Raw genomic sequence first — 71,493 nt, 5'->3', positions numbered from 1 at the left:
GGCGGAAGGATTGCTTGAGGTCATATGTTTGAGACTAGCCTGGGCAACACAGGGAGACCTCGTCTCTACAAAATTAAAAAAAAAGAAAAATTAGCCTGGAGTGATGGCACTTCTGTAGTCCCAGCTACTTGGGAGGCTGAGGTAGGAGGATCACTTGAACTCAGGAGTTTGAGATTACAGTGAGATATGATTATATCACTGCACTCCAGTTTGAGCAAGAGAGTGAGACACTATCTCCTAAAAAAAATAAAAATAAAAAGTGCTGGATTCCATATCCAAGCCGACAGCCAACTGCGACATGCGGATCTTTTATTTTTATAATCCGCCTCTCTTGTCTAAGTGCCAAATGGAACTCACATCGTGTGTAACTACTTCCACCTTTGTCCGGCTTCTCTTTCCTTACGTATTAAGAATCAGGTTGCATAGAGTTCTGAAAAAATAAAATAATAAATCAGCTGTGTGCCGTGGTTCAGGTCTATAATCTCAGTGCTTTAGAAGGCTGACACAAGGATTGCTTGAGACCAGGAGTTCGAGACCGGCTTTGGACACATAACGAGATCCTGTCTCTACAAAAAATAAAAAAATAATAATACAACATTAACAGGACATGGTGGCACACCTGTAGTCCCAGCTATTCGGGTGGTGGAGGCCTGAGGATTGGCTTGAGTCTGGGAGGTTGAGACTACAGTGAGCCGTGATCATACGACTACACTTTGGCCTGGGTGACACAGTGAGACTCTATTTCTAAATAAATAAATAAATAAATAAATAATAAACAAAATAAAACCAGGTAGAAGCTTCCCAACACTTTGATGCAGAAACAGGTTGCCCTGAACCAATTAAAATTAATACCTGAAAACTAGAAATGAAAGAAAGAAGTTGCATTATTTCTGTAAAGTATGAGGCCATTACAAGTTTTACTTTCTCTAGGACATTTTCTCAGTGTTGTTAACGGAAGTCCACTTCACAGAATGACTTCATCTCCTGAGCACCTTGGAGAACGATGATTAAAGAGACTTCCTGGCACTCCCGATACTTTTAGTGTCACATGGAAACAGCAAGAGCCGTATGTGTGAAAAGGATGGTATAAAAGCGGAAGACACTGGTTTGTTCTTTCACGAACATCATCAGAACATTTCCCTAATGACTAGCATTACATCAGAAAATGGGGGGAGAGAGGGATGGTTCTTTATTGGCAAATAAGTTACATGAATTTCCCAGTTAGAAAAACAATCATGATTTAAGCCATGTCAGATGAGGTCAGATATGTCCTATGCTTCAGTTATGCAATGCTACCTCTGAATATTGATTGACAGGTATCTTCCAGAGACCTGTGACCTGTCACTGTGTACAAGCTTGAATTCATAACTACCAGTCCTTGAAGCTCCCTTGCTGCCCGAGCTGAACTGAAGTGGCGCCCGACTGAGGCATTCAAGGGAAAATTCACTGAAATATTTGAAACCACCGCCATGAACAAGAATGCTCTTCCTGTGTGCCAGGATGTACACCCACAGTGTTATCTTGTTAGTTGTATATGCCAGCATCCTGCAGGAGCTTTTATGTTTTTTGGGTGTCAACATTGAGATTCTAATGTAAGCTGCAGACCTCTTCCTCTGCCTGCAAGCACGCCCACCCACAACCACGTGTTGCCTGGTTTAGAGAACTCCTGAGCCTGAGGCTGCGGCCCCCTGCAGGAGGAGGAGTGAAGCCCAGACCAGGGACAGGGTCAGAGCTGCGGTCACTCATCCAGGGGTGGACAGCTTTGCATTCTTGGGTGAAGGGGTGGCCTGCCCCTCCACACCTGTGGGTGTTTCTCATTAGGTGGAACGAGAGACTTGAGAAAAGAAATAAGACACAGAGACAAAGTATAGAGAAAGAAAAGCGGGGGCCCAGGGGACGGGCGCTCAGCTTACAGAGGACCCACGCTGGCACCGGTCTCTGAGTTCCCTTAGTATTTATTGATAATTATCTTTACCATCTTAAAGATAAGGGAGTGGCAGGACAATAGGATCATTGTAGGGAGGAAATCGGCAGTAAGACATACGAACAAAAATCTCTGTGACATGAATAAGTCTAAAGGAAAATGCTGTGCCTTGAGATGCATATGCAAACATCTCCATAAACCTTTTAGCATTATTGTTTCAGTCTATCACATGGAGAGAAACCTTGGACAATACCTAGCTTTCCTAGGCAGAGGTCCCTGCGACCTTTGGCCATGTACGTGTCCCTGGGTAGTTGAAATTAAGAGAATGGTGATGACTTTTAACCAGCAAGCTGCCTTCAGGCACTTCTTTAACAAAGACACATCCTGCACAGCCCAAAATCCATTAAACCTTGAGTCACCGCAGCACATGTCTCTTGCAAGGACAAGGTTGGGGGTAGGGTCACAGATTAACAGTGTCTCAAATACAGAACAAAATGAAGTCTCTTATGTCTACTTCTTTCTATATAGACACAGTAACAGGCTGATCTCTCTTTCTTTTCCCCACACTTGGGAGGGCCCAGATACCTTCTTCTCTTGGAAGACCAAGCCCAGAGCCTTGGTGGTGTTTGAACCCAAATAGACTTTGTGGTCTAGGGAATGAGAGCCCCACTCACCAGGGAAGAAATTGGGGATCTTGGTCCTGAGTTTGTGGGGCAGACTTTTGCCATTTTCCTCCCCCTTTCCCTGCCATGCCCTATTTGAAAAGAAGTCACTTCCATTTCAGTAAGCCAAGATTGCGCCACTGCACTCCAACCTGGGCAACAGAGTGAGACTCTGTCTCAAGAAAAAAAAAAAAATCAAACAACAACAACAACAAAAAAAACCAAAAAAACAGATCACTTCAAAGCCTCCCTGTTCAAACAGTTGATACTTCAACAACAGCATTTAAACCGTGTGGGTCACTTACTTACACATGGATTTTCTTTCACTTCTGTCACCCCTTAGACAGCAAGACCAACCCCTCCTCCTCTCCTCCCACCTCCTCCTCCTCAGCCTACTCAATGCAAGAATGAGGAGAAGAACCTCTATGATGAGGCACTTTATGAATAGTAAACACATTTTCCTTATGATGGCTTTATTTCCTCTAGCTTACTTTATTGTAAGAATACACTATACAATACATATAACACACAAAATGTGCGCTAACCGACTCTCTACGTGATCACTGAGGCTTCCACACAAGAATAGGCTATTAGTAAATTCCTTTTGGCGTAGTCAAAAGCTATTTTCCGAATTTCAACTGTATGGTGGGTTGGTACCCCTAAGCTCTGTATTGTTCACGGGTCAATTGTATTGCTTAAGAGGTGGTCATTGGAACACTCCTTAGGGGCTATTATTATTTTTTTTTTTGAGACGGCGTCTCGCTCTGTCGCCCAGGCTGGACTACAGTGGCCGGATCTCAGCTCACTGCAAGCTCCGCCTCCCGGGTTTACGCCAATCTCCTGCCTCAGCCTCCTGAGAAACTGGGACTACAGGTGCTCGGTACCTTGCCCGGCTAGTTTTTTGCATTTTTTTTAGTAGAGACGGGGTTTTACCGTGTTAGCCAGGATGGTCTCGATCTGCTGACCTCGTGATCCGCCCTTCTAGGCCTCCCAAAGTGCTGGGATTACAGACTTGAGCCACCGCGCACGGCCCAAGGGGCTATTTTTTTGTTTAAAAAAGTTTTTGCCACAATGGGCCACTCATTTAAGGCCCTAGGATTCCTCACTTCTGAGCTCCTGCTGCCATAGACCAAGTGCTGGTCATTTCTGTTGCTCAACATACTTGTCACTTCCATCCATCACAGGACCCACTCTGACCTTCCAGGAGCTGCTCCTTCCACTGCCTGTGATCCTGAGGGTCAGCACGTCCAGTCAGGCCAAGTAGCAAGATCAGTCCTCTCCTCTGCCCCAGTTCATGGATGGGCACAGGGTGCGGGTGGTGGGGGTAGTCCACACAGTTCCTGCTAATACCACTGGATCATCAGGTGGGGAGAGTCAGCTTGCATAGTGAAACCAAAGAGAGCTGCGAGATGGAGAGTGAGAGTGAGAAACCAAGAGAATGAGACACACACACATGCAGAGAGAGAGAGAGAGAGACAGAAAGAAAAAAAAAAGAAAGAAAGAAAGGAAGGAAGGAAGGAAGGCAGGAAGGAAGGTAGGAAGGCAGGCAGGAAGGAAGGAAGGAAGGAAGGAAGAAAGAAAGAAAGAAAGAAAGAAAGAAAGAAAGAAAGAAAGAAAGAAAGAAAGAAAGAAAGAGAAAGAAAGAAAGGAAAAATAAAGAAAGAGAGTGAGAGAGACAGAGAGAGAGACAGAAAAAGTCAGAGAAGCAGGGACACAGAGAGACATAGAAAGATGGAGAAAGAGATGAGGGGATGAGAGAGACAGAGACACACACAGGGTCTTAAAAAGAGACAGAGAGAGACAGAGCAACCAGGAGAGAGGCACAGAGAGGGAGAAACAGAGACAGACAAAGTGAGAGGCATAGAGAGATGGAAAGAGAGATGGGGAGAGAGATGGAAAGAGAAATGGGGAGAGGGACAGAAAGAGGGAAGCAAAAGCACAACATTCCTTGAATTCCTTCTCCCTGAAGTCACCATTCTATTTCTGTACTTCCAGTTGCCACCAAGAATCTGTCTAAGTCACCTGTCCTCCTTCCTTCCCCATCTTCCTCACGCACTCTTACTAAAGCCTCCTGAAATCTGCCTTCCCAATGACAACTCCTTGAAATGTCACCACTGACTTCCAAACAACCAGCAAATAAAAAAGGTTTTTTAAAGCAATTACTTCCACCAGTTTCTCAGTTTAACTAATGTTATGGTGCTGTTTCTGAATACCTCTCTCAAAAATCTTTCTCTTTGTTTTTTATTTCTTTGCATGAATTCACATGAAAATAGAGCACAACATATTATAGTGAATATAGACTACAAATGATGTTTTGTGCATGCCTTATTATTAGTGATAAACACTGTATAAATAATTTATGTTTGCCATTTCTTTCTTACTATGGTTTGAAAGTGTCCCCCAAATTTCAAGTGTTGGAAACTGAATCCCCCATGCAGTAGTGCTGAGGGGAGGGATCTTTAAGGGGTGATCAGGTCATGAGGGTTTCGCCCTCATGTGTGGACTAATGTTGTTATTGGGGGAGTGGGTTCCTTATCACAAGAGTTGGTCTGTTACAAAAATGAGTTTGACCCCTCTTACTCCTTCATGTTCTCTTGTCCTTCCACCTTCCTGTGGGATGACACAGCACAAAGGTCCTTGCCAGATGCCCACCACCCCTTCACCTTGTACTTCCCACTTCCAGGACTGTGAGAAGTGAATCTCTGTTTTTGTAAATTACCCAGTCTCAGGCACTCTGCTAAGAGAAGCAGAAAACAGGCTAAGACAAAATGTTTTAGGATTCTCTTCCCTCACAGTTACAGTGAGAAGTTTATAGCTTTGTTTTGCTTTGTGGAAGATAAAATGCTAAATAATAGGCATCATTTTGAAGGTTTCTCCTTGCATCCAAATATTTGATTCATTTTAAAATTTCTATGACACTGAGTTGTTGACCCTTGCTTCTGATGCCTCAGAGATGTCTGGAAGAAAACCACGGAGGAAACCTTGAGTGCCATGTAATCCGTCTTATCTAAGTGCCCTCTGGACTTCGAGAAGGCTCTTTCTGTGAAGCAGAGAGCTAACAATGTAGCCCAGCTCAAGACACTTTCCTGGAAAAGTTTTCAGAACACAGCCATTCCTGGGGAGCATCACAGCTTTTAGACTTCACAACAGGCACCAGAGAACAGTCAGAAGACCATCGAATATTTTGCCTGAATTCCTTCCAGCATTTTGTTCCAGGAACCTTGAAACTCCCTCCCCCTGCACTTGGGTCTTAGGTTTCTCTTTCCCAACCCAAACAGACTAGTGTTTAAACAATCCCCAAGACGATGATGTCTCAGCGTTACACATAATTGAATTGTAAATCTTCTCAATTCACAAAGAAAAAGTATGGAAATCATTCAGAAGCCCTTGAGTTTTTAGCAAGAAGAATCTACAGTGAGGGAGAGACTCTTTTTATCCTGCGAATTTCCGACGTGCTTCTTCCACACACGATCCTTGCTTGTGTCTCTCTCCAAGCCTGTCTGTGAATAACCCACTCATCCTTCCAAGTTCAACTAAAACGCCATGTGACAGAAACAGTTGGTTCAACATCCATTTCTTCCTCCTCTTCTGCCCAAAGCTCTGCACTAAATGCTTCAATTCCCAGCTGTCTTTGTACACCCATGTGGCCATGTTGGTGCATTCTGGCCCATGTGATATAAGTAGAATTGTTGAGCAGGACATCCAAAAGGACTTAAAAGAAGCCAAACTACTGAGTACGACGTTGTTTTATTTTTTCTTTTTCCTGCTGCTTTGAATGCAGCTGTGATTGCAGGAACAAAGCTGATCTCTTGGGCCATGAGGTGACCTAGAAGATACAACCACCTTCAGTCAAAGTGCCTGAAGGAATGATAGGAGAAACTGGGCTCTCTGATAAGATCACAGATCCAGTGCACAGGGGAGGACTGCCTGCCTTCAGATTCCTTTCATGTGAAAAGACAGACCTTTCTATGTGTGAGCCTCTGTTAGCTTGAATCTTCTGTTTTATGCAGCCAAACTTAAGCCTAACTGCCACATACTGTCTACTTCTATTTTAGGATGCTCTCTCTAATCTCTTAGGTAATTGTGTCCCCCTAGAAACCTATGGAGAGCTGAAGGGGTTTTAGGATCATGGAATTCACCCTCCTCCTTTGGTAAAAGAGGACAAAGGCCAGAGAGCCGTGCGATGGCTGAGGCATGCGATTGTAAACCAAAAGGTACCTGAGACCGATCTCAATCCATTTAAAAGTTAATTCTGTCAAGGTTAAGGACATGCTTGGAAGAAAAAAACACGGAATCACAGAAACAGTCTGTGGTCTGTGCCTTCCTCCCAAGATGATTTTGAGGGCTTCAGTAGTTAAAGGGGAAGGGTGGGCTGGAGGAAAAGGGTGGGCTGGAGGAAAAGGGTGGGCTGGAGGGAAGGGTGGGCTGGATGAAAAGGGTGGGCTAGGCCGGGCGCGGTGGCTCAAGCCTGTAATCCCAGCACTTTGGGAGGCCGAGACGGGCGGATCACGAGGTCAGGAGATCGAGACCATCCTGGCTAACACAGTGAAACCCCGTCTCTACTAAAAAAAAATACAATAAACTAGCCAGGCGAGGTGGCGGGCGCCTGTAGTCCCAGCTACTCGGGAGGCTGAGGCAGGAGAATGGCGTAAACCCGGGAGGCGGAGCTTGCAGTGAGCCGAGATCCGGCCACTGCGCTCCAGCCTGGGCGACAGAGCAAGACTCTGTCTCAAAAAAAAAAAAAAAAAGAAAAAAAAAGAAAAGGGTGGGCTAGAGGGAAGGGTGGGCTAGAGGGAAGGGTGGGCTGGAGGGGAAGGGTGGGCTGGAGGAAAAGGGTGGGCTGGAGGGGAAAGAGGGAGCCTGTGGTCGTCCTCAGGTTGCAAGAGAAAGAGAGCAGGTGGGGAATGGTCAGTTATGTCTTCATCTCACAGGCGGTAAATCAGTCCTTTACATAAGATAAGGTGAACATAGACCAGCTTCCTGTGGAGATGCGTAACCCTTTATCTATAGCTATCCGCTTAGGAACAAAAGGAAAGGCAGTTTCTTGCATGATTCAGCTTCCAGCTTAATGCTTTTTTCTTTTTGGCTGTGAATTGGGGTCCTGAGGCTTCATTTTTCCCTGCACACTATATTGTATGTGAAAATTCTTGTCCAGGACCTAAAGTTGTTTACTTACTCTAGCTACATCCCTTAGCTCAATTTCCATTTGGAGTGGCTTCTGGAAGGCTGGAATTGAAATCCACCAGTGCCCATTTCAAGGTGTTCCCAACATCGCCTGGAAAAAAGGAGCCCAGATACGCTTCCCTGTGGATGCAGGTCAGTCATCATAATGCACAGAAAGAGCATTGACCTCAGCCTGGAGCCATTGTCCTGAAAGGGGATTCTTCCCAGCTCAGGCCTGAGACTGATCCCTGAGAAGCGGCCGCTCCATCCCTGAACCCTTCCTGCTTGTGTCTCCTCACTTCCTAGTGATCACGGCATTCAGGTTCAGAATGCCACAAGCCCATCCCACCGGAAGCTGCCGAGGTGCCTCCTACCACACAGGACACCCGGCACGGCAGCAGCATCAAGGGACGAGCAGGGAAGAGGCTGCAGTGATTTTGGGGAACAGCCTGAAAATCACCAGGAGCCTTGTGGCAGGTGGTCCCACCTCCTCCCCAATATTGGTTCCCAGAGAAAAGGGCAATATGAGCAGCTCATGTCATCATTATTAGCAGAGTCTTTTTATTCTTTTCTTAAATTTTGCCATTAAATTGAGCTCTATAATCGGCCCATTTTCTTTTCTTTTCTTTTCTTTTCTTTTTCTTTTTTTTTTTTTAAGACAGAGTCTTGTTCTGTTGCCCAGGCTGGAGTGCAATGAGACAATCTCAGCTCATGGCAAGCTCTGACTCCTGGGTTCACGCCATTATCCTGCCTCAGCCTCCTGAGTAGCTGGAACTACAGGCGTCCACCACCATGCCTGGCTAATTTTTTGTATTTTTAGTAGAGACGGGGTTTCACCGTGTTAGCCAGGATGGTCTCGATCTCCTGACCCCGTGATCCTCCCCCCTCGGCCTCCCAAAGTGCTGGGATTACAGGCGTGAGCCACTCCACCACGCCTATAGGCCCATTTTCTGCTTTTAATGCCACCAATACATGAAATTCCAGAGCTGCTTCTGTAAAAAAAGTTTCATTTTCATTATTTTATTATTCATTACATTAATTCTATTCTTTTATTCTCTTTGTTTTTTTTAGAAGAACTTCAGCGAGAGAGGGGCTATCCCTGCTGCCTTGTGGCTGCAGAAGGAGAGAGAAGGAGCCTCTCCAAAAAAGGGTTTCATGAAAGCCCTGAGGCGAGATACTCACTTCAGAGGGTTCAGGACAAGGACACTCACTTTGTTCTGTGCGGTGTGGAGACACGGGTGAGCGTTCCTCAGTGGCACCAACTGGTTCCCTCTCGTCCTCAGCTGCCAGTGCCCTGGGGCATGTCATTTGGACAGAACACTTTTCCATGTCCTGCCATCCATTCCACGGAGGCCGGAGAAAAGGGTCTGGAGGCAGGAACATAAGGCTGATTCACCCTGACTTCGGAGAACCAAATCAAATGGAAACTCTTGAGCTATGACAGGAAATATCCTCTCCATTTACACAGGACATACACCGAGTACATGTCATTGTAATTGTACTTCCTCCTCTTCATTTACATAGGGTGCACACCAAGTAACCAATGGAAACCTCTAGAGGGGATTCCAACCCCACAGACTTCAGTAACGGGCTCCCTGTGCTCAGGCGCTCCCACCCTGTGGAGTGTGCTTTCCTTTTCCGTCAATCTCTGCTTTGCTGCTTCATTCTTTCCTTGCTCCATTTTTGCGTTGTGTCCAAGTCTTTGTTCAAGGCAGCAAGAACCTGGACACCTTCAACCAGTAACATTATCTTAATATCTTGTTTGAAAACTGAATTCTGTTTTTCATCTGTTCACCTAGTTTTCAGAAAATGACAGTGAAATACAACTTGGAACTTACCACAGCTTAATACGAGGGTCATTATGAGCTATACAACAGGTTTGATGTTTAAAAGTTTGCAACATTTTTGTTGCTCTTTCATTTACAAACTACAGTAAATATTTTATTTTTTATGTTTAATTATGAAATATATGACACGTAAGAGTCTATAAAATTTGGGTGGGCACGGTGGCTCATGCCTGTAAGGCAGCACTTTCGGAGGCTGAGGCAGGTGGATCATTTGAGGTCAAGTGTTCAAGACCAGCCTGGCCAACACGGTGAAACCCGTCTCTACTAAAAAAATACAAAAAGTTGGCTGAGCATCATGGCAGGCACCTGTGATCTCAGCTACTCGGGAGGCTGAGGTGGGAGAGTTGTTTGAACCCAGGAGAGAGGAGTTGCAGTGAGCTGAGATCATGCCATTACACTCTAGCCTGGGCTACATGAGCAAAACTCTGCCTCAAAAACCAACCAACAAACAAAACTGAATGCATAATACCAAAGATTAATAATTGCACTGATGTCATCATCCATTAGTATCAACTGTCTTGAAAGGCTACAATATGCCCTTCCTTGATCACCTGGGTCTCCCTTCTTCACCCAGACATAGGACTAATGTGTTAATGTTTGTCTTGCTTTTCATAAGGTTTATCATTTCTGTGTATATATATATATATATATTTTTTTTTTTTTTTTGAGACGGAGTCTCGCTCTGTCACCCAGGCTGGAGTGCAGTGGCCGGATCTCAGCTCACTGCAAGCTCCGCCTCCCGGGTTTACGCCATTCTCCTGCCTCAGCCTCCCGAGTAGCTGGGACTACAGGCGCCTGCCACCTCACCCGGCTAAGTTTTTGTATTTTTAGTAGAGACGGGGTTTCACTGTGTTAGCCAGGATGGTCTCGATCTCCTGACCTCGTGATCCGCCCGTCTCGGCCTCCCAAAGTGCTGGGATTACAGGCTTGAGCCACCGCGCCCGGCCCATTTCTGTGTATATTATTAAGCAATGTCATATGTTATGGTTTGTGAACTGTATATGGAATAGCAGTGTATTTTTCAGTAATTTCCTTTGTTTACTCTAATTTTTCATTGTTGATGCTTCTAACTGCAGTTCATTCTCATAGCTGTATCATATTCCACAATATGACTATGCCAGCTTTTTTCCTTGATAGAGGTGTGTTTGGATGGCTTTCAGGTGTTTTCTATTTCTACAATCACTGCCTTAATATTCTTGCCCCCTACGTGTCTCTTGGAGAAGACAGTGCAAGGGCATTTCTGGGGCAGACATACTTGAGAAGGCAAGTGTGAGGCCACAGAGGGGCGTGTTTACTTTTTTATGAAATACAGTCTCTTAACAGGAGCAACAGCAGTGGATCCTTTGCCAGCAGTTGATCTTTTCCACCTTTTGGATTTTTGCGGCTCTGCTGAATTTGTTTCTTGAATTATTGGATGTATCCACAGTACTTTGTTGACTTATATTTTGTAACTTTTTGCACACGGACTTATCTTCCTTGGAATTTTATGTGGGGAGATGTTTTGAGGACAAGGTTGGATTGTTTCAGCAAAGATGTTCACTCACATGGGGTAGAGGTGAAGTGAGCAGCCGCCTGGTGCCACGTCGATTTCACCCATGCTCTCCGGGTCTTCCAGCATGAACTCCTGGAGGACTGTTTCTCGTCGGTTCTCAGGGTCAGGGTTTTCCCTCCACCCAGCAGCAATGCAGGGACAGCTGCTCTCCTCGCTGCTCCTGCTCTGAGGTGGGCTTTTATTTGAAGTCTAAGATGTCAGATTTCTGACCTCATTTTGGAGAGACATACAGTTTTGTTTCTGATGCCCCATCCTCTGTGCAACTGTCTAAACAGAAAAAAAAATGCCACTTTGGTTTCTGCCAGTTCTTTATTGACTGCTGTGGATTCCATCCTTCAATGCCAGCTCAGTAATGCACTTACAAAGATTCATTTTGGTAGGTTTTACCCAACATCTCAGTTGTTTTCGTTGGGAAAGCTATTTAGTGTCCCTTATGTTGAAAATTGGAAGCACCTGGCAACACCATAGGTGAGAGAACTGCTCTTACCCCTTTTCATCATCTTCGTGCTGGGTCCGGGCCTTCTTTTCCTCTGTGATTACGCTGCCACAATGGGTCGGGTACTGTGGCTCATGCCTGTAATCTTAGCACTTTAGGAGGGCAAGGTGGGTGAATCACCCGAGGCCAGGGGTTCAAGACCAACCTTGCCCACGTGGTGACAGTCCGTCTCTACTAAAAGTACACAAAATTAGCCCGGCATGGGGGTGCATGTCTGTAATCTCAGCTATTCGGGAGGCTGAGGAAGGACAATTGCTTGAACCAGGACCCGGCCGGTGGAGGTTGTAGTGAGCCGAGATCATGCCACTGCCCTCCAACGTGAGATACAGAGTGAGACTCTGCCTAAAATATATATATATATGTATATGTATATGTATATTTATGTATACATATATATTTGAAGTATTATCCAATGAGAGCAAGTGTTCTGTAAGACCTCATCTAAATACAGAATCTGAATGGGGGCCCATGTCACACATGCCAATTTTTTATCTTTGCAGCTGGGCTCTTCTCCTCTTCTCTGCTGGACTCTGCTGTTTCTCACAAGGTGTTCAGAGAGTCTGCCCTGAATCCTACAACCAGGAGATGAGAAGCACAGAGTGACACCAGCAGGAGAACATCAAGATGTGGTGACAGTTGTCCTCCTCCTGCAGAGTCCAGAGCAGTGCACTCCTACTGCTGGTGACCTAGCTAAGCCTGGGGGCCAACATGCCCGATGATAGTCTGAGAGTGCTGCAGTCAGGGTCCACAAAATGGGCACCCAGCCTGTGCCCTTGCACTCTGCATGAGCGTGACCATTGTCACCTCAGAGCCCCAGTGTACAGATCAATGCATCCTACCAGAGCTGCATGTGAGGAAGGACCACGTGAGTCCTGGGAGAGAGCTGAGGCCCTGCAGGGGGAGGTGGCCAGGAACGAGACCTGATGCCTGTCTGCAGAATCGTCTGTGGATGTGAGTGGTACTGTGGGGTCAGTGCCCGGGTTCTGCTGCTCCCCCTCCTCAAAGATCAGGACCCAAGCAGGGGCTGGCGTGTGTGTGGCACCTGGAACTGCAGGCCACCACCCATGTATGAAGCCGTCACGGGGACCTGAACACGGTGTCGTGTGCAGACCCCACCCATCCACTGGCCCCAATTCCTGGCCAGCTTCTGCCAAGGTGAGAGGGTGGAATTTGGAAGGTGGGTGCAAGCTGAAGCCTGTCCCCCGGTGGCTGATGTACAGTGGTGACACTCTCTGTGTGGGGGAAAGAAAGAGAGATCAGACTGTTATTGTGTCTATAGAGAAAGACAAAGACATAAGAAAGTCCATTTTGATCTGTACTGAGAAAAATTCTTCTGCCTTGAGATGCTGTTAATCTGTAACCCTAGCCCCAACCCTGTGCTCACAGAAGCATGTGCTGTATTGACTCAAGGTTGAATGGATTTAGGGCTGTGCAGGACGTGCCTTAGTGAAAATGTGTTTGCACCTCCTGGGCTCCAGGCTGCCAGCTGTCTGCCCAGGGTCTGAATGTCCTACTGTGACCTGTTTCCTCACCTGGCCCAAAGGACAGATAGGGAAGGCTTGTTTTGAGGATTAGGCAGGGTAATCCCAGTCAGTCCTCATTAGCTTGCCTATCCTCCAGGTCTTTTTGATTTCTTTTTTCTCTTCTTTGTTAGGAAACTCTGGAGAACTGTCCGGCAGCCTGTCTTCAGCTGGGGAGGTGGAAAGACTGGACCATGCCCTTGACTTCAGGGCCCCTTCTAGGTGCCCCCTCCTCCTAGGGCTTTTAAAAACATATACTTAGCAACATACGCTATACCTGAGAGAGTTACAGAGAACCTCCTGCGTGTCCAAACCAGAACACTTTGTTCCCTGACCCCAGGCCCTCATCACACCCCAAAGCCCAAATACTTTCAGGTGGCCAACTTCAGACAAGAGTCTGAATTCAATGCTTGTTTTCTGGGGTCTACACAGGCCTGTATGATGGGGCTACCTCCATTCTACCCCTGTGCTTCCCCCAATCCATTAGGGACCTCAACTCCAGTGATCCCTAACTGGGAGCAAGGTTCCCTAGGCAACGAATGCAGCCCTCCCCAGGATGCTGGCCTGGCCATGTCCCAATGGACATCAGTCCTTGAGCAAGAGGTCCAAGACAGGGAGTTTCACCGCCCATTTCACCAGGTGTGGTGACCTTTCTGGGTTCTTAGTCTTCAAGATGGGATTTTTACATTGTGCCACAGTGGGGGAAACCGAGACACAGGGCCGGTGAGCGATAAAGAAAGAAAACCTCTGTGACTAGGAAATGTGTCCCTTGCCCAGCACAGCCACTCCAGGATAGCACCCTTTGGGATGTACCGCTGAGCTGTTCCTGGCACGTGGCATGGCACTGTGGTGGAGGTCAGCAGCTTGTGGAGTTGGGGGTGGGGGTGCTGGCAGGAACAGGTAATTTTGGACCCACCATGGGAAGGAAGGGGACATTGCCCCTTTCCCCACACCTTGCACACAGCAGCAATTTTCTTCTCTGATGTGTGTGGGCACCAATGCCTATGTGGGTGTGGGTGCGTCCTCTCCTTTTATTGATGAAGAACCTTCCTGCAGCCATTGGGGTGGGTATGGGCACCACACATGCCTGGCAGCAGGGTGGTGCCTGTGGAGGCTTGGCTACTCTGTCTCACTGCCACCTCCCCAGGGGAAGCAGACCCTGTGCCCTAGTGCCCCTCATACCCAGTCCCTCACAGTCTTCACTTGGCATCTCCCTGCCTGATTCTCCCAACTCAGCCCCTGCCAGGTTTCTCCAGGCCCTGTGGGCCCTGGGATGGGATCAAAGGAGGCAGCAACTGTGCTGTCTGCCTTTGCCTGAAGTCAGGGATCCCTGGCCGCTACTGACATCTGGTGGGCAGGGTAGGTGGGGAGGTCAGGGGTCAGCTTTTCCACTCCCCAGCCTGCACTGGCTAAGTCACCAGGTGTAACTGGTCTGGAGGCTGATCTGTGTCCTCCACAGTCCCTTGATGCATTATATGGAAGCCAATCCTTGTGTGAATGACTTTCCCTGTTGTTACCGCCCAGATCAAACCAGAACCGGAAGACTGTTGCACTTGGGCCCGGAGTCTGGGACAGAGACTGCCATGACCGCTCTGTTCTCTTCCTTCTGTTGCGCTTGGGCGCAGAGCCTGGGGCTGAGGCTGCCATGGCCACCCTGTTGTCTTCATTTTGGGGTCCCCAGGAGGCTCCCAGGACTGAATGATTCCCATAAAACACAGTGGCCAGGATGGGAGGGCTAGAGGTCAACACCCCCCCACCCCTGCCACCACAACCAAGAAAACCCCATGGAGGTTGGCCCCGAGATGTGGGTCCCTGTGGGATGCAGGCTCCCACAGATACTTCAGGGGATGAGCACGGGTCCTCCTGGCTGACAGGAGCCTGGTGGGCACTGGGTGTGTGGGACCTGTTTAGGTGGGTTGGACAGCACTGGGTCTAACCAGGGAGCCAGGGACTGGTGTGGCCAAAGAGGGCAGCAATATGTTGCCAGAACCAAAACTACAGTGCCGCCAGCCCAGCTGGTAGGGAGAAGGAGGCCTGGCTAGCAGGACCACCCACCCCTATCCTGGCCCCAAGCCCAGACTGCCTGCCTGTACTGGACATTGCCTGGTCCAGGAGGCCTGGGCATAAGGGTCAGGTGGTGTGTCCCTGGGTTCCAGGCCTTGGTGGTCCCTTGGGAGCTGAGCATCCTCTGGGCAGGAGGAGGGCCCGAGGTCCACTGTTTGCATCGGCCCCTGGGGGTGTGCCCCCACCCCAGCTTCTCAGCGCACATGGGGACGTAGCCAGGGCTCCTCACCTGCTCTGTGGCTCCAGCTCTGAGCAGCTCACTGGGTGACTCTGACAGCTTCCTCCCCAAAGCTTGGGTCCTCCTCTGTGGGAATGGGGTGTCCCAGGCCCCCTGCAGGCAGGAACCCACCCCCAGCGCCTCTGGTGAGCCCTCCTGGGCTTTCTTACCTACTGGCTTGTGAGACCCGGTTGACCAAACTTGGTGTCCTATTTTTATTTTGGCCTTTTTCTTAGTGTGTGTTTTCTGGAACTACTGCTGTGTAGATCTTCTATTTGACTTTTAGGTAGAGAATCTTGCCCACCCAGAGGTCCCCCACCAGAGAGCCTCCACTTCGGTCCCCCGGGCTGGTCCTGCCTGTGCTCCGCTTGGTGTGAATGTTGAGTGTGATGGATCCATACGGCTGCTTGACCCTGCATCTCCTTCCTTCTTGTTGCTGAGGCCGGTTCTGTTCTCTTTCTCCACCTGAACTGCACTTGAAGCCAAGACGAAGGATGAGAAGTGGTTGCTACGAAGGACCCTCCTGCAGCGAATCCCCTGTGAGTAGGCTGCGCTGGCCCAGCCTGTCCATTCCTTCTCTAAGCTCATTCCAGAGGTCGGCAAGGGGCAGCCTGTCCCTGCCTGTTCTTGTGGCCCATGAATCAAGAACAGATTTTCCATTTCCAAATGGTTGAACAAATAAAAAACTAACACTTCATGACACTGAGAAATTTCCATGTCCGTAAGTAAAGTTTGATGGGGGTGCAGTCATGCCCATCTCTTCACAGGCCACCTGCAGAAGGCAGCTGTCGTGCAGCCATGGCAGAGTTGCATCCTGGAGGCAAAGATCAGTTGGCAAAGCTGAAAATACTGACTCCTGGCTCTTTAGGGAAACAGTTTCCAGTCCCTGGTTTAAGGGCTGTGTGGCAGGACCCCAGGATCTTGGTCAGATTGTTCCTCTCTCAGGGCCTGCTGTGGCCTTTGCTAGTATGTCTGCAAAGTCTGCGTGCTATGGTGCCTCTCATGGGGCGTTGAGCTCTGTCGTGCTAGATTTCAGGGTGTCTGCCTCATGGTCATCTGTCTCACCAACAGAGACCCTGTATCCAGATTCGAACTAGCAGGAGCAGTTGGTCTTTGGCAGCAAGGATACCTTTGAGCTGAGCTGCCACCCACCCTGAGGTGGTCCCATGACACCCACTGTCTGGGTCAAGTTTGGGGCAGGGCTGGTGTCCTGAATTGCCCTGCGATGTGGATCGTAAGAGCCAGTGGGGAGAGGGGGTTGATATTACTCCCCATATAGTGAGGAGTTCCTCACCCCTTGCGATGTGGATCGTAATAGCCAATTACTCCCCCCTGCAATGTGTGTCCATTACGAGCAGTTTCTTTTGTTCAGGATATTAGGAAGAATTTCACAGGTTGTGTGTACACAGCCTGCGACAGGAGAACGAATACCATCCTCTACACCTCCGGATATTAGCAACCATATCACACAATGGGTGTACGCTATTTGGGAGATTTGGGGTAATGTCCTCCTGTGTTTCCCTGAATATTCGGAGACATATCAGAGGGCGGCTGTACACCCACTACTCTCTTGGCAGGAACATTGTACTTTACCTACTGGAAATTAGGAGCAATATCACAGACTGGGTGTCAAGCCACTGTCATACTGGAAGTAATATCATGCTCTCCCCCAAAGGTTATGAGGAACAATATTACAGGGGGGTATGTACCTCCTCCGGTAGTGGGAGTAGTATCATCATCTCTTCCTTTAGATAACAGGAACAATATCACAAGGTGGGTGTACACCCCGTGAGTTTTTGGAAGCAATGTCATTCTCTCTTCTTCTAGGTTTTACGATTCACATCACAGGCGGGGTGTACACCCCTTGTTACATTGGATGGAATCTCATCCTCCTTCAACCTGTATCTTTAGAACAATATCCCATGGGGGCTGTCCATCCCTTCAATATTGGTAGTAATACCATCTTCTCCTCTCCTGGATATAAAAAACAATATCACAGGAGGGGTGTACACCCCTTGCAATGTTGGTAGTAATATCACCTCTCCCCTGTGCTTATTAAGGACAAAATCCCAGGGTGGCTGTACGGTTCCTACTTTTTTGGGAGTAATATCCATTCACTCCCTGGATATCAGGAACCATATCACGGAAGAAGTGTCCACCCCCTTCGATATTGTCAGCCATGTCATCTTCTTCCCGCTTGGATATTAGGAACGATACCCCGGGGTTGGGGGCGGTGTACACCCACTGCGATATCGAAAGTAAAATCAGCCTCTTTCCCGCTGGATATTAGGAACTCTATCACAGGTGTGTGTGCACCTTCTGGGATATTGGGAGTACTATCAGCCTCTACCCCGCTGCATATGAGGAACAACATACAGGGGGCAGGGTGGTTACACCCCCTGCGATATTGAGAGCAATATTCTTCTCTTTCCCCTGTACATTAGGAAGTACATCACAGGGGTCTGTACACCTTCAGTGATATTGGGATTCAGGTTATCCTCTCCCCAACTGAATGTCAAAAACGATATCACAGAAGGGTGTTCACCCCCTGCAATACGGCCAGTAACATCATCGTCTCTACCTTTGGATACTAGGAACAACATCACAGAGGGTGTGACACTGCCCCGCGGTATTGGGCATAATGTTATCCTCTCTTCCTCTGGATATTAGGAACGATATACCTGGTGGTGGGAGGTGGAGTACATTAAGAACAATATCAGGCCGGGCGCGGTGGCTCAAGCCTGTAATCCCAGCACTTTGGGAGGCCGAGACGGGCAGATCACGAGGTCAGGAGATCGAGACCATCCTGGCTAACATGGTGAAACCCCGTCTCTACTAAGAAATACAAAAAACTAGCCGGGCGAGGTGGCAGGCGCCTGTAGTCCGAGCTACTCGGGAGGCTGAGGCCGGAGAATGGCGTGAACCTGGGAGGCGGAGCTTGCAGTGAGCTGAGATCCGGCCACTGCACTCCAGCCTGGGCTACAGAGCTAGACGCCGTCTCAAAAAAAAAAAAAAAAAAAGAACAATATCACTGGGTGGGTGTACTCCCCCTGCAATATTGGGTGTAGTATCATCCTCTCGTCCCTAGCATATTAAGAACAGTATCACAGGAGGGGTGTACAGCCACAGTCTCTGCGCTATTGCGAGCAATAGCATCTTCTCCCCCTCTCTATATAAGGGACAATATCCCAGTGTGGGTGTACATCCCCTGAGATATTGGGCATAGTGCCATCGTCTCCCAAAGTGGATATTAGGCATAGTGTTCTGGGGGGTGTATGCCTTCTTCGATATTAGGAGCAATATCATCCCCTCCCCTCAAGATTACAGGCAAAATATCAAAGGGGTTTTACAACTCGAGCGGTATGGGCAGTAATATCATCCTCTCCCCACCCAGATGTTAGGAACTATATCACAGGTGGCTGTACACTTCTTGCGATATTGGGAGTCATATCATCCTCTCCCATCGTGGAAATTAAGAAAAATATTACAAAGTAGGTGTACACCCCCTACGATGTTGAGAGAAATATTATGCTCTCCCCTTCGGGATATTAGGAACAATATCGCAGGAGGTGTGTGCAACCGCTGCCATATTGGCAGTCATATCATCCTCTCCCCCTGAATATAAGAAACAATATCACAGGAAGATGTACACCCCCTGTGATATTGGGAGTCATATCATTTTCTTTCCCTCTGGATATTCGGAACAATATCACAGTGGGTGTGTACACCCCCTGCCATATTGCCACTGGCATCATCGTCTCCCTCCCAGGATATAGGAAACAATATCACAAGGTGGTGTACACCCCCTACAATATTGGGAGTAATGTCTTCCTCTCCCCTGCTGGCTATCAGGAACAATGTCACAGAAGGAGTGAACACCCCCTGCTCTATAGGGGGTGATATCCTCTCCATCCCTGAATATTACGAAAAATATCACCCGGCAGTGTACACCTCCTGCAATATTGAGACAATTTCTCTCGCTGGATGTTAGGAATCATATCACAGGGGTGGTGTACAGCCACTGCGAAATGGGAAGAAATATCATCCTCTCCACCTTTGGATGTTAGGGAGAATATCACGGGGGAGGTCTACACCCACTGCGATATTGGGAGTCATATCATCCTCTCCCACCCAGAATATAAGAAACAAGACCACTGAGGGGGTAGACACCCACTGTGATAGTTTCAAAAATGTTATCCTATACCTCCTGGCTATTGGGAATAACATCATAGAGGGGTGTACACTTTCTTCGATGTTGGGAGTAATATCATCTTCTTCCCGCCGGATATCAGGAACAAGTCTATTAATTATTGATATTAATAAATATAAAAATTAATAATAATTATGGATATTAATAATCATAATAAAGATATTAAAAATTAATACTCGCTACAAACTTTAATTATTAATATTAATAATTAATACTAATATCATTATTAATAAAATAATGATATCAGCAATTAATGTCGATGAAATAATTACTAAGAGATGTTGGTAATAAAATAATGATTCTTATTAAGAATTAATAATATCGTTAAATGACATTAATATTAATAATTAATTTTAAGCATGCATAATCATATATATAAAATAGTTATCCAAAATTAATAATGGTATCTTATTAATTAATAGTGTCATTGATAATTATTAAAATCGATCATTGAAGTTTAATAATTAACCATATTATTACTGCTAATACCGCAAGGGGTATACACCTACCTGTGATGTCGTTCCTAATATCAAGGGACGGAGATTATGATATTAGTTTTAATATCGCAGTAGGTGTACACTAACGCTGTGATAATAATCCAAATACCTATGGGGAAAGAGTATGACATGACACCCAACATGACAACGAACGGACAGGCACCTGGTGATATTCATCCTAATATTCACGGAAGAAGCATATGATATTACTCGCAATAGCCCAAGGAGGGTACAACTCTTCTGTGATATGGTTCCTAGTATCCGGAGGGGGAGAGGATGATAATAATTCCAGTATCACAGGCTGTGATCACCCAAACTTTGATATTGTTATTAATACCCTGGAAGGGAGAGGATGATATGACTCCCGATAGAGCAGGAGGCGTACACCCAGCCTGGGATAGTGTACCTAATATTCATGGAGAGAAGAGGCTGACATTACTCCGAGTATGGCAGGGGGGTGAGCCACCCCCCGCGAGGTGGGGACCAATAGCCAACCCCTCTCCCCCCCTTGGCTATTGGGAGCCACCTCGCAGGGGGGTGAGCCACCCCCCGCGAGGTGGGGACCAATAGCCACCCCCTCTCCCCGCCTTGGCTATTGGGAGCCACCTCGCAGGGGGGTGAGCCACCCCCCGCGAGGTGGGGACCAATAGCCACCCCCTCTCCCCGCCTTGGCTATTGGGAGCCACCTCGCAGGGGGGTGAGCCACCCCCCGCGAGGTGGGGACCAATAGCCACCCCCTCTCCCCGCCTTGGCTATTGGGAGCCACCTCGCAGGGGGGTGAGCCACCCCCCGCGAGGTGGGGACCAATAGCCACCCCCTCTCCCCGCCTTGGCTATTGGGAGCCACCTCGCAGGGGGGTGAGCCACCCCCCGCGAGGTGGGGACCAATAGCCACCCCCTCTCCCCGCCTTGGCTATTGGGAGCCACCTCGCAGGGGGGTGAGCCACCCCCCGCGAGGTGGGGACCAATAGCCACCCCCTCTCCCCGCCTTGGCTATTGGGAGCCACCTCGCAGGGGGGTGAGCCACCCCCCGCGAGGTGGGGACCAATAGCCACCCCCTCTCCCCGCCTTGGCTATTGGGAGCCACCTCGCAGGGGGGTGAGCCACCCCCCGCGAGGTGGGGACCAATAGCCACCCCCTCTCCCCGCCTTGGCTATTGGGAGCCACCTCGCAGGGGGGTGAGCCACCCCCCGCGAGGTGGGGACCAATAGCCACCCCCTCTCCCCGCCTTGGCTATTGGGAGCCACCTCGCAGGGGGGTGAGCCACCCCCCGCGAGGTGGGGACCAATAGCCACCCCCTCTCCCCGCCTTGGCTATTGGGAGCCACCTCGCAGGGGGGTGAGCCACCCCCCGCGAGGTGGGGACCAATAGCCACCCCCTCTCCCCGCCTTGGCTATTGGGAGCCACCTCGCAGGGGGGTGAGCCACCCCCCGCGAGGTGGGGACCAATAGCCACCCCCTCTCCCCGCCTTGGCTATTGGGAGCCACCTCGCAGGGGGGTGAGCCACCCCCCGCGAGGTGGGGACCAATAGCCACCCCCTCTCCCCGCCTTGGCTATTGGGAGCCACCTCGCAGGGGGGTGAGCCACCCCCCGCGAGGTGGGGACCAATAGCCACCCCCTCTCCCCGCCTTGGCTATTGGGAGCCACCTCGCAGGGGGGTGAGCCACCCCCCGCGAGGTGGGGACCAATAGCCACCCCCTCTCCCCGCCTTGGCTATTGGGAGCCACCTCGCAGGGGGGTGAGCCACCCCCCGCGAGGTGGGGACCAATAGCCACCCCCTCTCCCCGCCTTGGCTATTGGGAGCCACCTCGCAGGGGGGTGAGCCACCCCCCGCGAGGTGGGGACCAATAGCCACCCCCTCTCCCCGCCTTGGCTATTGGGAGCCACCTCGCAGGGGGGTGAGCCACCCCCCGCGAGGTGGGGACCAATAGCCACCCCCTCTCCCCGCCTTGGCTATTGGGAGCCACCTCGCAGGGGGGTGAGCCACCCCCCGCGAGGTGGGGACCAATAGCCACCCCCTCTCCCCGCCTTGGCTATTGGGAGCCACCTCGCAGGGGGGTGAGCCACCCCCCGCGAGGTGGGGACCAATAGCCACCCCCTCTCCCCCCCTTGGCTATTGGGAGTCATTGTGGTCTCAGAGCCTGTTTTGCATAATGTGAGTAGTATCGTCTCCTCCTGTGGAAATAGTAAACTCTTTCACAGATGGGTTTGCACCTTCATTGTATTGCTCAGGTAACAATGATATAATTAATTATTAAACATCAAGAGTCGATTGTAATAATTATCAATAATACTGTCAATTAATATTTTCTCATAATATTGATAATTAGTTTAAGTAGATTATGATGTGTGGCAAAAATTAATTTTTAATAATTATGTCATTTATTAATATTAATTTTTAATATTAATGATTGCTTTTCTGCCAGCATCAGTTGGTATTGTTTTAAGTAACATTAATTGTTGATAGCATTATTTTATTATTAATAGTGTTATTATTATTTATACTAATCATTAACTTTTTAAAGCAGTGTTTATGTTTAGTATCTTTATTGTCATTGTTAATGTCTATTATTAATATTAATTATTATTATATATATTAATATTAATAATTAATAGACTCATTCCTGATATCCCGTGTGGAGAAAATGATATTCCTCCCAATATAGCAGAAAGTATACGTTCCTCTGTGATGTTGTTCCTAATAACCAGGCGGTAGAGGACGACATAATGGAAACTACCGCAGTGTGTGTACATCCTTTCGATCATCTTGTTCCTTCCATCCAAAGTGCGAGAGGATGATATTACTCCCAATATCGCAAGGGGCGTCGACCTCCACTGTGATATTTTCCCTCACATCCAGCCGGGAAGAGGAAGATATTATCCCCAAGATCACAGGGTTGTACATCCCCTTGTGATACTGTTCCTTATATCCTGGGATGGGGAAGATAATACTAGTGGCCACATCGCTGGGGTTTTACACACCCACTGTGCTATTGTTCCAAATAACACGATATGACGCCCAGTGTCACAGGGGTGGTACATCCTCCTGTGATATTGTTTCTTATATTCAAGGAGAGAGAATGCTATTACTCCCATTATTTCAGGGGTTGTACACACGTCCTGTGATATTGTTCCTAATATCCCGAAGAGGAGAGCATATTACTCTCAATATCTCAGCGGGTGTACACCTCGTTTCTAATATTTTTCATAATATCCAAGATGGGAGAGGATGATAAGACTCCCAATATGCCAAGATGTGTACAGCCGCCTGTGATATAGTTCCTAACATCCAGGTGGGGATAGGATGATATTACTGCCCATATCGATATTTAGCCTACGATCCTGAGGGGAGTGAATGATATTACTCCCAATATCGAAGAAGGTGTACACCCCCCTGGGACACTACACCCAATATCCACGTTAGTACTCCCAATATCCCAGAAGGTGCACACACACCTGTGATAGAGTTCCTAATATCCAGCGGGAAAGAGGCTGATTTTACTTTCGATATCGCAGTGGGTGTACACCGCCCCCAACCCTGGGGTATCGTTCCTAATATCCAGGCGGGAAGAAGATGACATGGATGACAATATCGAAGGGGGTGGACAACTCTTCTGTGATATGGTTCCTGATATCCAGGGGGTGAATGGATGTTATTACTCCCAATAACGTAGGAACCGTACAGCCACCCTGGGATTTTGTCCTTAATAACCACAGGGGAGAGGTGAGATTACTACCAACATTGCAAGGGGTGTACACCCTCCTGTGATATTGTTTCTTATATCCAGGAAAGGAGAAGATGGTATTCCTACCAATATTGAAGAGATATACAACCCCCATGGGATATTGTTCTAAAGATACAGGTTGAAAGAGGATGAGACTCCATCCAATATAACAAGGGGTGTACATCCCACCTGTGATGTGAATCGTAAAACCTAGAAGAAGAGAGAATGACATCGCTTCCAAAAACTCACGGGGTGTACACCCACCCTGTGACATCGTTTCTGTCATCTAAAGGTAGAGATGGTGATACTACTCCCACCACCAGAGAAGGTACACACCCCCCTGTGATATTGTTTCTCATAACTTGGGGGAGAGCATGATATTACTTCCAGTATGACAGTGGCTTGACACCCAGTCTGTGATATTGGTTCTGCACATCAAGTCTGTGCCCCTTGTTTCCCATGCGTTCTCCCCACACTTTCGGAACCTCGGGGAAGGCTTTGTCTTTGGGTACAGATGAAGAGACGAAGGGTCTGAGAGGTGAAGCAAGTTTTTTACTGGAAAGTGGTTCCGATCCAGACCCCAAGAGAGGTTTCTTGGATCTCACAGAAGAAAGAATTCGGGGCGAGTCCATAAAGTGAAAGCAAGTTTATTAGGAAAGAAAAGGAATAAAAGCATGGCTACTCTGGCCGGGCGCAGCGGCTCACTCCTGCAATCCTATAACTTTGGGATGCCGAGGCAGGTGGATCACCTGACGTGGTAAGTTCGAGACCAGCCTGGTCCAACATGGCAAAACCGTGTCGCCACTAAAATACAAAAGATTAACTGGGCGTGGTGGCAGGTGTCTGTAATCCCAACTACTAGGAAGGCTGAGGCAGGAGAATCGCTTGAACCCAGGAGGTGGAGGTTGTAGTGAGCCAAGATCACACCACTGCATTCCATTTCGGCCAACAGAGCGAGACTCCATCTCAAAAAAAAAAAAAAAAAGAAAAAGAAAATAAAGAATGGCTGCTCCATAGGCAGAAAGGCACCAAAGGTCGCTGGTTGCCCATTTTCATGGTTATTTCTTGATCATACGCTAAACAAGTGTTGGACTATTCATGAGTGTTCTAGGAAAGGGATGGGCAATTCCCAGAAATGAGAGTTTCTGCCCTCCCTTCTTCTGAGACCATGTAGGGAAACCTCCAGATGTTGCCATGGCATCTGTAAACTGTCGCGGTACTGGTGGGAGTGTCTTGTAGTAGCTAATTCGTTATAATTAGCACATAATGAGCCGTGAGGACAATCAGAGGTCACTCTCGTGGCCATCTTGGGTTTGGTAGGCTTTGGCTGACTTTACTGCAACCCGCTTTATCAGTAAGGTCTTTAGGACCTGTATCTTGTACCGACCTCCTATCTCATCCTGTGACTAAGAATGCCCAGCCTCCTGGGAATGCGGCCCAGCAGGTCTCAGCCTCCCTTTACCCAGCCCCCATTCAAGATGGAGTCGCTCTGGTTCTCGTGCCTCTGACAAGTTGGCCTGGGTTGAGTGTTCCCTAGTGTGTGGTGGTTGGAGCTCTTCCTAGGAGTAAGAGGTATTGTCAGTAGGAAACAGGCCTCTGTTAGCCCGGGGGCTGGCACTCTGCCCCATTATATCGGCCTCATTTTAGTGGTGACAAAACTGGGGCTCAGAGATATCAACTCCCTCATCCCGAACCCCCAGACTGTCAGTGGTGGGCTGGGGTTTGAATGTGGGGCTTGAAGACCCATCATCTCCTCTGGTCCCCCAGACTCTGCTGCCCAAGAGGAACAGGATCCCAGGATCCAGGCCCCTCATGGCACCAGCCAGGGTGGGCGTAGATGGGGAGGCAGAGGTCCAAAGCCCCCCGGACTCTGAAGCAGGTCAGGGACCAAGAGCAACCCGGACCTACGGGCCCCACCCCGAGAAGAATGGCTGCAAGCCCGGCCCAGCGGACAGGAGGTCTGTGTCCTCAGTCAACGTGACGGCGCTTCCGGCTGCTCCAGCCAGGCCATGCTGTCTTCACGTTTCCAATCATGCGGCCTCCTCTCCAATTCCCAAGCCCAACCCACAGAGACAGCGATCTGGGGTCCACGTGAGGTTTGTCAGCAGCTCTGACCCGCTGCTTCCCGCCAGCCCCGCGGCCAGTTCTGGAAAGCTCTCTGCTGCCCCCTGGTGGGGAGGCTTAGGGTAGGGCTCTGGCTGCAAGCATGGGGTCCCAGAACCTCCTGGCTCTGTCACTTCTGCTGGGTGGAAAACCAACCCAGGGCTGAACCAGTGACACCTGTGGCGCTCCCAGAACCTCCTGGCTCTGTCACCTCTGCTGGGTGGAAAACCAACCCAGGGCTGAAGCAGCAGATGGGTGCCTGATTCCTTATTATCAGAGCTCCGTCCACTGGCAAGTCTCTCTCCGGGCCTCAGCTTCCCCTTCCATTAAACGAGGGGCTTGGGGGATACCAAGGAGGGGTAACTGCTTAGTGAGGATGGGAGGTTTCTTCTGGGGAGATGAATACATTTTGAAACTAGATGGCGGGGGTGGTTGCACAGGACTGTGAATGTACAAATGCCATCACATTATTTGCGTTGAAATAGTTAATTGCATGCGATGTGAAAATCACCTCATTTAAAGTGTTTAAAAGAGGGGTCTGGGAGAGTGCAGTGTATGTGAGAATCACGTGGGACACCCACAGTCTCTGAACGTCAGTTTCCTTGCGTAAACTGGCAAAGAGACTGTGTGAACTGTATTCCCTGGGGCCAAGAGATTCCAAGAAGGAAAACCTGGGATTCCTGGGACTGGAATGACGGCCGGAGGCCGGAAGGGGAGGGGGTTGGTGGGGACAGCTGGGGGGCAGCCCAGATAAGGCTTTCAATACTGGGTAGCAGCGTCTACACAGGCGGAGATCCCTGCATATCCCTTCCCACAGGGCTGACCAGTGGCCAGAGGTGGGACTGGCCAGGCTCGGCCCAACCAAGTCTGGGAGCAAAGGACACTGAGTGAGGGATCCCCGGGGCCACCCTCACTGGCCTTCGGCTCTCCTGACACCACGAGAGAGCTCCAGGAGCTGACCTTGGGTCCTAATGGGGGACACCTTCCTGGCTGCAGGCTGGCAGGGTGGTGTGGTGGTCAGTGTACTGGGCTCTGCGTGTCCGCCTCTACCTGCTGTGTGACGGTGGGCCAGACTCCTAACCTCTCTGTGCCTCTATTTCTTCAATGGCGAACAGGGACACTAGCAGCCCCCACATCCGGGCACAGTGGCCTGAAGGTTAAAGGCAAGGGCGGCACGAGATCTACAGCAAGAACTCTGAGCAGGGAGAGCAGGGAGCTGCCCAGAGTTCAATCACCATCTCCCCTCTGGCCGCCAAGAAAACCGAGGCTCATGGTGACCTGGCCCAGGTCTGTTGGACTCACGGTCCTTCTCATCCCCAAGATCAGAGGGCTGCCACCAGGGAAGGAGCTGTCCCCTAGACACAGCCCAGGAAGCACACAAGGAAGGATGCCATGGGGACTTCGGTATGTTTTTGCAAAAAAAAAAAAAAAAACTTTTATTGCTATTTGAACCCTGCTGTTATGCTTCCATTACCCAGAAAATGAGCTACGGGAGACACCAGGAGAGGCAGGAGATCATCCTCCTTGCACAAAACCCACTCCCTCGGATACTGTCCTCAGCGAGGGTGGCTGGAGGCCAACCAGGGGGCCCACCCGCAGAGTGGCAGAGGAGGTAGGTTGACCCTGTGGACGCTGAGCTCTGTGGCGAAGGTCCTGGCCTTCTGGTAGAAGAAGAGCCACTTCTCGCAGTCCAGGAGGAAGTTGTGGGAGATGGTGGCTGGCCGCGTGTAGATCTTCAGCTGTGCCTTCTTGTTGCCCAGGTCCACGGCGGCTGCCAGTGCCAGCTGGTAGTACCCGGCTGCATCAAACGGGTCCTGAAGGGGACAGGTCATGGTCAGCAAAAGGGGGACTCGGAGCCCGTCTACCCAGAGACCTTTCCTGTCTCCAGGTCATTCCACATGTCCATCCGATGCTGGCTCACCCCATGAGCCCCGAAGCCTGTGACACTGCTGTGGTCTCAGCTGCAGGAGGTGGGGACGACCCTGACACCCCTGGAAGCCTTCCTGACTGTCCCTACGCCCCACTCACCCCAAGCCTCCTGCCCCAGTGCCACCCTCTCTGCAGGCAGTGGCTGCTTTCCCCATGGGCTGAGGTCAGGGCAGATCCTGCCTGCTCTGAGAGTTCCATGCAGGACCCGTGGCTCCAAGTCACAGCAGGGGCACTGCGTTGAGTGACCCAGGCTCCCCTCTGGCCCCTGTCCATGCTGACCATTTCCAGGCCCTCCACGGGCCGGGCCAGGCCAGGTACAAAACCATGTCACAGGTGTCCTCTCTGGCAATGTTCCCTGAAATATTGACGGAGTGTGACTCCCCAGACATCCACTCCCATTTTCAATGAGTCTTTGGCTCAAACTCACCATCCCTGGGTTGGGATGCCGCCTCCCAGACCTCCTCCTTGACCCTCCCATCCCCCACCCGGCTTCTCCCCAGGCACCTCCTCCACATGGGGGTCACCCAAGGGACCTCTCTAAGACCCATGCCTGGCCTGTCCCTCTTTACCATCTCAAGATGGCTCCCAGGGCCAATGACAGAGTCCAAGATGCAGCAGTCCATTCCCTCACTGCCCCGCCCCACACACGGAGCAGGGACGTGAGAAGGCCCCGAGTCACCGCCACTGCTCATCCAATGCCCCCTGGCCCAGCCGAACACTGGACTCTGTGCTGGGTGCATGGTTGAGCCTAACGTCCTTGCTTCCAGTCTGAGGGACCCGGGAGTGAACACTGACCACACAGGGTGGCCCGGGCTGTGGCAGAGGGAAGCCCAGGAGGCCCCAGACTCAGCCGGGGGTGGAAGGCAAAGGCTTCCTGAAGGGGTGGGGGCTTCCCAACTAAACAGGAAGGAGCCAGCCAATGCATATGTCTCTGCGTGTGCCTGTGCATGTGAATGTGCGTGTTTGTGTTCCTGTGCGTGCATGTCCCTGTGTGTGTGCCTGTGTGCATGCCTCTGTGTGCACGTCTGTGTGCGCGCGCCTGTGTGTGCGTGTGCCTGTGCCTGTGTGCATTTGCGTGTGCATTTCCATGTGCCTGTAGTGAGTGACAGCCTGAGCCAGTAAACACCTAATCCACCCTATTCCAGGGCTCACTCTCATGTGTAGACTAAAGGGGACCCCATTTTAGAGGCAATTGGCAAAGATGCCCATTTACCCCTGCTTCTCTGCCAGCCTTCCAGGTCCCATCCAGCCCGGCTTCTTCTCCCACTCCTCTGGGCCCTGGGTCCAGAGCCTCCTATACATGGAGGAGGGTGTAGCCTTGGAAAGACACCGCCCTTGGGGAATTCCAAGGGGGCCTCCCTGTGGGAAGCTGGCCTGTGCTGACAGCATAGTCACGATGAGGCCCAGAGGGCTGTGCATGGGAAGGAGGACTGTGCATGGGAAGGGGGACTGTGCATGGGAAGGAGGACTGTGCATGGGAAGGAGGACTGTGCATGGGAAGGAGGACTGTGCATGGGAAGCAGGGCTGTGCATGGGAAGGAGGGCTGTGCATGGGAAGGAGGGCTGTGCATGGGAAGGAGGGCTGTGCATGGGAAGGAGGACTGTGCATGGGAAGCAGGGCTGTGCATGGGAAGGAGGACTGTGCATGGGAAGGAGGGCTGTGCATGGGAAGCAGGGCTGTGCATGGGAAGGAGGGCTGTGCATGGGAAGGAGGACTGTGCACGGGAAGGAGGACTGTGCATGGGAAGCAGGGCTGTGCATGGGAAGGAGGAATGTGCTACTTGGCGCTTTCCTTTCTCCTGGACAGGCGGAGTGGGCGGCAGGCTTGACCAAGAGAGATAAAGGCCTCTTCTGGGACGCCCGTCCCCCTGGGTCCCAGGCGTGCCCCTGAGCCGTGAACAGCGTCCCCCTGGGCCTGATACTTGGCACCTCCCTATCTGGCTGGGACTTGGGAGGCCACAGAAACCACGTCTGACCACCAGGTGTCGCCAGTACTGGGCGGGGGCCTCGCGGGCAGCCCCAGGCCTGCGGTGGGGTATACGGGGCAGGGTCTTAGGTCTGCCCCAGCTCCTCATGTTGTTCTAAGGCCCCCAAGATCTCGGCCCCTGGACTGGAGTGCCCTGGCCCCTCAGCCCGTAAGGAGCACTGACACGAGGCTGGTGTGATGCTAAGGAGGGGCGGTGCCCGCTGGGCAGATGGGTGGAGACACCACAGGTCTCAGTCTGCCAATCCCAGCTCTCCACCCCTGCAGGGCTGGGGGCAGAGGGAGCACAGCACCTCCCCTCGAGACACACCCGACCTAACAAGGCCTCAGCCTGGCTGGCTGGGGCCCCGCCCCACTGCACCTGCCCTGAGCTGGGGTTTCCCTGTCTGTGAACTCAATGGTAAGACACTGGTCCCACCCCACCCTTCCTGAGTGATGGGAAGATTCAAGGTGTCTCGGGACTCCAGGAAGGAGTTGCTCAGTGCAGGCTGGCACCCTGGGCAGGCTTCCTAGAGGAGGCGCCAAGATTTGGGTTGGATCTTGCAACGTGGATTCAACGTGAGGATGATGGCGTCCTCTGAAATGTCACTCTCCCGACCCTGTTTTCTTTGTTAAATGCACCTTGACACTTGACTGTCAAGACTCAGCTTTGGTGTCACCTCCTCCAGGAGGGCCCCCTGACTACAATCCCCCTTCTTTACCCAGAGGCCACCATTGCCCACTGATGTGTCAGCCTCCCTGGCTGAGACTGAGTTCTTGAGGGTGGGGCCTGGCCATCTGGGGAGCTGGGTTTTACCTGCTAACCTTGCCGGCTCCTCCAGCTGGGTGTAGAGCTCCAGGGAGGCCACTGGGCCATTCCTAAGAAAGGCTGGAACCCAGGCCTCTGGGGTCCGGATGGAGATCCCACTCCAAGGGGGCCAGGAACACCCCGAGCCCTGCCCCTCCCCACCCACCTTCAGGTCGTAGAAGATGATGTCACCGAGCACCAGGTACACCTTCACGTAGTAGAGGGTCTCCTCGTCGAACTCCAGCGGCGAGTTGCAGAGCTAAACGGCCTTGAGGTAGAAGTGCTCCCCCAGCTTGCCATGGCCCAGCCAGTGGTGCAGGGCGGCCAGCCGGTGGTAGGCCACACGCTCGTTCGGCCGGTCCCCTGGGGTGCAGGCCAAAGGGGCAGGTGTGAGGATGTGGTTCTCTGGGGCAGGGAGGGAACATGCCCCTCAGGAGCAGGTATACAGACCCCCAGGCAGCACACGTGGCTTGTCTCCAGGCACCTGTGGTCACCTGGGCAGCTCTGGCCATTCCCTTCCAGGTTCCCAGACTCACTTTTCCATCTGCAAAGCAGAACTAATAAGGCCTGCCCCTGTCTACTGAGAGGCTTTGGCAAAGTCGGACTTGGATGGCCCAGTTCTGTGCCTACACATAGCCACCTGCCTTTGCTCACTGGTTTTAACCAGGGGAGCCCAAAAGCCATGCAGTGCAGGTGCTCCCGGGCTCCCCGGCTCCAGGCAACCCACAGACGTGACATCCGACTCCTCCTGGGTGTGTCATGATCAGAGCCCCCTACCTTGGGGAGTCAGCTGCACACCTACTGTGTACTGGGCCACGGGGCACAAGGCGCTGGGGCATGTGGCCTGCCTAGGGTTCCCTGTCTCTGCAGGGGGACAGACGACTCTGGCACAGCACCAGGGGATGCACGGCCTTAAGGGGCAGACTGCTGGAAGGGGAACTGGGATTTTATCAGCCAGAGAGCCGTGTGGTTGATGAGGGTGGGAAGGGCACAAGAGAAAGGGAATGTGCCACTCAGCCTGACACATACAGGGACCAACGAGATGCCTGGGATGTCTGGAAGGCAGAGGGCACACTGGGCGGCCCTTGTGGTCAGCAGCGGGAACAGGCAGAGGAAGCAAAGCTCAGTCAGACAGGGAGCTCTGCACTGCCTGAGAGACCTCGGGCTGTGCCCCACAGCCGGACGGGGAAGCCAGTTGGGCAGAGCTGCCTGCCTGGACAGGAGACCAGGAAAATCCAGTAGCTGTTTCAGCTCCTGGCCTGCAGACCTGGAGGCTGGGCTCTGGCAAAGTGTGGGTCCTGGCAGGGCGGGGGCTCAGGGGACGCACCCACAGTGATGCTGAGTGCTAGGGCCATGTAGGCAAACTCCAAGTCCTCCTGGGGCTCCTCCAGTGTGGCCAGCAGTGACACCAGCTTGTTGCACAGCTGTAGCTGCAGCTCCACCTTGCGGTTGCCCGTAGTCACTGCCAGGGGCAGGGCCCGGTCCTACCACACAGGCAGGTGGGGTCAGGTTTCCCGCAGCACCCACCTTGCCCAGCGCCCTCCTCAGAGCTCAAACATGTGCTTGGAGCTTCCCACACCCCAGCTACCCCTGCACCTCGACACAGCTCTGTGCTCTGGGATAACACACAGTTCAGACATCCAAGTTGGGGGCTGAAGAGTCACCTGAGGCCCATCCAGATACACCCGATAGCCTCAGACCAGCCTCTCCCACCTGGGCACCGGGGGTCTGACTGGGGGGAGCCAGCACTCCTCTCTGCTCTAAAAACACCACATTGATCTGTGCCCAGGGCTGAGCCACACCGTGAGCTCAGAGGAAGGGAGAAGCCGTCCCACTTCGGGGTGCATGCAGACCTGGGTCTCCCACTGATATGCTGTGTGTCCTTTGGCATGTCCCTGTGCCTCTCTGAGCCTCAGTTTCCTCATCTGGAAGATGGGGACAGGACTTCCCACTCAGGGTTGCTTGAGGTCATCAGGTACAAGGGTAGAGCCATTGTCACGTCCAGGCCCCAAGCGTTTGTCCCAGGCAGGGGCATGGTCAATATCATTCCCGGTGAGACCACTTGGAAATTAATCATGTGCATGGGTGGCCCTGCCTCCATTTGGGAGGCCTCTACCCTGCCACACCTGTGCCTCAGCCCTCCAGGTGCCCCACTGAGGCCCACCCACATCAGCCCACAGGCCAGCTCACCCGGTAGAAGGACAGGCCTTCCTCCCGCTCCCAGGCCCCATTGAAGAAGATGTCTCCAGCTGCCTCAAACAGCTCCAGCCCCAGGTTGGGGTCGCCTGTGTACAGGTCCACATTCTGTGCCACCTGAAAGGAGACAGAAGTTCCCTCAAGACCCACACCTAGCGAGGTGGCTACGCGCACCTTTGCCAGGCTCCTTCCTCTCACACACTACAGGTACACTTGAGCATTTTTCAGACCCTGTGCATGAGGGCTGCCCCCACCACTGGCATGAGGACAATGAACTGATGCTCCTGAGTGCCAGGAGGTGACTGAGCAGCTGCAGCCCAGGAGCCCGACACCTATGAATCCTACCAACAGGGCTAGCCCTAGCCCACTCCCCCTACACTCAAACCAGTCTCCGTGGCCCCCAGATTGCTGGGAGCCCAGCCCCTGGCTCCTTTCTGCGTTGCCACATCCCCGCCACATCAGCAGTGTTTGTGGGTGGGCCTGGTCCCCTCTTGGCCATGAGCTCTTCATCCCTCTCCTCAGCTCAAGGAGGTATATAGCAGGTGCTCAATAATGAAAGCTTCATCAGGCTCGTGAGCTTCACAATTTGTTCCAGATCACACTGTGCTTGGGAAAGCCTCTGAAAACAGCCACTATGATAGATTCATTTTATAAGGAGATGTGCCACATGTCGCTTGGAGCAAGTTCTTCTGTGTGTTAATTGAGTGGTCACATTATTTGAGCATGTGCTGTATACCAGCAGGTGCTGTGCACTGTGAGGGGCCGCGCCTCTGCCCTCAGGGAGAAGATGCTGGCCACCGGGGGAGGATGTGAGGGAACCAGTTGGAGTGAGGGAAAAGGCACACAACAGGTGCTCAGCAGTGGCTTAGGAATGAGTGGATGGATGGATGAATGGATGAGATGTAGACACATGGATGGATGGAAGGGTGTGTGGATAGATGAATACTTGGATGGATGGATGGATGGATGGATTAATGGATGGATGGATGGATGGATGGATGGATGGATGGATGGATGGATGGATGGATGGGTGGGTGGGTGGAATGATGTGTGTATGTCTGTATGTATGTATGCGTGTGTAGATAATGTATGGATGGGTGGAGGGTAGATGATGTATGTACATGTGGATGGATAGATGGTGGATAGACGAATGTATGGATAAACAAATGGACAGATAGATGTATGGAGGAATGGATCAATAGGTAGATTGGTGGGTAGATGGATGAATGATGGATGAATGAATGGACGAACAGGTGAATGGATGGATGGGTGAAAGGATGGATGATGGATGGATGGATGAATGGATGGGTGAATGGATGGGTGGATGGATGATGGATGGGTGGATGAATGGATGGGTGGATGAATGGATGGATGATGGATGGATGGAAGGATGAACAGGTGAATGGATGGATGATGGAAGTATGGATGGATGATGGATGGATGGATAAATGGATGGATGATGGATGATAGATGATGGATGGATGGATGGATGGATGGATGGATGGATGGATGGATGGATGGATGATTGATGGATGGAAGGATGAACAAGTGAATGGACGGATGATGGAAGGATGAATGGACGGATGGATGGATGAACAGATGAATGGATGGATAGACGGGTGAATGGGTGGATGATAAAAGGATGGATGAATGATGGATGGATGAATGGATAGATGGATGAATGATGGATGGAAGGATGAACAGGAGGCAAGTGGATGGATGATGAAGTATGGATGATGGATGCATGCATAATGAATGGATGGATGGATGGATGGAAGGATGGATGGATGATGGAAGGATGGATAGATGATGGAAGGATGAATGGATGGATGGATGTACAGATGAAAAAGTGAATGGATGGATACACGGGTGAATGGATGGATGATAAAAGGATGGATGAATGATGGATGGAATAATGGACACGAATGGATGATGGATGCATGGATGGATAAATGGAAAGATGGACTGATGGAAGGATGAACAGATGAATGCATGGATGATGGAAGAATGGATGGATGGATGGATGGATGAAAAAGTGAATGGATGGATACATGGGTGAATGGATGGATGATAAAAGGATGGATGAATGATGGATGGATGAATGGACAGTTGGATGATGGATGATGGATGGATGGATGGATAAATGGATGGATGGATAAATGGATGGATGGATTGATGGAAGGACGAACAGATGAATGCATGGATGATGGAAGAATGGATGGATGGATGATGGATGGATGGATGGAAGGATGAGCAGGCGAGTGGATGGATGATGAAAGGATGGATGGATGGAAGAATGAAGAGGTGAATGGATGGATGATGGAAGGATGGATGGAGGCATGGATGAACAGATGAATGGATGGATGGACGGGTGAATGAATGGATGGATGGACGGGTGAATGGATGGATGATAAAAAGATGAATGATGAATGAATAGATGGACAGGTGAATGGATGGATCATGGATGGATGGAAGATGGTTGGATGGATAGAAGGATGAACAGCTGAATGGATGGATAATGGAAAGATGGATGGAAAGATGGATGAAAGGATGGATGGATGGAAGGATGGAAGGATGGATGAATGGATGGACGAACAGGTGAATGGATGGATGAAGAAGTGAATAGATTAATGAATGATGGATGGATGGATGGATAGAAGGATGAACAGTTGGATCGATGATGGAAAGATGGATGGAAGGATGGATGAACAGGTGAATGGATGGATAAAAAGATGGATGGATGATGGATGATGGATGGATGGATGATGGATGGGTGGAAAGACGAACAGATGAATGGATGGATGATGGAAGGATGGATGGATGGATGGATGGATGGATGGATGGACCCACAGGTGTATGGGAAGATGATGGAAGAATGGATGGATGGATGGATGGATGATGGATGGATGGAAGGATGAACAGGTGGATGGATGATGGATGGATGGATGGACAGATGGATGGATGATGGAGGGATGGATGGACGAAGGGATTGATGGATAAATGATGGATGGATGGACGGAAGGATGGATGATGGATGGATGGATGATGGATGGGTGAATGGAAGGACCCACAGGTGTATGGGAAGATGATGGAAGAATGGATGGATGGATGTTGGATGGATGGATGGAAGGATGAACAGGTAAATAGATAGATGATGGAAGGATGAATGGATGGGTGGATGGACAGGTGAATGGATGGATAGACGGGTGAATAGATGGATGATAAAAGGATGGATGAATGATGGATGGATGAAAGGACAGATGGATGGATGATGGATGGATGGATGGAAGGATGAACAGGTAAATAGATGATGGAAGGATGAATGGATGGGTGGATGGACAGAGAGTGAACAGCACAGGGGTCGTCCTGCATCCCTTGCCACTCACCTGGATGTACAGGTCCACCAGCTCGCTCTGTCGCAGGATGTAATAGATCTTCCCTGCTTGCAGCCAGGCATGTGCCTCCTTCTCTTTCTTCTGGAGGTCAATGAAAATTCCCAGACTTCGTTTGGTGTAGTCCAGAGCGGATTTGTAGGCCCTGGAATCACTGGAATCAGACACAGGTGTCAGAACAAGGGCTCTCATCCTCCTGGAACCAGTCTGCCTCCTCTCGTGGGTCTGGTGACAGATGAATCTGGAATGTGGGGACTGGGAACGGCCCTCTTGTGTGTGCAGTGTTCTGCCCTTCCCAGGCTGCTGGGAGGGACAGGGTGAACACACACGGCATGGAAAAGATGAAGGACATCCTTCTGAGGGAATCGAGCATCATGCTGCTCTGTGGCAGGAAGAGTGTGCTAGTCCATCTCCCCTGCCTCCCAGACATGGCCTGTGTCTTCTCCAAACGCACCAGGAGCCGTTAGTGTTCAGAGGCTATCTAGGCCGATGGTTCTCAAGGTGTGCAGGCATCAGTCACCCGGAGGCCTGTCCTTATAGCTTGCTGGCCCTGCCCCCAGAACTTCTGGCTCCACAGGCCTGGGGCAGGCCCTAGAACTCCCACTTGCCACAGGCTCCTAGGTGACATGGATGCTGCTCTGCTGGTCCAGGGACTACACTTTGAGAAGCATGGCTCTAGCACACTGGCCCATTTTCCTTCTGTGAACCTGAGGCCAAGACTGGAGCCAGTCTCCCGGGTCCCCATGGAATCTGGCCCCTTCCCTGCTCTCTCAGTAAGTCCAACACTTGAGGGGCTGTGACAGCAGCAATGTCACCAGGCCCTGTGGGTGGGGTGGCCAGGGCCATGGTTACCCCACCAGGTCAGCATGCTCGGGGGAAGCCGAGTGGGCCACATATGGGACGTGAGACCTTGAAACCCTGCCCCGGGGAAGCAGGTGACACAATTGGCTCTGTCTTCTGTGGGAGAGAAGCCACAGGTGGCTGCTGTGGTCACATTTAAGGGGACAGATGAAGGCCAGGAGTCAAGACTCGGGGCAGGCAGAGGTCAGATGACAAAGGCCACCATAGTAGGAAGAACAGCCCAGAGTGCACGTGCACGTACTGCCTCTGCTGGGGTTGAGATGACCTTTGACCCAACAAGGGAGACTCAAGCTGGGACTCACAAGCCAGCAGCAGCCCTGGGATGACCCCAGACCCACCAGCTCAAAGCATCTGATGCCAAGGAACCAAATGATCCAAAGGAAAGGGGCTGAGGAGGCCCTGGGTCAGCTTCCCTGTGCCCCCCTCCCTGCCACCCCTACCCCCTTGCACCCCTCCACACCCCCACCACTGCAAAGCCAGTCCTCACCACTAGGTGCCCAGGGACAGGTAGAGCTGACTGGTGGTGTCCAGGAGCTGCCCTCTCCAGCACCTGGTCGGCCACCTTGCGGGCAAGGGAGAGCTGGAACTCGTGGTAGATGACACACTGGGTCTCGCTGGGCATGACGACGCTGTAGAAGCAGCACAGCCGCTGGACGGCCCGCAGCTGGCCTGGGCAGAAGACAAAATGGAAGACGTCAGCCTCCCAGCATCGAAGCGAGGCTGGCTGGGTTCAGAGGCCCCTGCTCTGTGCTTGTCTCTTTCACACCTCTGTGAACCTGGGCCCCATAGGCAGGGAGCCTGGGCTCAGACAGGCCATGCACCTGTGCAAGGGCAGACGCCGAGCACACCGTGACATGGGCACAGCTTGGTGCACATGCTCATGGTACAGGCCGGCCTTCTTTACAACTCCCAGGGCCGAGGTTCTGGCCAGGCTCGGCCCCTGCACCAGGCCATCTATTTCTGCTTCACAAAGCCCCTCTGGCCAGGACCAGGGCCACCTTCAGCCTGAGATGATGAGACCAGGGACACAAATAGCCCCTGTCGCAGATGGAACCCTGAGAGAGCAAAGCCAAGCATCACGTCTGCCACACACGGCATCATGTTGGGGGAATGGGGTTCAAAGCCGGCCCCTGGCATTTCCACACATGCTTCTCTCATGCAACAAAGCTCCAAACCCACAGGTTCGCTGGCCTCTCCCAAAGCCAGGGCGCTGGGAACAGTGGAAAGCTTCTGATTTTCTAGTGTCAGAAACATTCCGAAGATTAACAAAGGAAACCAGGTACGCCGAATGGACATCTGTCACACACGCCCCCCAACAACAGCTGAATACACAGTCCTCTTGAGCGCCCATGGGACATTCCCCATGACAGACCATGTGCCAGGCCACAAAATGAGCCTCAGTGAAGGGAGAAGGACTGAGACCAAAGCAGAGGTGTTCTTCAGCTGTACTGGCACGAAACTAGAAATCGACAGTGAAGGAAACGTGGGAAATTCAAAAATATGTGAAAACTACACACTCCTAAACAACCAGTGAGTCAAAGAAGAGACCATCAGGGAAACTGAAAATTAATTTGAAAAGAATACAAACAAATGCACAGCCCGGGCCAGCACGGTGGCTCACACCTCTCATCCCAGCACTGTGGGAGGCCGAGGCGGGAGGATCGCTTGAGTCCAGGAGTTTGAGATCAGCCTGGGAAACATGGTGAAACACTGTCTCTATAAAAAAAAAAATACAAAAATTAGCGGGGTGTGGCGGTGCACATCTGTAATTCCAGCTACTCAGGAGGCTGAGGCATGAGAATGACTTGAACCTGGGTAGAAGTTGCAGTGAGCCAAGATTGCACCACTGCACCCCAGCCTGGGCAATAGAGCAAAACTTAAAAAAAAAAAAAAAAAAAAAAAAAAAAAAAAAAAAAAAGCACAGTGTATCAAAAACACCAAGATGTAGCTAAGGCAGTGCTGAAAGGGAAATTTATAACTGTAAATGTCTACATTCAAAGAAAGAAAAAAAATCTTAAATCAAAAGCCTAACTTTCCACCTTGAGAAACTAGAAAATGAACTAAACCCAAAGTGAATAAAAGGAAGAACATAATAAATGTGAGAGTGGAAATGGGAAGTAAAAATACAGAGAATGGAAAAACAAAAGAGATAATCAACAGAACCAAAAGTGGGTTTTTTGAAAATAATAACAAAAGTGACAAATCTTTCACCAGACTGACCAAGAAAACAAAGATGGGGCACAAACGACTAAAATCAGAGACTGAGCACCATGGCTCACGCCTGTCATCCCAGCACTTTGTGAGGCCGAGGGGGAAGGATCGCTGAGGCCAGCATTCAAGACCCCCCTGGGAGAACATGATGAGACCCCATCTCTAATAAAAATAAACAAACAATTACAAACCCAAGTTTCTAAAATCAGAAATGAAAGAGGAAACATGATTGCCGACCTGACAGAAATAAAAGGATTCCATGAAAACACTACGAACAATTGTACACCAAGAAGCCAGACCATCTAGACACAACAGCCAAACTCCTAGAAGGACACAAACTACTGAAAGTGACTCAAAAATGACCCCAAGGAAGCATGTGGGGTATCAGCCCCGCCCTCGGTCTCCCGGACCGTTCAGCTCAGGGTAGGGAGACAGGGAAGCATGATCCCCGTTCCCTGGCCTGCATTTCCAAGTCTGAATCCCCCAGCACCCAGGGGAGGGCCTCGTAGGAGGAGGTGCCACAGGCTATTGTGCCAGGAGCCACTGGAGGCTGCAGTGGGGGCTGGGGAGCTGGGTTCCTGGAGGGTCTCCTTCCATTCAGAGAATGTCCCTGGGGAAGAAGCCTGGGTCTGAACCCCCCAACCTTCCTTGGGCAGATGTGTGGGACCGGGGCCCCTTCACACGGTCCTTTCCAAAATCTCATCACTCCTAGGGCCAAGAGTGGGTGCCAGGCCTGTGCTGGGAAATGAGCAGATTCATATTTGGGCACAGCCCCTGGAGCTCTGGTCCAGGCCACAGGAGGCACCTCTGAGTGGTGTCACTATGCCATGACAAAGCACTGTAAGGCAGAGGGGACTCAACAGTATCCTCAACTTCCTCATCTATTCTCTGCAGCCTAGATTTCGGACAGCCCTGCCCAGCTACTGTCCATTCACTGCTCGGTCTGCACTGACTGTTCGATAGCACTCCATGGCTCCCCAGTGCTCTTGGGGAAAAGGCGAAGCCACAGCCTGAGGCCCCAGGCCCTGCTTAGCTCTCCAGAAGAGCTTCTCACCATCCAGCACTCAACCCACCCCCTCCCAACTCTGCACCTCCCTGCATAAGCCCTGTTCACTCACCCCCACTCACACTCCCACTCACTCACCACCACTCACACCCCACCCATCCTCGCTGACTCACCCCCACTCGCTCACCCCTGGGCCTTCACACAGGCTACACCACCAGCCCCTCATCCACACCTATTACTTGACTAAATCCTCTCAACCCTCTGGTCCCAGACTAAAGAGGCTTCCCTAACCCGGGGCCAAGTTCTGCCCCGCCATCACGCCACTCACCCTTTTGTGGCTTCTCTGGCCTGAAGCTCACATTCCCACGCTCAGCACCTCCCTCCCGAGGACCCCACAAGCCCCTTTTGTGGGTGGGGCCTGGCACACTCAGCAGGAGCTGCTTTTGCGTGAACTGCTCTGTGGCTTTGGCCAATCACCCGCCCCTGTGTCCTCTGTGAAGTGGGATGACCGGTGCACAGGGTTCCCGAGATACCAAGCAAACACAGGCACAAGAACTGGCATTCAGGGCCTGGCTCATGGAGGGGCCCCAAGTCCGAGCTCAGCACAACATGCCTTGATCCCAGGGTTATGTCTAGGGATTCCCAGCACGCAGGACTTTCCGTGCTCAAGGCAGGATGGTCCCTGGGCAAACCAGGAAGAGCTGCCTGCCTCAGTAGGGTACAGAGGGGCTGGCCCTACATGGGAACGGCCTGTCTCCAGGGCGTTTGCCAACATCTGCTGCTGGCCATAACTCAGCGCTTTCGATGGTGGAAAAACCACCACTTGTTTCCGAATCACAAACCCCAGGTGTGCCCTGACCCAAGTGGCCCCAGAAGGCGCACAGGAGGAACTGGGGCACTCACTCTCCACGTGGTCCATCTCCACGGCGACCAGAAGGGCCCACTCGTAGTAGCCCTTGCACTGCTGGGCCGGGCCCTGGCGGGAGAAGAGGTAGCCCAGGAGTATGTGGGTGAAGTCTCGGCCACACTCCCCACACGGAAGCCTCGAGAACAGACGTACAGCCTCCAGGAGGTAGTGCTGGGCCAGCCTGCTGGCACCCGCGTGCAGGCACAAGGTCCCAAAGCTGGCCAGCACCACTGCCTGGTTCCTCCGCTGGCCAGGTGCCAAGCCACCCGTAGGGCGTGGTAGTAGCCCTCGGCTGCCTGCCTCGTCTGGCCCGTCCTCTTCAGAGCCACGGCCACCAATGTTGGCAATCACACCCTCCTGGTCCTCGCTGACCACCACTGCATCCTGGACAGACTGCAGGATGTTCAGGGCCACCAGGCTCTGCCTATGAAGCACATGCAGCCAGGCCAGGGCCACCAGGAAGTCCACGATGGCACGTACTCCGGCAACAGCACTGGCTTCCACCGCCTGCGTCATGAAGGTGATGGCTGGGCCATGGTAGCCATGGTGGCTGTACGGTTGGGCCAGGCTGGCGTGGAGAAGGCCGCGCAGCGCCTGGCCTGTGCCCGGGGTTAGGGAGGCCAGCGCTCGCCTGAGGTAGTGGGAAGTCTGGGTGGGGAGGCTCTGGGGCTGGAGGGCGTTCTGGAGCACCAGCTTCACGTTCCTCAGCGAACCAGCCAGCGAGTCCTGTGTCCTCAGTGAGGCCACCTTGACACAGCTCAGCACCAGGTGGGGCAGGCACTTGTGGCTGTAGATGTCAGCCAGGAGTGGGCAGCAGTGTGAGAGCCACGCAGCGTCTGGGGCTCCCAAGTCCCTGTGCAAAAACAACAGCTGCTCTAGGAAGGGCAGGGCCTCCTCAGGCTGCTTGAGGTGCACGTGGTGCCTGGCCAGCAGGAAGCAGGCCCGGGCCTAGGCCTGCTGGCTCTGGCCACCCACCGCCCACTGCAGCACCAGCTGCAGGAGCTCCCCGTCCGCCTCGGTGCTACAGATGTGGCCAGGCGTCCCCAGGAGCAGGGCCATGGCTTTGGGAACCACCTGTGTACACTTCTCCTGGTTCTGCTTCCAGTAAATGCTGGCCAGGTTGGCGTACACAGCCACCACCAGGAACAGGTCCCCGAAGCTGCCCTCCAGGGCCCCCAGTGTTTCCTCCAAGTACACCCGGGCCTGGGACAGCTTGAGCCTCCTGCTGCACAGCCGCCCCAGAAGGAAGCAGAGCCTGGCCAGGGCCATGAGGAGGCCACCTTTCTTGGCCGCCCCTCGGGCCTGTGCCAGGCACCCAGTCAGCTCCTCCTCGTCGCTAAAGCTGCTGAACATGCTGCTCAGCCATGGCAGCGCCAGGCTGTACAGGCCACAGAAGCTGGCCTTGAATCCAGAGCTGTTCAGGAACAGCAGCAGTGAGCTCATGGCCTCTGGATCCTCCCAGTTGTCCTCAGCTTCCAAGCAGAAGGAGGGCTCCTCGGGGTCCTGCAAGCTCACGTTGCTGGATGCTACACAGAGACCCCAGGACGCTGGCTCCTGGGGGCAGCCTGGGCAGGTCTTGCATTGTTCCAGAACATTCTTCACCTTCGGCAGGGTCTCCTGTGGCTCCAGGCCCAGGCAAGGTGGAGGTATTTCTGCAAGTCACAAAAACACCTAGACAGATTAGAGTCCAACAGTGAGTCCTTGGTCCACTTGGGGCAGGATCCCCGCATTCCCGTCCTCTGTGTCCCTGGCGCAGCTTGCCATGAGCCCTTGAGAATTATGCGCAATGCAAACCCAGGGTCTGGAGCACGTATGAACTCCGGGGACACAGAGAACACGCAGGCCCGTGGCCCTGCTACAAAATCACCTACAAAATCACTCTCCTACAAAATTGACTCTCCTACAAAATCACCCTCCTGTCCTGCTTTGTCGCCCACATGATAGCATGGTTTTAGGAGACTATGCCAGCTCAGTGATCCCTCAGAGACGCCTTTCCCTTTAGATACAATCAAAGCCTTCTAACTGGACCCATGTATATGCAGCACTACAACTACAAATTTAACTTTTGTCAGCATATTGGGCCCCCCGGTGGGGTACAGGAATCCATGAAATCCTCAACAGTCAATCAGAGCTATTGATCAGCTCAAAAGATGCTATGCAAAATTGGTAAAGCCACCGACGGCACAGGACAGGGGTGTTGTACCCATGTACCCAGCTCCGTGCAGGGAAACGGACCATCCCTGCAGGAAGGATGGGAAAGCTTCTAGGCCCCTGTGACCACCTTCACCTTGGATGGTCTGAAAACCTGAAGCCCACGGTTCCTAAAGGGTTAACAAAGGCCAGACTGCTCAAGCAGCCCACTGGTGCCTGCTGGCTTTGGTGGATTCCTAGCCAAAGCCCCCTCCCAGAGGTGAGCAAACAAGGGCATTTCCTGTTGGAAAACCTGGGATGAAAGGAGGCATTAATGGGAAGGAAAAAACTAGATTTAAACAGACTCTCTGTTTCAAGCTCACATGTAAAAACTATTTTCAATACAAACTGTCTCCTTATTCAACTATAAAGCCTTGGAATTAAAAAAATAAATAAATATGATTTAGAGGCTAATGTGACTTGACAACACTAGATTAGCTAAGAAATCTTCCCGACCCGGCAGAGGCACACAGCCCCTCCCAGCCACTACCCTGGCCTCCAGGGCAGCTGGAGAGCCACGTGCCTTTGCTCCAGAGACTTTGGCAGAGGGTGGAACCAACCCCTCCCCAAGGCAAACCTACAACAGCCTTCCCTTCCGCACTGGCTTCCCGGGCCTCCTCTGGGACCTTGTGCCTGCATCCCAAATGTACTGGGATGGATCCCATTCCCCGGGAACTTCCAAGGGCCCTTGGTGCATCCACATCACCAGGCTGTCCACATGCGGACCCTGTGTGAGGGGAAGAGACAGAGCCGCAGAGGGGAGACGGGAGGGCCTCCCTGAATCAGCCCCTCAGGAAGGAGCAGACACTTCAGGGACCTCAGTTGAGGCCCCTGCAACCTAAGGCTCTGAATTCTGCTACCTGCTGAGGGCTGTGTGGCCTCCCATCTCTGAGGCAGAGCACAGGGTGAACTGCAGCTTCTCCAGGTCATGAAAAAGGAACCCACAGCTACATGTGGGCCCCAGCAGTGGAAAGGATGCCCCACCTCGGTCGGGGACCAGGCGGGGGTCAGCACGTTCATTGGAAGAAGTGTGGGACCCCACAGCCTCCAGTGCCAGAGTGGACGGGAGGTTCAGGCCCACCTCAAGCAATGTCCCTCAAGTCCCCGGCCCACACCACAGAGGTGTGACAGCCGCATCCAATGCCCACTGTACTCACCTCTGTCCCCTCCCCCGGCGTTACTCCAAGGCCCAGCTCATAACCAGAGGAAGCCTGAGCCACGGGCAAAACCTACCTTGTTCCTGCGGCTGCTCGGTCTCAGTTTCCTCTACTGAGTCTACCAAGGGAGAAAAGAGAAGCAATGAACACCCCCAGCCAGCACCTCTGGGCCCATGTCAGGTTGAGCTGGTGTCGGTGTTGCAGGGTGACAGCATTGCAGGGTGCAAGGGTTGAAAGGCATATCATCCTCTTTCCTCCTGGATCATGGGAACAACATCACTGGGGGGTGTACACTTTCTGTGATATTGGGAGTAACATCGTCTTCTGTGTCTTGGAATATTAAGGACAATATCATGGGGGGGGCGTGTACATCTTCTGCAATATTGGGAATAATATTATCCTCTCTCTCCCTGCATACTAGGAAAGATATGACAGAGTACATGTTCACCTCCTGCGATATGGGGATTAATACCATCTCCCCTTCCAGATATCAGGAAGAGTATCACACGGCGGTGTACGGTGTCTGCAATACTAGGAGTAATATCAACCTCTCAGCCTTGGAATATTAAGAAGAATATCACAGGGTGGATGTACACCCCCTGCCATATTGGGAGTAATATCAGCCTCTCCTCTCCATGGATATTAAGAACAACATCCCAGGCTGGGTGTAAGCCTCCTGCTCTATGGGGAGTCATATCATCCTCTCCCTTCCAGGATATTAATAACAATATCACAGGGTGGGTGAAGACAGCCTGCGATACTGGAATTATTATCATCTTCTCCCCCTCCAGATACTAGGAACCATATCACAGAAGAGCTGTACCCTCCCTGGGATATTGGGAGTAATATCATATGCTTCTTCTGTGAATATTAGGAGCAATATCACCGGGTGGCTGTCCATTCATTGTTATGTTGGGAGCCACGTCATATTCTACCCCTCTCAATACTAGGATCAGTGTCACAGGGTGAGTGTACACCTACTGTGGTATTAAAACTAAAATGCTCTCTGTCCCTAGATATTAGGAACAACATCACAGGTAGGTGTTCACCCCTGCAGTATTAGAAGCAATAATATGATTAATTAGTAAACATCAATCATCGATTTTAATAATTATCAGGCTAGTCTCGAACTCTTGACCTCAGGTGATCTGCCCGCCTCAGCCTCCCAAAGTGCTGGAATTGCAGGCTTGAGCCACGGTGCCCAGCCAACACTTCTTCACATCCCTTTTTGGACCTCAAATTTAGCATGCCAAAAACACACTTTTGATTCCCCCTGCTATAACCCACTCCTCCCATAGTCTTCCCAATCCCAATAACAGCATCTCTAGTCTTCCAGTTACTCAGGCCAAAATCCTTGACATCATCCTTAAAACTTCTTTTTCTCTCTCTTGTCATCCAACCCATTTAAACTCTCCTTTCAAAATATATGCCAGACCTAACCACTTCCCACCTTCCTCATCATTTCCAACCAGGTCCAGCCCTCATCATAGCGCTCTGGGTTACTGCAAAAGCCTCCCAATCGCCAGGCACACTGGCTCACGCCTATAATCCCAGCACTTTGGTAGGCCAAGGCAGGTGGATCATCAGAGGTCAGGAGCTCAAGACTAGCCTGACCAACATGGTGAAACCCCTCTACTAAAAATATAAAAAATTAGCCGAGCATGGTGGTGGGCGCCTGTAATCCCAGCTATCCAGGAGACTGAAGCAGGAGAATCACTTGAACTCAGAAGGCAGAGGTTAGAGTGAGCCGAGATTGTGCCATTGCACTCCAGCTTGGATGACAAGAGCGAAACTCCATCTTAGAAGGTTAAAAAAAATAAAAAGCCTCCCAACCCACCTCTCTCCTTCCGCCTTTCACCCTGCTCTGCATTCTACCTTCCACTCTCAAACATTTCAGAAAAAAAAAAATTATATCCACAGAGAGAGAAAGTACAAATGGGGTGAAATGTTTGGGGAATCTGAGGGAAGAGTATATGGGAATTCTCTGTACTATTTTTGCAACTTTTCCATAAGTCTGGATTATTTCGAATTCAAGAGTTAAACAAAGAAAAAAATAAAAAACACACTATCTCCCTTTGTGAATCCATCCTGTCTTTCCCCTGGCAACTTAAGGACGCTCTCAACTAACACATCTATTTTTTCATGAACACTAAAAGAACCCTTGCCGAGTTTTGACTTTCTGTGCTTGGCAGTAGAAGTGTGTGTGTGTGTGTGTGTGTGTGTGTGTGTGTGTATATGTGTGTATGGTGTGTATGTATAGAGAGGGAGAAATATATATGTGTGTACATATATAAATATATATTCTATATTTAAAATGGTAATGTGTATATATATAAATATGTGTGTGTGTGTAGATATATATAATACATACGCCATAGCCTGTCCTTAACCAGTTCTAAACTTAGTCGGAAAAACACATACCTAAGCAGAGAATTTCAAAATAATATGATGAATATTTTGATAGAGGGATGTGTTGCTATGGAACACGCTGCTAAGACACAAAACCTCCTAGATGGGGCAATGAATGAACGAAGTTTTGCACCTATAGGCACCCCCTCTGATATCCCCTCAAACGTTTATAGTTATATGCATTTGCTTACCCCAGGACCCCTATTTCATAAGGGTTAGTCCTAGAGCCTAGCAAGTTCCTACTACAGCTGGCACACATATGCCATTCAAGAAACAGTGGCGGAGTGAATGACGAGTTAAGAACCATTTGTCAGCCAGTGCTCAGTAATACAACATGCACTGGTATGCAAATTATATTTTTGTTGAAAACAACTGCAGGATCACAAATTATCTTTCCAGAGAAAGCAAACCTCAAAAGCTTCTTTACCCTACTAAAGCACGTTATAAGAAGCTCCCCTTATATAAAAGAAAACCTCATTCTTTATCAATGGCATGTAAACCTAATAGGTCTTCACCTCTGATGACATCTCTTCCATCCCCAGGAGTAGATAAAGGAGGTTCCGGAAATCCTGGTAGTTGTGAAGGTGGCTCCCAGCTCTGACAGTCTTGAACCCTACGGGCGCGGAGGTCACACAGCAGAAGAACAACAGAGGGAAGCATCATCAGGCTTCGAGTATGTTTGAACCACAGATGACAAATAGGCTGCAGCCAACTGAAAACACCAGAGATTCATGGTGGCCACCTGAGGGGTTGTGCTCTTAAAAAATAAATAAATAAATAAAAATTAAAAAATTAAAAAAGGAAGGGGTCAAGAATCCATCAGGTCTGACTGAGACGTGTATCAGTGACTAACACCCCGTATGGCAAAAATACTCCGGTGCGCTTTGGGTACTCCCAGCTTCAGCAGTATTCAAAGGCGTGTGCTTCCCTAAGACTAAGCCACGGGAATACCCCCAGCAACACTGCCAGGAGAAACGTCTCCCATGGATTTGGCTAGAAATACAGTTGTCTTTAACAAATTAACACTGAATAAATCCTGACTTATTAGAGTCTGCGAGAAGGACATTCTCAGTGATAACGGTTATCACTACAATCTCCAAACATCTGCGATCCTGCAGGGAGGAACTGTGACAGCGCAGGCGACATGTCCAGAATGCTTCCCAGACTGCCTGTTACAGAATAAAAGAAATAACCCCCCCCCCAAGAATGTCTTCACACACATTTAACCAGTTGTTCCTTTGTGTGCATCTCTGTGCTAAAATGGCCATTCTTCCCCACAGCCTGAAGTCATATGCTAAAATAAATGAGACTCACATGAAGCCAGAACCATGCAGATGCCAAGGAAACCAACACAAATGAAATGGGCTGGAGAGTGTGGCCAGGAGGATGGTAGTTCCCAGGAAGCAATTACTTCATCTCTGCCCATGAAGCGGGCAGTTGTCACTGTCCCCCAGGCCCACACCAGACACTCGAAGTAGGTTCTAACCAAACTACCTCCAACAATCAATGTAAATACACCACACAATTGGCTTCTGAAAGGACACCTTGCAACCAACAAGAAACTGTAAGCACAACTTTGACAAACTGTGCAACTAAAAACCTTGGAAAAGGATAAACACTGCCACATTTTGACTCAAATAGTGTTACGTGGTAGCACTGCAATAATTCACTGAAACAGAAGAATGAATGAGGAATACGTTTATATAGGAATCAGAGGAAGCATGACTAATCATTTAAAGAAATAGGTCAAGAAACTGTTAGGTTCAAATGCTACCGTGAGACACTGTCAATGCCTTAGGCAAATTCACTTCTTTTGGTCCTGTTTCTAGGTTCATCAAAAATCAGCTTTGGACTAGGGAATCTGTTGCTTCCCAAAGCCTTCCTTCTGTGATTCCAGCCCAGATTTTAGGACTGCTCTTCCACTTGGTATATGAAAGCACTTTCTATGTAGAATAGCAAGAGTACATTTCTGTGTTGAATGTGGTTTGGGACCTACTCTATGATGCAGAATATCATCATGTAACTTTAAGCATGATGCCAAGGCGCACTCTAGATAAGGATAACACATAAGATGTGGCCATACACCTGTGCGTGCCTGGCAGGGAGATGGAGAAGTCTCATTTAATGAAGCTGGGGTGCCTGTTGCACCTGAACATCCTCAGTCCACCTCAAGTTCACAACGTCCTTCTGACATCAAACCACAGGTATCACATACTTTTCCATACTTTCCACCCAAGATTAAAATATGCAGAGCACCGTGATAAAGATGCCTCCATTCCCAGCATGTGGGCTCTCATTCTGTAGAATTACATACTTTCGGTGCAAAATGGTGACCAGGTTGCAGCGGCAAGCAAGACTGGGCTCCGTGGGAACAGCAGGCCCTGCAGGAGCCACCATGCCTGTCGCCACAGTCTGATGCAGCTGCAGAGAAGCTGTGGCTGAGGCCATTCACTTTGTGAGAGAACCGCACAGGAGGGAAAAGGTAGGGAAGGTCGGGAAGAGGACAATGTCATGCTTCTGAGCCCAAGCCAAGCCATCGCATCCCCTGTGACTTGCATGTATACACCCAGATGACCTGAAGTAACTGAAGAATCACAAAAGAAGTGCAAATGCCCTGTCCCACCTTAACTGATGACATTCTACCACAAAAGAAGTGAAAATGACCGGTTCTTGCCTTAAGCGATTATATTATCTTGTGAAATTCCTTTTCCTGGCTCATCCTGGCTCAAAAAGCTCCCCCGCTGAGCACCTTGTGACCCCCCCCACTCCTGCCCACCAGAGAACAACCCCCCTTTGACAGTAATTTTCGTTTACCTACCCAAATCCTATCACACGGCCCCACCCTTATCTCCCTTCCCTGACTCTCTTTCTCGGACTCAGCCCGCCTGCACCCAGGTGATTAAAAAGCTTTATTGTTCACACAAAGCCTGTTTGGTGGTCTCCTCACACGGACGCGCATGACAGGCAGGTGCAGAGACAGGGAAGGACCTGTGATGAGAACAGAAAGGAATACGTCTCCCTGTACACACACTCGGATTTTATGACAATGTGCGCAGGGGGCTGAACTGGATGCCTGAGAACATTCCTAAAAGTTCTTTTACAGATTTTCTAAATATTGGTGTAAAATCTGAACTCAGACAAAATTTTTTTAAATCACTTCAATCAACATCTTTGTCTAGTGCTCAGCATCATGTCTACATCATCATCTAGAAAACCAACTTCTGTTCTAAGGCTCACATCCTCCTATAAAGTCCCAGGGATTTTACAAGGGAATGCACCTCTCATTCGCATCAAGAACACACACAACTACCATCCAAGAAATGCTTAATTTGCTTATATAATTTTTTAAACACCCAGATTTGAAATACAATAGAGAAGATAACTTTTTGATAGCTCTGCTTTCCAACTGCGAACTGCGGGTGGAGAAAATAACCTGCCATGATTTCTAACCAGTCAACAACCTGTCTTCCCTGGCTGCAGTAGGAGCAATCTTTCTGAGCTCAGAATGAAAAAGAACCCAGTTGGTTAGGGGACAGACAATCATCAGTTCTCAGCGGGCTTCCCCGGTCCCAAATCCCCATGTGATACGTGGAAGTAAAAAGCTATCCATGACCAAGCATCTGAACACTTATCCCACCTCACCATCTGATTCTCCTGCCATGCAAATTTAAAATTAATAAGCCTGTTATTGGAGATCAGAGTTGGTGCTGCATCTGTCTTCCTAAAATTATGGATAATTACCAGCCCACAATAGCTTCTAATCAGATTTGAGTAGTCCCTTAGACAGGAAGCTAAAGTGCCTCAGCCCTAAACTGAGAAGAAAACAGAAACTGAAATGCTCTAGGTTAGATTTTTTCCCCCTTGTTTTAAAGTTGCTGTTCCCGAATCTCCTTCTAATGTCTTGTTTATAAAATGTATGAGAAACAGGGAAATTTAAAGACATGATAGAAATGGCCACTTTTTCTAAGTACAAACTTTGTGAACATTATTTTCAGCTGCTGGGCTTTTTCTCCACATACTGTGAGCCTGGAGGACATTTTCTCCCTCGTGGTTACACATTCAGAGTCAGGGAAAGTGGCTTTAGCAGTAAAGAGGGGAGTGCAGTGAGAAGTGACCGGACACTGAGAAGGGCAGACAGGGACTCTATCTCGGTGGCCTGCAGCACTCCTGGGCCTTGGCCTTTATTTTTCTATCTGTAGAAGGGATCTAAAGGCCCGTGATTCTAGGCCACGACAGCTCTTCATACACACATACGCGAACATCACTGTGAAAAGCTGTGACACTTGGCTGATTTTCTGAAGAAATTATCTTGTATCATTTCTACTCAAGTACTCCACCTCCTTCCAGACAAGTATCTGAGGATCATGGGCTATCCCACAGCCATGTGTGTAACCTCTCCTGCTTATGATCCCTGTTCACATAGCATTTTCCAAAAGCATTTGGTGTGAAGGGACAGAAGAAAGAAGAATAAGGTTCTTTCAGCCCATTCATTCATTCATTCAACAAATATTGACTATCTATGTGCCAGGCACTGGTGATATAACAGGGAACACATATTTTTGTAGGTAGAGACAGACTACCAAAAAGTATGTTAAAGAGTGATCAATACTGTAGAGGAAAATACACCAGGAAACAGGAAAGAATACCCCTAGCCACCCTACACTGGGGTGATGCTAGCGTTACAAAATGGAAACAGCGGCCAGGCGCGGTGGCTAACACCTGTATTCTCAGCTCTTTGGGAGACTGAGACAGGCAGATCACCTGAGTTCAGGAGTTCAAGATCAGCCTGACCAACACGGAGAAACCCTGTCTCTACTAAAAACATAAGAATTAGCTGGACGTGGTGGCACACGCCTGTAATCCCAGTTACTCAGGAAGCTAAGGCACAAGAATCACTTGAACCTGGGAGGCAGAGTTTGGAGTGAGCCGAGATCACGCCACTGCACTCCAGCCTGGGTGACAGAGGAAGGATCTGTCTCAAAAAAAATAAATAAATAAATAAAAATAAAATGTAAACAGAGAATAAGATACCAAAAGAAAGAACATGAACGATTAATTGTAACAAAAGCCTTTGTAAGCTGATACTTTCCTTCCTGGATCCTTGTCTCTTACAAATGGAAAAAAAGGGCAGGCAGGGGGTAACATCCAAATGATGTTTTAAGATGGCTTCGGGTTTCAGATGTCTGACAGCCATACTCATGTACTTCAAGGAAAAAGTTCTAGCTCTAGAAGCCATCTGGGCAATGGTTTAATGTCTTTTTTCTTTTTTCCAGAGAGTTTTAAAATACAGGAAAACGTGTGTGTTTATTTGGCTGCTCTGTGCCCGCACACGTGCAAACTGTGCTAACAGGTTTTTCCATGTTTTGCTGAATTTGCCAGCTTGCCATAAACAGGCTTCCATGTCTTAATTGTCTATAAAGAGCACAGACACACAAAAATGCAGATCAAGACTAGGACAGACACGTCCTTTGTTCTTTGAGTAAATACTGCCAATGCCCAAAATACTTTCTCCATCACACTATCAATAAGGAATTCAAGTTCCTTCCAATACCATGAGTAACGTCAGTGATAGACTATGTTTAGCCATAATGACCCATTAGCATTCTTTTTCCTCTAAAATGTTGAAATAGTAACATTGAGTGTGCACTCACGAGGTGCCAGTCTCTGAGTTTGATCTCATTTGGATCTCGTTGAAATCCTTTAAGATCAGTACCATATTCTCTCATTTTTCATAGATGAGGAAACTAAGGCAGAGAAAGGCTAAGTAAGTTGTCCATGGTCACAGGTATTTAGGAACTCTTCTCTAAACTTTCAAAAGTTAACTACTCCCACTATTACACATGGTTTTTGTTTGTTTTTGTTTTTTTTGAGACAAGGTCTTGCTCTGACCAGGCTGGAGTGCAGTGGCGTGATAATGGTTCACTGCAGCCTCGACTTCCCAGGCTCAAGTGATTCTCGCACCTCAGCCTCTCCAGTAGCTGGGATTACAGGCATGAGCGACCACACCTGGCTAATTTTTTAATTTTTATTTTTTGTAGGGATGGGCTTTCACCATGTGGCCCAGACTGGTTCCAAACTCTGGGCTCAAGAGATTCTCCCAGGTCGGCCTCCCAAAGTGCTGGGATTACAGGTGTAAGCCACTGTGCACAGCCCTACAAATGTGACTTGTACAAAGTCAGAGCAGTGAGCAGGAAGAGAACAGAGACTTCAGCGAGTCTCCTGGCTGTGGCAACGCCATATCCCTCCTCCATACCGTAATGTGTCTACACCCACCAAGCTCCTAGACGTTGAAGGCAGGCCAGCTCAGAGACGAAACAGCAGTCAAGAAAGAGAAGATGCAGACATGCGTCTTGATTTCGGCTCGAGCGTGCCTCTCTGCCCTGCAGCTGCACAGGCAGAAACCAGGGGCCGTGAGTCTCAGGCAGCGTGTTTGGTTCCTGGCTGGTAATTTTTTGGGAGACCATCCCATACAATTAGTGTTACACTTCTCAAAAAGGAAGTGTGAGTTTTATAGAAAAATCGATTCCATTTGGGAGAAAGGCCTAATAAAACCACAAAAGGATAGCACATTCATACAACAACAAATTCAATTCATCTGTCACAAACTGAAATCCCAAAGCCCTCTGGGCACACAGCTGTTTTTCTGAGCTGAAATTCAACTCCAGTTGAGAAACAGGTCAACTTTTCTAAAAAGATTCTTTTTCACATGCCTTCAATAAAAATTCCTTTCCCTCACTTGTCATTTTCCAGATTTAATGACTCTGTTGGCCTTTCTCTCATTTAGGCCATGACCACTGACTGCATGTCTGCTACGGCCCGGACTCCAAGGGAGGCACCCTAGGTAACACAGATGACCGCAGCACAGCGACAACCTCAAGGAGCACACACGGGGAAGGCAAGATGATACAATCGAAGACTTCACATAGAAAAGAACTTGGCATCCATACCCCGTCCCATTTCTAGAAAACAACGATGCTAACTTAGGAACATTTACCGAACAGCCTGCAGTGTAGAGGCAGCACGAGGGGGTTCCATGCGGGGAAGAGCACCTTCAGAAGGGGGCGTGCAAGCAACGTGGAGGCAGGAGACGCCCCCATGCACAAGGGCCAGCCTGGGGGCCTGCAGAAATGCCCATGCATCTGGGAAGAGGGAGAGAGGACAAGATACTTAAATGCTCCAAAACGAATAGAAGCCTCCCAAGAACCTCCCCCGAAATGGGGCAGGGATTTACAAAAACAAAACCGAGCATGCGCAGTTACCTGAACATAGCGCCACCAGAGCGTGCTATCAAGGAAGAAACAGGGTCACTAGAAGCCTGAGCCTCTACTCCCAGCTCTGCGACTCATTCACCCGATGACCTTGGTGAAGGCTCTTAGCTTCTGTGAGCCACAAGAGAATCACAGGAAAACAGAAGATATGAAAGTGCTCTACCTTTTTCACAGAACTGCTGAGGGAATAAAATCAGATAACGGATTTTAAAATTCTCTGTGAATTACAAAGCAAAATGCAACCGTATGAAATCATTCTTACCATTAATAACAGCACTGTCAAATTAAGAGAAGAGTTAAGACCACAGCATTTTCCATCCCCCGACTCCCGAGAGAAATAGTGAGTCCAGCCAATGTATTTGGGCAACCCCAGTATCTAGGCTTTGAGAGTCTCAAACAGCTCATGAACTCTGACAGTATCACTCCAGCCCAGTGCTCATTAAGTTCTCCAAGACAGCCAACTGACATAAAATACTACAGCTTTTTCAGCTGGACTTGAAGCCCTCCAAGCTCACAGCACAGCTCAACAATGAAGAAGAGGTTTTCTGCCACTAGACTCAAAAGCTGGCTTTTGTAGATTCCCATAGAAAGAACATTCAAGGCCAGGCATGGCGGCGCATCCCTGTAATCCCAGCAATTTGGGAAGCCGAGGCAGGAAGATCACCTGAGGTCAGAAGTTCAAGAACAGCCTGGCCAATATGACAAAGCCCCATCTGTACTAAAAATACAAAAATTAGCCGGGCATGCTGGCGGGCACCTGTAATTCCAGCTACACAGGAGGCTGAGGCAGGAAAATCCCTTGAACTCAGGAGGTCGAGGTTGCAGTGAGCTGAGATCACGCCACTGGACTCCAGCCTGGGTGACAAGAGCGAAAGTCCATCTCAAAGAAAAAAAAAAAGAAAGAGCATTCTTTTTTGCTGATGTTAAATTTCCTGTGCTTAACACAGAGAAATCATACCACACTGAAATCCTGAAAAGCATATCATAAAAAGCATTTAGTGACTGAAAAGACATTCAATATAACCTGTAACAGTGAGTTCCCCTCCTCTTTCCAGCCTGCTCCACTAACGCTGTGACCCTTAACAATGCTTTCACGAACACAGAGGAAAATTAATAGGACCGCTTACCCCTCTCAGCTGACAGCTAAACCACTGTTTCTCCCTGGGCTCACTAAAGATGACCTTTACCCAAAACCAGGCTGCAACGACCCTGTAGATGTTGACTAACAATTTCAAAATTCCCATATTCTTTGTCCACTCCTAAGGAAGATGAACTGAAGCCAGGTGTCTCCAAGTCAGAACTAACAGAGGCCTTAAACATCAGATGGCCCATTCCTTTCTTTGACAACCGGGGGATCTAAAGCTGAGCTTATGGAAGAAAACAGCCTGTTTAGTAACAAAGCGAAAACCAAAGCCTAGTCACCCAACCTCTGGTCCGGAACTCCTGCAACAACCCAGCACCCATACAGGATGAGTCTCCCTAACCAGAAACTCCAAAATCCACAACTTTTGAGTGCCGACGTGACACTCAACGAAATGTTCATTGGAACAGCTCAGACTGGATTTTTGAATTCAGGATGCTCAACCAGCAAGTATAATACAAATATTCAAAAATCCAAAAATGTAAAGAAATCTGAGACACTTCTGGTTCCAAGCAGTTTGGATGAGGGATATTCAACGTGCATTTTTTTTTTTCCTCTAATGAAGGAAATTAAAAACGAGGCCCAAGCAAAGTCATTCAATCCATACTAAAGTCATTCAATAGTTTAATTAGTACCCATTTAAAGTGAAGTTCTACCCGCAGATATTTAAAAGGATGAATACATACATGCCTATAATTCCAGAACTTTGGAAGGCCGAGGTGGGAGGATCACCTGATGTCAGGAGTCCAAGACCAGCCCGGTCAGCATGGTGAAACTCCATTTCTACTATAAATGCAAAAATTAGCCAGGCGTGGTGGCGCACACCTGTTATCCCAGCTACTCGGGAGGCTGAGGCACGAGAATCGCTTGAACCTGGGGGAAGCACGTTGCAGTGAGCCGAGATCACACCACTGTACTCCAGCCTGGACCACAGAGCAAGACTCTGTCTCAAAAAAAAAAAAAAAAAAGAAAGAAAGAAAATTTAAATTGTGTTTTCACATGGAGCCCATGTTCCCAGAACACAAACCGTGCTCTGTGCTCCAAGGGCATGCAGGGTGCCCCTTTATCTTAATGCTCACCATATTCCATGGCAGCCATTGGCACGTGCCCTCCATCACACTAGACTTCCTGTGCATGAGGCAGGGATCATATATTATTACCTTTCTGTCCCCAATGTCTGGCCTAGAAGACACTCAGTAAATGATTCCTGAACTAAGTCAGTTACTAAGATATGTTAAACTTGTATTAACAAAATTGATTTAATAAGTTTGCCAATGCAGCGTTCATACCACACAGCTTAAATCTCAACCTGCGGATTTATCTTGTGTTCTGCTAGATTATCACCTATTAACATTCAGGAAGCACCTAGTATGTGCTAGGCATTACTAATTGCTGGGGACCTAGCAGTGACAAAACAACATTCCTTGTTCAAAGACAAGTTCTAGTATAAAGAGGAATAGAAGGAACAGGCTAGATTGATGAGAGAGCTAAGAAAAGAACAGGCTGCCATGGGAAGCACCTGGTCTTGTCTGGATGGTACACAGTTAACAAAGTCTGAGTGCTTCGTATAGCGTAAGATCATCTCCTCCAAAGAAGCGAATGAAGCTTTGATTCCCCAGTACCAGAAGTCACCATAAAGGTGTGCACAGCCACATGCTTAGTGTAGGAAGTGAAACCAAACGAACAAACAAAGCTCCAACTTCCAGAGGCAATCGTCCAATTATGAAATCCTCTGGCTACGTTCAATTGAAATTCAAGATATTCAAGAGGCCAATATTTAAGGGATAAATTAACCCAACCACTTAAAACTAAAGTAGTCAAGGGGTAAAGGTATAGTACCTTTTACCAATTTATTAGCTCTTAATATTTACATTTAAATATGACGACGATGGTATAATAACTTTATTAACTAGTTATTATGTGTTAGGCACGAAACTAAGCACTTTACACACACATTTGCACGATCCTGTGAGATGATAATGACCTTTTGTCATCCCATTTCATAGATGAAAGTTAGTTTTATATAAGCTTAAAAACTTGCCCCAAATGACACAACTACTTAGCAAAACCCAGGCAGCCTGGCTCCATAGGCCTTGTTTAAAGAAGTAATATTTATAAACTGTCCAGCACAGCGGTGGTACAAACAAGAGTTCAATAAATGCCTAAAGGGTACTTCATACCCAAAATCGTTTCCCGCCAGTCAAACTAGACTTACTCTGGTTCTGCATAACCAACTGTCAAATTATTGTTCCATGAAGAAAAGGTGGAATGGGTAGAGATCAGGAAAGAGTGAATAACTGCTAAATATACTTGATGGCAGGTAGTAACAGGAGGTGGCATTTAGGCTGTTTCCACATTTGTTTGGGTAACGCTTTTTTTTCACAGTTCTAAAGCACAAGACCCATTCTAAGCTGGTGAAAGCATAAGGCATGTCTATGATCCAGGACTCCAATTCACTGAGGATCAGTGGATCTCAACCTTTACGGTATATCAGAACCATCTGGGGGTTTTTAACAGCACTAGAGCTGCCCAGGCTCCATTCCTACAGATTCTATTTCAACTGGTCTGGAGTAAGCAAGCATGCTTTTTTCACAGCCCCCAGGAGCAGCTAGGTTTGCAAACCACTGTCCAAGATGCTCTCACACTTCCACTCAGTTCAACACACACTCACTGAGATTCTAAGCACTATGAATCAGGCTAAGTTAACGAGTCAGGCTCCACTCCCTAATAATATTGGCAAGGAAACCAACATCAGAGATATATTCCAGTCCAAACCAAACAAATTGCCGGGTGAAAAAAATGCCCTGGCATAGTTTGCCATACAGAGCAGCTTCCTGTATCTTCCCGGTCAGTAGCCTAGAGACTGACTCTGAGCCATGAGAATTCAGAGTCAGAGAAAAATGCCAGTCTGAGGCATCTGCCATACTTCTATCACACCCCCAAAAGCGCCCAGCTACATTTCACATCCACTGTCCTAACAGGGGTTGAAACAGGGAAGAGCAGTGCAATACAGAAAACAGAGCCTGCTGGGCATCAAAAGGCTGCAGAATTCCAGTCCTAGCCCTGCTATCAATCGGTCTGGTCACTTGTCTCTGGTCCTGGTGTGGCCAACAGTTACGTGAGAGGGTGAGGCATAAAAACAGATGTCAGGCAAGCTCCAGCATCCAAAATACATCGAAATTAAAAAGCATTAAGGTGATATCAAGGAATGTATGCCATCAACCAGAAAAGTAACGGAAATATTCCTTTTCCCATTCTTAAGAAATCAAAAGTGGAAGCAGAAAATTGAGCAATCAACCTACTAAGTTGACTGCGGCAACAGAATACACTCACGGATTCTGTTCACAAAAGGAGGGGTGACAGACCAAAAGGAGAACGGCAGAGCGTCCCTCTCTCCTCTGTCCATCCATGACACCAGCACGTGAGTGCGTCCACACGCAGCGCCCAGTCTCCTGTCCCACTGGCGCCAGAGTCCACTTACCGCAAGCCTACTAAGTGCCACATGTGCTAGGATGCTCCCTCATCTCATCACCATAGACATCCCTGCTGGACGTGAGTATGTGACAGACGAAAATCACGGAGGCCTAGGGAAGTTGAGATCCGCATTCCCACTGCGGTGAGGGCGTGCTTGAGAGGGACCCCACGGCTGGGCCCTCCATGCCGCTCTCCTCAGTAATCACTCCCAGACCAGAGCAGCGAGGGGGAATTTTCTTCCTCTCACTATTTTCAGCCCCTTGGCTGACCCAGCATTCCCCAGAAAGCTATCGAGTTCTGGCAGCTCTGAGGCCACAAAGCCACAAAGGCACGGGACACACAGCCCATCTGTCTCTAACGGGTCTTTTACTTTGTCATGCTGATCATTTCTAAGAGCAGATGGGTTAAAAAAGACTTGGCAAGTTACCACGACATGACCCCTCCACTCCTTCCTGGGGGAAGGCTGACTAGTTAGCAGTCAGGCCGGCTTTCTTCCCCCACTCCCTGCATTCCTGTCCCCAAGGAGCCACATACAATCCCACCAAATAGAGGCAGGAGACAGCCGCCTCCTTCCTACAGCTGGAGGGGGAAGGGTCCTCTCGGGCCTTTCTAACTGCATGAAAAGCAAACTGTGAGCTGTACTGACCCGGGCCTCACCCATGTTGCAGGCATGTACAACACAGGTGCCCAGTGCTATCATCAGGCAGAACTACGAATGTGCTTTCCATCGTTTTCATACAATGATTCCAGAACCGTTATCCACACAGCTCCACTTCTCACACATACGACGTGCTTCACGGATTACACAGCATGGTCACCATGCCCCTCATCCGCTTCTCCCAGCAGCCTTGTGTGATCCCTTGGGTATGCTTCCTCATACTGAGGTTTGAAACCAAAATTTTCCCAAGAACATCCAGCTAGTGTTAGAACCAGGATATGAGGGCTTCTGATTCTAGAACCGGTATTTGTGCCACTATTCCACATGGGCCCCTCCAGGGATTTCTGCCTGATCTGAAAATGCAGACAGCAAATCCGTCTCTCTACAGTCCTGGGGTTCCCTATAGACAAGAAGTCAAACTTCTAACAGAAAGCTTATACTTATTTGGAAGGCTACCTGGGATATTTCTTTTAAGTTAGTTTGTTCATGTTTTGGAAAGATTTTTCCAATGGCAATGTGGGGCATGAAGTGTAGAAAGGATTCCATGATGAGACAGAGAAACAATTCGGTGGCTCTTACAACCGTTCAAATGAGGCATGAGGTGCAACCAGAAAGGACAGAGGGAAAATGCATTGGAAAGAAATGCAAAATGAAGTCCATTCAGACCCAGGATGGAAAAAAGGGGATTAAGCATGATGGTGGTTTCTAGTTTGAAAGACTGATGAACAAGGATGTCATTAACTACTGCAGAGTGGTATCTGGGGCCTGGGTGCACCAGTTTGTTTAACCATTCACCTGCTGAGCAGTCTCTGGGCTGTTTCCAGTTCCTAGCCTTTATAAATAATGCTGCGATGAACAGATACATATAGGCTTTTGTGTGAACATAAGTCCTCATTTCTCTGGGATAACAGCCCATGAATGTGAATGCTGCCTCCTACGGCAATTGCACATTTAGCTTTTTAAGAAACTGTCAAGCTGTTTTCCAGAATGGCCCTACCATCTTCCATTCCCACCAGCCAAGTGTGAGTGATCCGGTTTCCCTGCATCCTCACCAGCATTGGTCTTGTTACTACTTTTTATTTTAGACATTCTGATAGGTGTATAGTGACGTGGCTTTAGTGTGCATTTTTCTGATGGCTCATGATGTTGCACATCTTTTCATGTGCTTATATGTTATCTGAAATGCCTCTTCAGGTCTCCTATTCATTTTCAAACTAGATGATTTGGTTTCACTGCTGAATTTGGATAGTTCTTTATATATTATAGATATGAGTCCTTTATCAGACATGTGGTTTGCAAATAGTTTCTCCCAGTCTCTAGCTCCTCCTTTCATCTTTATTTTGTATTTCACGTTTTAATCCATGATCTATTTTGAGTTAATTTTTGTATGAGGTATGAGGTTTAGAGCAGAGTTCAGGGTTTTTTTCGTATGAATAATCAGGTAGTCAGTAACTTTTTTTAAGAGACAAGGTCTCACTCTGTCACCCAGGCTGGAATGCAATGACAAGATCAGAGCTCACTGCAGCCTCGACTCCTGGGCTCAAGTTATCCTCCTGCCTCAGTCTCCTGGAGTAGCTGGCACCACAGGCAGGTGCCACCGTAACCAGTTCATTTTTTTAGTTTTTGTAGAGACAGGGTCTTGAGCCATGTTACCCAGGCTGGTGTGGAACTCCTAGGCTCAAGTCATCATCCCACTTATATGGGGCCAGGCAGTGGCACATGCCTGTAATCACAGCACTTTGGGAGGATGAAGCAGAAGAATCACTTGAACCCATGAATTCCAGACCAGCCTGAGAAACAGAGGGAGGCCCTGTCTCTGCAAAAATTTTAAACATTAGCTGGGCATGGTGTTGTACACCTGTGGTCCCAGCTACGTGGAAGGATCTCTCGAGCCTATGAGGCTGAGGCTGCAGTGAGCCATGATCGGACCACTACACTCCAGCCTGGGAGAAAGTCAGACGCTGTCTCCCAAAAAAAAAAAAAAAAAAAAAAAAATCCTAGAGCATCACCCATATTAAAGACAGGTATTGTCTTTTTCAAATTTAATTACTGTTATATAATGGACATGTAAAATGTCCAGTTTGAAAGTTTGAAAATATATAACTCTAAGTATTCTTACCTTAAAATTCTGATTCCTACCTAAGATATTGCATACTGTTTACATAAGTATCACAATGCCTGGAGAACAACTAAAAATGTGTAAGAGTAAGAAAAATGAGCATGTATGCCTATTAATTAAGGTATATTTCCCCCTTATTACATAAAAAAGTCATCACTGCAAACCCCTATGACCGTATCGAAAGTAAACCTACAGTTTTACTTCTCTATATTATAAAATGCAAGGTTAAAACTCAAATACTAAACATTTCCTGAAGCCAAGGGTAGTTTACTTAAAATAAATGCCTAGGGTCTATATCAAAAATATGAAAAAGCTAGCTACTTCATAGCCATTCCAATCTAAGTTCAGCTTTTTTTTAATTGACACATAATTGTGTACTGTACATATGTATGGAGTACACAGAGTGATGTTATAATACATGTTATGTATGTGATCAGCATAATTAGCATATCCACCATCTCAAACATTTATCATTTCTTTGTGTTGGTAACTTTCAATACCCTTCCTCCAATTATCTGGAACTATATATTCTTTTTTTTTTTTTTTTTTGAGACAAAGTCTTGCTCTGTTGCCCAGGCTAGAGGGCAGTGGTGTGATCTCAGCTCACTGCAATCTCCTTCCCAGGTTCAAGCTATTCTCCTGCCTCGGCCTCCCTGGTAGCTGGGATTACAGGCACCCACCACTATGCCGGCTAATTTTTGTATTTTTAGTAGAGACGGGGTTTCACCACGTTGGCCAGACTGGTCTCAAACTCCTGACCTCAGGTGATCCACCCACCTCAGCCTCCCAAAGTGCTAGGATTACAGGCATGAGCCACCGCGCCCAGCCTGAAACTACATGTTCTTGTTGACTATAGTCATCCTATGTTATAGAACACTAGAACTTATTCCTATCCAGCTATAATTTTGTATCCTTTAACAAATTTCTATCTCCCTCTTCCCCCACCCTTCTCACCCTCTAGGATCCTCTGTCTACTTTCAACTTCAATGAGATCCACTCTTTTTTGCCTTCCACATAAGAGAACATGTGCTGTGTAACTTCCTGTCCCTGGCTTATTTCATAATATCTTCCAGTTCCATCCATGTTGCTGAGAATAACAGGACTTCATCCTGTGTTATGGCTGAATAGTACTCCATTGTGTATAAACACCACATTTTCTCTATCCATCATCTGCTGTTGGACACCGAGGCTGATTCCATATCTTGGCTATGGTGAACAGTGCTGGAGGAAACATAGAGGTGCGGATGCCCCTCTGACACTGATTTCCTTTTCTTTGGGTATCTACACTGTAGTGGGACTGCTGGATCACACTGTAATTTCATTTGCAGTTTTCTGAGGAACCTCCATACTGTTTGCCATAGTGGGTGCCCTAACTTACTCTTACTCTTTTTCTTTTTTCTCTTCGAGACAGAGTCTCACTGTGGCCCAGGCTGGAATACAGTGGTGCAATCTCGGCTTGCTTGCTGTAGCAGCCGCCTCCCGGGTTCCAGTGGTTCTCATGCCTCAGCCTCCTGAGTAGCTGGGATTACGGGCACCCGCCACTACACCTGGCGAATTTTTGTATTTTTTAGTAGAGATGGGGTTTCACCACGTTGGCCAGGCTGGTCTTGAACTCCTGGGCTCAAGTGACCCGCCCACCTCAGCCGCCCAACAGTGCTGGGATTACAGGTATGATCCACCGCTCCCAGCTAATTTTTGTGTTTTTAGTAGAGACGGGGTTTCACCATGTTGGTCAGGCTGGTTTCCAACTCCTGATATCAGGTGATCTGCCCGCCTCGGCCTCCCAAAGTGCTGGGATGTCAGCGTGTGCCCCACGCCCAGCAAGCTGCTCTAGTGTATACCCCCCTACAGTGTGTAAGAGCTCCTTTGTCTCCATATCCTCTCCAGCACTTGTTACTTTTTGTCTTCTTGATAATACTCATCCTAACAGGTGAGATGATACCTCACTGCGGTTTTGATTTGCATTTCTCTGATTATAAGTGATGCTGAGCATTTTTTTCACATATTTTTTGGCCATTTGTTTGTCTTCTTTAAAGAAATGTCTGTTCGATTGGGTGTGGTGACACAAACCTGTAAGCCCAGCACTTAGAACGCTAAGGCAGGAGGACAGCTTGAGCCTTGACCAGCCTGGGCAGCATAACAAAACCCTAGCTCAAAAAAAAAAAAAAAAAAAAAGGAAGAAGAAAAAAGAAATATCTGTGTTTGTTCAGCTATTTGACCTCCAAAAACTAAGAGCCCATTTTGGAATCTAACAACCTGCCTGATTCAGAGATAATCTGTGTTTGGTTCTACTCTGCTACTTCTTATGTGACTTTGGGAAGTTCCCTTAGCCACTTTGAGCTCAATTTTCTCAACATTAACCAGGAATAAGTACCACCTGCCTCTGCTGGTTAACGCTGAGGACTGAAAGGAGAACCCCCACAACGCCACATGACAATGCCGCCTGGCGGAAGCCCCTCAATGCGGGACTGGTAGGATCATCTGAAGCTAAGTACAACTTTCCTTTCCACTGTCCCAGGCTCACTCTGCATACGATTAGCAAGGAATAGAGAATAAAGGAAACAGAAATAATTGCTTAATTTTTAATAAGAAATTTTTAAAAAGTTGAGGTGGTGGAAAAATAGGAGGGAGAGGAGGGGAAGGAAAAGCAGTCGGTCACAAGTTTTAGTCCAGGGCTCATACCTGGCTTCCTCACTCAGGCAATCACCAGTCCCCACCCCCTGGGGAGGGGTACTTTCTCGGCTGGCTTCACCCACATGGAAGGCACTGCCACAGGTGTTCAGAAACCAGGAGCACCTTGAAAAGGGCAATGTGCTTTGGGTAGGAGACCTACAATTTCCCCAAAGAAACCACAGCATAAAAGTGACCCACATAGGAGGCACCAAGGGCTGTAAATACTTGGTGGCAAAAACTGATGTCATACCTGCTGTACAGGAGACACACACCCAAATAAATCTTGCCAAAATAGCAGAGAAAAAAATACAGCAGACATCCAGTGCCATTCTGTTACAGAAATATTTATATCCCAAAGCCAGGGACCTCTCTGAAACACTGTGTTTATTTCCACGTTTCATGGAAGTTGTTTGAGTGCGCTCACGTGTGTGTCAACAAACTTCCAGTCCCTGCTCTAAACCCTGTGGCTCCTCAGCAAAACCCAAAAACAAATATCAGTTTTCCTTCCAAATGAGAAGTTTCCTGACTTAGCGAAACCAGCATCAAATCCACTTATTATGAGATAGCTGATTACAGGCGAAGCCCTCTAGTCCCAGGATGACTCCCCTCCTGCATGAGCGGGAAGGATGGGCATAGCACTGGCCTGCCAGACCACATCTCCAGGCAGTTTGAAACCATTGCTGCTCAGGTGAACCATGATAAAAATCAAAACCAAGTATCTCTGAAAAGTGTACATGTCAAGAACCAGACCTCGGACCAGACTCAGCAGAAATGGATGTTGCAAGGTTTGTTCAGAGACCTCCTCTCCATGCCCCCTTTCCCCGGGACCTCCCTCCTTGCACTAGGGGCCCAGGGCCAATGGACCTCTCCCTTATCTCTAGCCCAGTGCATTTTCAGGAACAGCTCCCAGACTCTACCAGACCCTGAAATGTATTCACTGAATGCACTATTTCTTCAAATGATCATAAATCATCTGACTATAACAATTGTTTTAAAAGTGTTCTCTCTCTCTCTCTCTCTCTCTCTCTCTCTCTCTCGGGAATTCTGTCATGAGTTTGAGCAAGCAGCTTTGCTTCTCTCTACTGCAATTCTATCATTTGCAACATGTTAACAATTACTGTGTTCACCCATAGCATTGTTGTAAAAAGCCTTAAGACCCACTTCATGTAGCCTGCCTGGAGCACAGACGCTGTCACATGGTAAATGCCCACTGAAGGTGAGTTATCTGTAGCTATTATTACCCGCCACTCCAGCGAACAAAAGGAGTCGATCAGGTCTCATCGTATCACCATGAAAGGATGTCCATGTAGACTGCGCAGTGGGAGTAGGGGGACTCAGTGTTTATCAGGTACTATTTTGTTTTTTACAAAGTGTACATATATATTTGTAGGTACACTGGAAAAGATCTGGAAGGAAATACACCCAGTGTTAATAGTGACTACCCCAAAGACACATTCATCCAAACACACAACAGAAAAACACTATCTTTCTGCCTTCCATATCATTTGAACTATTTTCAATAAGCATCTATGGCTTTTGTAAAGTTTTTGAAAGGAATTTATTGCAATTTTTTCTGGAGAAACAAGCAGGAGCATGAAAAAGGTGGAAACAGAAGGTAAAATGGAATGGGACTTAATGGAATTGAGTCCAAGCCAGGCTCAGCAGGCACACGAAACATGCACCTCTCACTACAACTCAACACCAGCTCTCTCTTCTCTTGGTCCAATGGCCCAAGACTTAGAGATAAAATGTTTATTGTGATCACATCAATCACACCAAGGAGCTTGGAACCACCCTTCCAAACTCCTCTGGTTCTGTGTACCTGCCCGGGGCTGTTAGTTTTTCTCCTGTGTCTTTGCTGGACTGTAATCCCCTAGTGGTGGAAATGCACCCTGACACTCAGCCATCATCCCCACAACACTCAGCACTGCATAGAGACCAGGGCAGTGATGTCCACTCGGACTGTGATTCCACTTATAAAGCAAAGGACCAGGGACCAGATGCGACTTGTCTTTTGTAACTCACCAGCTGTGGCTTGAACCAGAACAAAGCCAGGTCTCCTGATGCCCAGAAAAGAGCTAGTGCCTGTCCCACTAGAAACGCGGTAAAAATGTTTTGCTTGCTGTGAAAAGATGCACTACTGGAGAAGATGGGTGTAACTTCTCATGGAGCTATTCAGCCCAGATCACCAGGAAACAGAGCTGCCAGATGAGACACTCGGCGCAGACCACCAGGAAACGGGCTGTCGGATGAGACACTCGGTCCAGATCACCAGGAAATAGGGCTGCCGGATGAGACACTCGGTCCAGGTCATTAGGAAACAGGGCTACCCGATGAGACACTCGGCCCAGGTCACCAGGAAACAGGGCTGCTGTAAGAGACACTCGGCCCAGGTCACCAGGAAACAGGGCTGCTGGATGAGACACTAAGCCCATCCACTGGAAAGGAAATCTGGCTGGGCAGTGGAGGGAAATTCACACAGCCCAATGGCAGCAACAACATGAACAAAAAATACCTGCCTGGAAAGCTATAGCCTGGCTAGCAAATTCGAAACAGAGCCACAATCCTAGCAGCACACATCACTGCAACACAGGGCTTCAGTCAGTGTGCGCACACTTTAAGTAGAAATGTAAAATGTCCATGTTTTATGGAACAAGGGGGCTATTTGTGTGTGTGTGATGTCAAAGAAAACAGCTGAGAAGAAACTGTTGGCAAGGAAATAGAAATAGGCGCCCTTACACATTGACAGTGAGACAACGGTATGGCCCTAACAGAAGGGAATCCAGCAACACCCATCAACATTTAAAATTCGCAGAACACTGGATCCCACAATTCCATTTCTAGCAATGGATCCTATGAACATATTCACGCAAATATGCAAGAATTATGTACAACTCAGCATTGATTAATCCAAACGGTTGGGAACAACCTAAATACTTACCGGTGGACAACCGTGTTTATCTTATGCCAACATCTGTGTTTTTAAAAACAAGACACATAGGCTGGGCACAGTGGCTCACTCGTGTAATCCCAGCACTTTGAGAGGCTGAGGCAGGTGGATCACTAGGCCAAGATATCCAGACCATCCTGGTCAACACGGTGAAACACCGTCTCTACTCAAAATACAAACATTATCTGGGCGTGGTGGAGCACACCTGTAGTCCCAGCTACTCAGGAGGTTGACGCAGGAGAATCGCTTGAAGCTGGGAGGCGGAGGTTGTAGAGAGCTGAGATCACGCCAGCCTGGTGACAGAGCAAGCCTCTGCCTTGGAAAAACAAACAAACAAAAACTGGCAAGAGTGGTCACAGAGCAGTGATGGGAGTAGGACTGCCTTTCACTCTCCAGGACCTTTTGAATGTCGCTCATATTACGTATTCAAAATATATGACTATAGCAAATATTTTCAAAGTAACTATGAAAAACTGGGAGAATAATAATATCTAACACACAGGACTGCTGTATAATTAAAGGATGAAAAACATTAAGCACTATCAGAGTTCAAAGGAAGAAGGATTAATTCTAGCTTGGATGTCACAGCGGGGATCATGTAAAGGAAGCGAGTATTTCAAGTCTTGAAGGATGGAGAAGATATAAAGAGGCAGAAGTGTGGAGACGATGTCCCAGATGGAGATAAGAACATAGGCGAAGACGATGGCCCAGATGGAGATAAGAACATAGGCGAAGACGATGAAGAGATGAGAAGCTACAAATTCTAAGTGCAGCTCTCAGGCTGCGCTTCAGAACAGGGCCTAGGAAACAAGCTGGAGCGCAAGGCTCATGGCGGGAATGGAAACACTGAAACCCAAACTTGCATATCACGACCTGATCATGAGCCTTGAATGCCAAGCCAGGGAACCTGTCCTTGATCTTAACAATGAAAAATCACTTGGCCGGGTGTGACAGCTCAAGCCTGTAATCCGGTGCTTTGAGAGGCTGAGGCGAGAGGACTGCTTCAGGCCAGGAGTTTGAAACCACTCTGGACAACACGGCAAGACTCTATCCTTACAAAAAATTTAAAAATTAGCTAGGCAGGATAGCACACCTGTAGTCCCAGCTACTCAGGAGGCTGAGGCGGGAGGATCACTTGAGCCCAGGAATTTAGGGTTACAGTGAGCTGTCAGGGCACGCCTGCATTCCAGCCTGAGCAACAGAGCAAGGGCATGTCTCAAAAATCAAATAAAATGAAATAAAATCACTACAAGTTTGTATAGACATAAAGTATAAAATCATACCCTATATGATTTAATCCAGATATATAATATAAATTAGAGAGGGAGAAGAGAAATTAGGAAGCTATTATAAGAAAACGACACAACTAAGACACAAGCAAGGGCCCTGGGCTCACGGCGCTATCTTTATATAAAGGAATGAACTACCACGTTTATTTTCATGGCATCACCAACTTAGATACAGGATACAGTATTCTGGAACCATCTCTGTATCAGTCAAATCAGATGGCCATAATACCGTAGGCAAATACCATAAAAAACACCATAGGCTATGTGGTTTAAACATTAGTTTATTTCTCACAGCTCTGGAGGCTGGAAGTCCAAGATCAAAGTGTCGGCCAACTCAGTTCCAGGACAGGGACCTCTTCCTGGCTTGCAGACAGCCACCTTTCTTCTTGTTTCCTCACACCAGCGCAGTGGGAGCTCTCTGCTTTCTCCTCTATTTTTTTTTTTTTTTTTTTTTTTTTGAGACAAAGTCTTGCTCTGTCACCAGGCTAGAGTGCTGTGGCACAATCTCAGCTCACTGCAACCTCCGACCCTCTGGTTCAAGCAACTCTCTGCCTCAGCCTCCCGAGTAGCTGGGATTACAGGCACGTGCCACCACACCCAACTAATTTTTGCATTTTTAGTAGAAACACGGTTTCAGGATGGTCTCAATCTCCTGACCTCATGATCTGCCCACTTCAGCTTCCCAAAGTGCTGGGATTACAGGTGTGAGCCACCACACCTGGCCTGGTTTCTCTTCTTCTAAGGGCACTAATCCTGTCAGACCAGGGCCCATGCTCATGACCTCATCTAACCCTAATCACCTCCCAAAGGTCCTACCCCCTAATACCATCACACTGGCAGTTAGGGCTCCAGTACAAGAATCTGGGGGAGACATAAACATTCAGTTTATAACAATGTCTTTTCAATCCTGTTGAAAAAAACAACCAAATGAGTAGGCGACAAAGTACCTTATATGTAAACAAGTCGGGACTTTTCATATTTCTGCTAACACATTAAGGTCAATTTAAAATGTCTTATAACAAGAGTCAGAAGCAGAGATAAATGAAAGTTAGTTACTCTGCATTTTAGGCGCACATTGAGCTGTCTTTCAATGACATTGTGGTACAAGGAACACTGCTTTCTATTCCTGGTTTTGTCACCAAAAAAGCTGGAACATTTCCCTGTATTTCCATTTATCTTGAAAATCACTGGGCTGACCTAGCAGACCTCCAAGGTCCCTTCCATTCACAAATTCCACAAATAACTTCCTACCAACAGATACTACACAAATAAACCACACTGACGAAGGGGAAAGCTAACACTAGCAAACAATGAGATGCACACAAGACAAGACGTATAGAGAAGTGGATCAACCACAAACTGGTGGACGATGAGCCGGCGGTGGATGAAAACACATTCCCTATCGATGGACAGACAGGCAAGGGCGCCGAGGTAGTATTGGTGAAGACTTCCTATTTTAGACCTTCAAGATAAATGGCCCAATTGTTTATATTCATTCTGATTAAATGTGAACGTGAAAACTTCCTCCAGGGGACACAGACATCCCAATGTATCCAATTTGTCCTTTGATATTTTTACTGACAAGAAAAATAAGGGACTGAATATACAAACAGATCATGCCTGATCATATGTAGAAAGACAGAACTCAGACCACAACCTGTAGCTGCCCACCCAGGAAACCAATCCCCTATCTACAGTAAACAGCCAGGAGGCCAGCCAGGCTAGCACTTCAGACAGGAAGCCAGACTGCTCTCTATCCACAACCCAGAAACTAAGAAACGACTCTGTCCTAGGTGGCCAGGACTTGACTCAAAACTAACAGCCACCCTAACTTTGGCCCCTGTTTCCAGTTAGGATCATTCAGAGAAAGCCAAATACACCCCTAATCAACCAAGGACACTCCGCTTCTGCACAGCCGCCTCCAGCCCTCACAACAGCCTCCACTGGGAGCCGTTCTTTTCCATCCTGAAGCTTCCCCACTCCTCATCCGCCATTCACTTGCATATCAGTCTGTGCCACACGCAAGTGATGGTGCCAACTCCCTTGCCACAGCAGTTCTGAGAAAGTCGCCTCTGCCTGTCTCATGTGGGCAGCCTTCCATTACTTCCCCCAAAAAACAAGTCTTAAATGAGGGGCTTCTCTCTATATGGCCACGCTATACAATTCAGAAGCCCAGCATGGCAGATTCCAAGCCTGGAAAGACCATACACCCCTCAGGTCCTCTTTCCACAAAACACAGCTTCCTTAAGTTCTTCAGTCACTCCCACCAACCAGGGAAGGAACCACGTGTTATGGAAAGATCAAGGGCCTTGACGTCAAACTTCTGGGTTCATCAAGTACTTCATCTTTCCACTTAAGAAATTACATGGCCTCGGCCAGGCATGGTGGCTCACACCTGTAATCCCAGCACTTGGGGAGGCTGAGTCGGGTGGTTCAACCGAGGTTGGGAGTTCAAGACCAGCCTAACCAACATGGAAAAACTCCATCCCTACTAAAAATACAAAATCAGCCTGGCATGGTGGTGCATGCCTGTCATCCCAGCTACTCGGGAGACTGAGGCAGGAGAACCACTTGAACCTGGGAAGTAGAGGTTGTGGTGAACCGAGATCACGCCATTGCACTCCAGCCTGGGCAAGAGCAAAACTGAGTCTCAAAAAAATAAAAATAAAAATAAAAATAAAAAATTGACGTGACCTTGAACAATTTTCTTAACTTCTTTAAGCCTCTATCTTCATCTTCAATAAAATAATTTTACCTCCAAGATTGCATTAAATGGAATCCCACAGGAAAAACAGCTGACAAATTTAGGGGCCCAACAGCTGAGCACTCCTACTGTCGCCCCACTTTACTCCAAGAGAGAAGCGCAAGATGTCCAGAAAAAGCCTGTTGATCCCTACACCTCAGCATCCTGTG

The 71,493-nt window shown here is 49.0% G+C and overlaps 2 protein-coding genes across 3 annotated transcripts; both read right to left on the bottom strand.

Annotated features, from left to right (window-relative positions):
* Positions 1–27,384: 27,384 nt before the first annotated feature.
* Positions 27,385–42,923, bottom strand: LOC144334835 (SH3 domain and tetratricopeptide repeat-containing protein 1-like). Of its 2 annotated transcripts, XM_077966596.1 has the most exons (6): positions 41,249–42,923; positions 37,616–37,797; positions 36,262–36,421; positions 32,870–32,992; positions 30,846–31,042; positions 27,385–27,793 (listed from the first exon to the last, which is right to left on the bottom strand). In XM_077966596.1, the coding sequence occupies exons 1-3, from the start codon at positions 41,766–41,768 to the stop codon at positions 36,419–36,421; spliced, it is 705 nt and encodes a 234-aa protein (XP_077822722.1). In that variant the 5' UTR covers positions 41,769–42,923; the 3' UTR covers positions 27,385–27,793; positions 30,846–31,042; positions 32,870–32,992; positions 36,262–36,418. The 2 variants fall into 2 exon arrangements, with proteins under 2 accessions (XP_077822722.1, XP_077822723.1); XM_077966597.1 differs by lacking the exons at positions 27,385–27,793; positions 30,846–31,042 and adding an exon at positions 32,007–32,163 and having other exon boundaries at positions 41,249–41,768.
* LOC144334834 (SH3 domain and tetratricopeptide repeat-containing protein 1-like) lies at positions 41,249–47,801 on the bottom strand. The gene is made up of 3 exons (XM_077966595.1): positions 47,524–47,801; positions 44,676–44,717; positions 41,249–42,904 (listed from the first exon to the last, which is right to left on the bottom strand). The coding sequence occupies exons 1-3, from the start codon at positions 47,669–47,671 to the stop codon at positions 42,201–42,203; spliced, it is 894 nt and encodes a 297-aa protein (XP_077822721.1). The 5' UTR covers positions 47,672–47,801; the 3' UTR covers positions 41,249–42,200.
* Between the last annotated feature and the right edge of the window lie 23,692 nt (positions 47,802–71,493).

This window comes from Macaca mulatta, chromosome 15, assembly GCF_049350105.2.
Source record: "Macaca mulatta isolate MMU2019108-1 chromosome 15, T2T-MMU8v2.0, whole genome shotgun sequence".
Classification (NCBI taxonomy): Eukaryota; Metazoa; Chordata; class Mammalia; order Primates; family Cercopithecidae; genus Macaca; species Macaca mulatta.
The sequence above is the reverse complement of the archived record's forward strand: the minus strand, read 5'-3'. Positions and strand labels throughout refer to the sequence as shown.

Bases quoted from the DNA above. Each gene is read 5' to 3' on its own strand.
- LOC144334835 (XM_077966596.1), bottom strand. From the start codon at position 41,768: ATGACGCAGGCGGTGGAAGCCAGTGCTGTTGCCGGAGTACGTGCCATC. The intron at 37,798-41,248 runs GTGAGTGCCCCA...TCTTCTGCCCAG, and splicing joins GGAGATGGACCACGTGGAGA to GCCAGCTGCGGGCCGTCCAG.
- LOC144334834 (XM_077966595.1), bottom strand. From the start codon at position 47,671: ATGATGCTTCCCTCTGTTGTTCTTCTGCTGTGTGACCTCCGCGCCCGT. The intron at 44,718-47,523 runs GTGAAGACCTAT...CTCCCTTGGTAG, and splicing joins TGGAAGAGATGTCATCAGAG to ACTCAGTAGAGGAAACTGAG. The intron at 42,905-44,675 runs GTAGGTTTTGCC...TGTGACTTGCAG, and splicing joins CGAGCAGCCGCAGGAACAAG to AAATACCTCCACCTTGCCTG.